The sequence below is a fragment of the Oncorhynchus nerka genome, linkage group LG18 (genome assembly GCF_034236695.1).
Source record: "Oncorhynchus nerka isolate Pitt River linkage group LG18, Oner_Uvic_2.0, whole genome shotgun sequence".
Taxonomy (NCBI): Eukaryota; Metazoa; Chordata; class Actinopteri; order Salmoniformes; family Salmonidae; genus Oncorhynchus; species Oncorhynchus nerka.
In genome coordinates this window covers 46674287-46746375 of record NC_088413.1, presented here as the reverse complement: position 1 = coordinate 46746375, position 72089 = coordinate 46674287, and the positions used below count along the sequence as shown (strand labels likewise).

Sequence of the window (72089 nt, the reverse complement as noted above, 5' to 3'; positions counted from 1 at the left end):
TGCATAAATTTGTTTACATCCCTATTAGTGAGCATTTCTCCTTGGTCAAGATAATCCACCTGACAGGTGTGGCATATCAAGAAGCTGATTTAACAGCATGATCATTACACAGGTTTACCTTGTGCTGGGGACAATACATGTGACGTTTTATCACAGAACACAACGCCACAGACGTCTCAAGTTTTGAGGGAGTGTGCACTGCTGACTGCAGGAATGTCCACCCATGTTGTGAACAGAGTGACCCATGGTGGCAGTGTGTTATGGCATAGGCAGGTATGAGCTACGGACAACGAACCCAATTGCATTTTATCGATGGCAATTTGACTCACAGACGCATATCTAAATTTCCAGTCATGTGAAATCCATAGATTAGGGCCTAAAGATTTCATTTCAATTGATTGATTTCCTCATGTGAACTACAACTCAGTAAAAGTTATTGCATGTTGCATTTAGATTTTTGTTCAGTATATAATGTGTTATGAGATTGGAGAACACGATGTGAGGGATCTTGACCATTCCTCCAAACAAAATCTTTCCAGATCCTTGATATCCTTCGGTCTGCGCTTATGGACTGCCCTCTTCAATTCAAACAACAAGTCCGGAGACTGATATTGCCTGGTCAATTAAACATATATTTGTGAGTTTTGATGTGTGCGTTGTGTGTGGGCCATTGTCTTGTTTCAGCCAAATGGAAGAAGCAACCGGGCTTTCCTAAAATGTCCTGGCACTTGGTAGAGTTCATGATGCCGTTGACCTTAACAAGAGCCCCAGGACCAGTGGATGCAAAACAGCCTCATCACATTAAGGATCCACCACCATATTTTACGAGGCCAAACCCACCACTGGTGTGCATGGCCCAAAAGCTCTATCTTCATTTCATCTGACCATAGCACCCGGTTCCAATCCAAGTGCCAATGGTGTTTAGCAAACTCCAGGTATTTACATTTGTTGGTTGATCTCAATAGAGTCACTTTTTTTTTCTCCGGCAACCCTTCCAAATAACCTATTTGGATGGAGGTGGTGTCTAATTGGAGATCTGTGACCAAGTTCTATAATTCTCCAAATGGACTTTTCTTTGCATCCCTTACCATCTTTCTCACTGTGTGTGGGGATAAGATACACTTTTAAACATGTTAAACTTCTTGATTGTTGCCTTAAGTGATAAATGGTGTATGCTTTCTCTCCCAGTTGTTTTTGTAACCATTGCCTGATTTATGAAAGTCAACAACCATGTCTCTTTTCATTTTGTGAGTTCTTTGCCTTTTCCTCTGGGTGATGGAAAAGGCAACACACACACTTTACATGTGTGTCACGTCATTTCTATACCCCAGTGAAACAGGAAGCTATGGAAGGGCCACGATAAAGTTACCTCAACCGAGATGAATTACACAAGTCTAATGCTAATGCAGATTGTATTTTGTTTGATTTTATTTAAAATGATCTTCGAGGCGCCAAGATGTTTTCTACATGCTGTATCTTGTTAAACATAAAACATACTATTTACAAGTACGTTGTAATCTGATCGTTTGCCTTTTGTTGTGGGTTTTGATGTTTTTGACACTTATGTAGTTGTCTTAACCAGCCATTGAAAATAATGCAATGTCACAACAGGCCTAAATGTATGTGTCATGACTGTGTTATGACAATATTATGACAGGTTATCATAATATATATATATATATAACATAAGTTATGTCAGCTGATATGACGTGTTACGACATGTGTATGGCCATGTTATAATGTGTTATGACTCTATGCCACAAATAAAGTATTACCATTTATTTTATTCAGTCTTTTTTTTGTGTCTTTGCTCGTCTTTATTAACGGTACCAATAATTTTGGAGGTGACCGCAAATCCTCTAGTGTTAAAAAACAAACAAATCAACACTGAGAGTGTTAAATCAACACCGAACGTGTTGAGTCTGTGGATCCATATAGACACCGGAACGGTGTTAAATAAACACACTTCTTAGCTAAAGCCTTATTCAAATATTGCCCAGAGATCCTTTCAAGGAACTTGTAGAGTTTACCACTCATGACTGTATTCGTTAGTGACGGAGACATGGTTGTTGCATTCTTCCTGGTTTGGTCCTGTGGACTTCACCAAGTATTGTAGTGATGTCACGTTTATTACCGGAGCTATGAGGCGTGCAGCAACTTGGAAGCGGTATGCCGACGTGTGTATCACTTTATCAGAAGTACGAAGCTTCAAGCTTCATTTGAAGCTTCATTTGATCACATGCTTTTTCAAACCTTGTGTTTGCAAAATGTGAGATCCCACTGACTTCGCCGTGGTTCCGGTGCTTTCTTTGATTCCAAGCTGCTTTCAAACACTGACCTCTACTGGACACGTACTTGTAAGTATAGTTAGAATTGTCTTTTTCAATTACCTGACCGGTAGTTAGCAGGTAGAGTAGGGAACAATGGAACACTAGTTAGATTTTTTTTAAATGTGAAGCCACACTTGCTGCACTGTTGTTCAAACATTTGTTTTATTTAGTAGAGTATAAGCTTCTGTTTTTAACATCCTAAATAATGCCATAGATCAAGCTTTCCAAAAACAGTACACTCAAAGGTAAAAAAAGGGAAGAATGATGTAAATTGCCAGCCTGGTATTCCAACTAATTATAGGCTACTAAAGCCAACAATTTATCACTGCACCAAGGGATTAGGAATTCATTTGCTGAAGAAAATTCTGTAAATAAACTAATTCAAAAAACACATCTCTGTCACTAACAAATACAATCATGGGTGGTACTCCACAACTCCACAATTTCCCAGAGCCAAGGCACACTGGGAAATTATTGGAGGATTGGCTTCATGGGGTCGTTAAATTTAAGTATACCTTACTCATAAACACTGCACTTGTGTTGCTCATATCAAGGTAGTACTGCTCACTTCAGCTGGAGGTAGTACTACTCATGTCAGCTGTTTAAGTTTTCTTAACTTAATTTTTGGGGGGGAAATTGGTTTCCTCAAAAAGTTTGAGTAGCCACAATTTATCTGGTTTTACAGTGTAGCTAAAGAGGACATTGCCATTGCCAGAGTCCTATTAAGAGAAATCCCTTGCAGCCTTGTTTACCAGTTCAAACATTCAAATGTGAGATGTAATCTACACCTCGATTAGGCTGATAGAAATGATTTAACGTTTAATGATTTAACATTTCAGTGTAATTATTTCCTATGTAGCCTACCCTTTCTCGGTCTGAACCTCTAACGTGGGTGGTGTGGCTTCCGGACAATGATCACAAGGGCAGCTGTGAACTGATTTGACAGATCCAAAGAAGTGCCACCCCTGACACTGCCAAAACATCAGCTAAGGTGTTGGCTATTACCGGTTAACACTTGACCTGATTGAATCTAGGACTTAACAGTCAAAATCCTGTTTTTCATGAAATTGGATGATATTTGCATGAAACCAGATGACAGTATAATGACCGAAGTATGAAATATGACTGTTGCTTCTACATCGATAAATACGTTTGATTATAAAGTTACTGGTCCCCTCCCCCATGTCAAATGCTTGGATTCAGGAGGCGGGATTATTAAAGGGATAGGTTGACATCATCAGAACACTCATTTCAATGTAGTGAATGTAGAGAATGTAGGGAATGTAGAGACGGGTTGGTTGTTTAGCAACACAACCAACTTCTGTGCAACTATGGAGCAAAACAGATGGAGTTGGCTAAGATTGTTGACAACTTGTTAAATATATTTGAAAGCATAAATACATTTGCACAATGAGCACTTGTGTCTCTCAGATACATCGTTACAGTTGTTGGTTAGCTAGCTAGCACAATTTATTTTGCCATATTGTCATTGACATAAAATCAGTCAAAACACCTCAAAACAAGACATGGTATCAAGAGCAAAGATGAAACAAGTCACTTACACACATGTCAGTTTCTTGTCATTGTTGGTAGCTATCTGGCCATCCAGAACCACAACAACTCTTTCCCCATTGAAGCGTGTACATCGTTTTCGTGACAGTGTATTTAAGAACAAGTGGTGGGGTAGTGGTGCGTGGGGGACTACGGACAGCTATCCCAAGGGCCAACACAAAGACTCTTGTCGGCTGAAGTGTGTGGAAAACAAAGTCAGTGGGGGTGGCGTATGGCACTCATTATCTCTCTGATTAAAAGCAAGACTCTTTCCCCTGCCTCACCCCCCTCACCCCTCCTAGACTATTCTCCAACCCCATCTCAGTCCCTTGTCCCCAGCCTCTAGTCCACCGACCACAGATATTTCTATGTATTCATGTGTGCTCATCACTACTGTGGCCGGGACAGTTTGGCTATGGAAGAGAGAGAAAAAAGAGCGAGAGAAAGAACGAAAGATGCATATTATACCTAAAATGTGATTGACGTAGTAATCTAAGCTGATTATCTTTCCCAGTCAGTGTGAGCAGAAGGCGGTGGGTGTTGATAGTGTCTGCCGAAGGAACCAGGGGAACAAGTCGGCTGCATGGTGTCTCTTTGACCAGGATCCTTCGTTGCCCTGATGTGAAGGCCTCTTATTTTCCAAAACACTTTCACAAACTTCCTCTTCATTCATATGTTGTGCTCAAGATGCTCATCTTGCATAGTCGGCCTCGCAACCTTTCAATCCCTGATGAGTAGGAAGTGGCGAGTAGGGCGTTTTTGCACTAGAACCTTGCTCCACTGCCAAAGATATTGGTTGCACAATTTGTATACTTTGTTTGTTATTTCCCCTCCACCACAACAACATTTTTAGGAAGAAAATGATAAGAAGGTGTTGTTTTGTGGGCTGGTACTACCAGTGGTGTACCAGTGTTCTACCAGAAGGTATCTGGCATATGGTTCTACCTCACGTGAAAGCAGGGATGCAATCGCTGCTTTTTATCATGTAGCAATATTAATCAAACTCCATTAGCAATTTGTGGAACAAAAATTCCTCGTGTTTTCTAAATAAATGAAATATAATAGAACATTTTATAATTTCAGGGAAAGTGTGTTTGAGCGCTTAAGATATTTAATTTCCCCCCGAAATAAAAGTAGGAGAAAAATATTTGATTTTGGGAGGCGAATGGGTCTAATTTGAATGGGTTGAATAGTTTCAAATGGACAGCTATTTACAACTCTTAAGATTGTCTTTCTTAGCGACACCAATATTTTCCAGCTCATGCAAGCTCTAAGGATGCAAGCTCTACTAGGATGCAAGCTCTACTAAGTTAAATAAGGCATTAGAAGTATTGCATGAAAAATATAGCAAATTGTTTGTTGTGACCTTGTTTATAACCCCTATAGTGCTATAGAAAAAAAATAGAAAAAAACAGACCTAGATTTAAAAAATGTTCAGGTCCTATTTACAAACTAAGAAAAAGGGTTCCTCAAGGGTTCTTTTGGAAGGGTGAGGGTTCTATGTGAAACCATAATGACTCAAAAAACGTGTTTTTTTTGCAGTTCAGAAAGGGGTTCTGTCCTCTTTTTGTGATAATTCAAATGTAGGGGAGGTGAGTCATTACAATATTTTGGGGCGTGGTGTACGCACAGCTGTTTTTGTGCAACCGGAAGTTGGAGTGACATTCCAGTGTATTTAACCAGTTGTGCTACAGCATGCCTGTCACGACTTCTGCCGAAGTCGAAGCCTCTCCTTGTTCGGGCGGTGCTCTGCGGTCGCCGTCAACGGTCTTCTAGCCGCCATTGATCCATTTTCCATTGGTTTTGTCTTGTCTTCCAACACACCTGGTTTCAATCCAATTCATTACCTGTTGTGTATTTAACCCTCTGTTTCCCCTCATGTCTTTGTCAGAGATGGTTTGTTATTCCAGTGTTGTGTTGGTTTTTGTATTGGTGCCGGATGGGTTTACTATTTTTATAATATGGTTAACCCTTGAGAATGGTTCTATAAAGAACCTTCCTTAATCTCGATGGTACTTTGTAGATCCTTTTAAAGAATCATTACAGGCATTTTTTTTTTAAATTCTGGTTAGCTATATTATATATTTTTTATTGGCAAGTTGTATTGGGTGTGCTAGCTCTGTAACAGCTGTGGGTTCCAACTGTTCTCTATTGACACGAGGCCATATGTTTCTTTCACAAGACACCATCACTAGCCATAGTCATATTTAACCTGTAATCGCATAACACAGCAGATTAGATAGATTCGAATGAGCCACCTCCCTTTTAATAACATAGAAGAGAACAATTTTCTGAACTGCAAAGGACCATAGAAGAGCTTGCCAAAGAACCCTTGAGGAACTCTCTTTTCTTAGTGTGCAGCAAAGATACGTTCACGCCTCACTAACTTAGTTATCGCCTAATTCAGGAAATCCCCTAAGAAGAGAGACACACAGTCACAGAAAGAGACTCACTGTGGGAGAAACTTTGCCTCTCTCACACTTTTCTACCACAGCCACTGCACTGCACTTATCCCCTGTGATTCATACTGGAGACATATGTAACACGCCACAGTCTGTAAATGTTACCACATGTCTCGTAGTCCTAAAGTGCAATACAGCGCAATGCAACATGAGTGGATGTATGTACAAGGAGGAGGGAGAATGGGATGTATACACCGTTCAAAACACTTGCCCTTCATTGTTAAATACATTTTGGTCTACTGTTTTTTTTTATTCTTATTTACAACAACGCTAGACAATCTCTTTTAGCACATACGGTACTGAAAACTTTAGCCATGTATTGTGTAGACACACAATTTTGTAAATTGCAAAATTGAGGCGGCAGACAATAGAACCAAGGGCCCAAGGAGTACATAGAGACATGTGCCAGCCATTTAGAAAGTGGTTATATAACAGCGTGATGTGAGGCAGCTCTGTAGTCTCCGTGATGCAGGTGTTGCCGTGTTTCTGTGCAACATTTGCACTGATGTGGTCTACTGTCATGAACCTCCGGGCCAAGCTATAACCCACCGCAAGACTCGCTTAACCCTTTCCTGTGACACCTAACCGGTGGACTGATAGAACTATTTTAGGTCACAGGCTGAGGGATATTTAGCGGCACTGAAGGTGTAGGCTACATGCAAGGCGTACCCATTCATGCACAGATCACTTAGAGACTTTGGAGAGCATAGGGCAACATTTTTGTGTCGCAGCCTGAAATTGAAATTGGTTGAATTTAGATTTGTTGCCACTGATCTACACACAACACTCCGTACGTTTCTGAGTGGCCTAAGTTACAGTTTAGATTTAAATCAGCTTGAACGGGCAAGATTTGAAAATGGCTGTCTAGCAATGATCAACAATCAACTTGTCATAGCTTGAATCATTTTTTAAAAGAACAATGGGCTAATATTTTACAATCCAGGTGTACAAAGCTCTTAGATTTACCTCCAAAAAACGCACAGCTGTAATCGCCGCCAAAGGCGATTACTTATGAAAATGAGACGTTTGTGTATTTAATTTCAATACATGTGCAAACATTTCTAAAAACATGTTTCCACTTTGTCATTATGGGGTATTGTGTGTACAGTAGATGAGTGAGAATGTTTTTTTTTACTTATTCCATTTTGAATTCAGGCTGTAACACAACAAAATGTGTAATATGTGCATACTGGCTTTCCTTTGCAAACACATTTTGAAGGAAAATAATTGGGCAGAATTTTGTTTTGTTTAGTTGTTAAATAAAAACAGAAACTTTAGAAAGTGGGCATTTGCCCCACTGGTATGTTAAAATTGGATATTTTATATATATACATTTTTCATTTTATATGTTTTATTTAGGTATTTTTCAGTAATTGACTCTTAAAACCAGTTAAGGATAGGCAGAATACTGCCCCCTTTGGAGGAATTCCGTGCCCATAGTAAACTGAAAAAAAATCGGTCCAAAATGGCTAATATATGCATATAATAATTATTATTGGATAGAAAACACTCTAAAGCTTCTAAAACCGTTTGAATTATGTCTGTAAGTATAGCAGAACTCACATGGCAGGCAATCTCCCAAACTATTTTTCGGAGCCTCAAACTTGGGGCAACTTTGACGTCATCGCCCCCACCCTTCCCAACCAGCTATGGATCTTGAGACACTTTCTATGTCTTCCACTAGATGTGCTCATTCAGTACAGCATTTAATTGTGCAAATCCCGCGTGTTTTGAGCCTTTAGTAGGCAAAAGACTGAGTGTCGCGAGAAAATTCAAGGTTAAGGGAGCGCGCTTCTTGGAGACACGTTCCTTTCTTCCAGATAGCCTGCCAAGAAGCACGTTCGTCCGAGAGATTAGATAATAGTTTTGTACGTTTAGAACATCCTAAAGCTTGATTCTGCACTTAGTTTGACCAGTTTAGTCGACGTATAATATATAATTTTGAAGTTTTGATGCGCAACTGTTCGTGACCAGAAGTAATTTTTGGTAGTATTTCAGCTGGAACTTGCAGCATTTGCTAATACAAAGACACACGAATTGAAACCAAACGATGTTTTGGGTAAGTATGACTTCTTCCACTACATTATGATCAAAGACCATCAAAGGTAAGGGAATATTTATGTTGTAATTTTGTGTTTCTGTTGACTCCAACATAGCGGAGAAATATTGCTTATGTCTGAGCGCCGTCTCAGATTATTGAAAAATGAACGATTTCTGTAACGTTAAAAAGAAATGTGACAAAGCGGTCGCATTCCGCTTCGCTCCACAGGTAGTATCACATTTTCATTTCATTTCATTACAGTACAACGGTTTGATTTGTTTGATCGTAGCTAGCTACATAGCTAGCTACATAGCCGTCTTTGTATCAAAGATAATTGTGTAGTCTAGAGCGATTTTCTAGGTTAGCTAGCCAGCTATTGTCGTTCTTTTAACGCAACGTAACGTAATCAACACTGCTAGCTAGCCAGCTAGCCCCCGAATAGCAGCACTGTAGAAACTATCACACTCAATGGAACGACTTGATTAGTGTAGTGTCAACAACGCAGCCACTGCCAGCTAGCCTACAAAGTCAACAACGCAGTCACTGCCAGCTAGCCTACTTCAGCAGTACTGTATCATTTTAGTCATTTTAGTCAATAAGATTCTTGCTACGTAAGCTTAACTTTCTGAACATTCGAGACGTGTAGTCCACTTGTCATTCCAATCTCCTTTGCATTAGCGTAGCCTCTTCTGTAGCCTGTCAACTATGTGTCTGTCTATCCCTGTTCTCTCCTCTCTGCACAGACCATACAAACACTCCACACCGCGTGGCCGCTGCCACCCTAATCTGGTGGTCCCAGCGCGCACGACCCACGTGGAGTTCCAGGTCTCCGGTAGCCTCTGGAACTGCCGATCTGCGGCCAACAAGGCAGAGTTCATCTCAGCCTATGCCTCCCTCCAGTCCCTCGACTTCTTGGCACTGACGGAAACAAGGATCACCACAGATAACACTGCTACTCCTACTGCTCTCTCTTCGTCCGCCCACGTGTTCTCGCACACCCCGAGAGCTTCTGGTCAGCGGGGTGGTGGCACCGGGATCCTCATCTCTCCCAAGTGGTCATTCTCTCTTTCTCCCCTTACCCATCTGTCTATCGCCTCCTTTGAATTCCATGCTGTCACAGTTACCAGCCCTTTCAAGCTTAACATCCTTATCATTTATCGCCCTCCAGGTTCCCTCGGAGAGTTCATCAATGAGCTTGATGCCTTGATAAGCTCCTTTCCTGAGGACGGCTCACCTCTCACAGTTCTGGGCGACTTTAACCTCCCCACGTCTACCTTTGACTCATTCCTCTCTGCCTCCTTCTTTCCACTCCTCTCCTCTTTGACCTCACCCTCTCACCTTCCCCCTACTCACAAGGCAGGCAATACGCTCGACCTCATCTTTACTAGATGCTGTTCTTCCACTAACCTCATTGCAACTCCCCTCCAAGTCTCCGACCACTACCTTGTATCCTTTTCCCTCTCGCTCTCATCCAACACTTCCCACACTGCCCCTACTCGGATGGTATCGCGCCGTCCCAACCTTCGCTCTCTCTCCCCCGCTACTCTCTCCTCTTACATCCTATCATCTCTTCCCTCTGCTCAAACCTTCTCCAACCTATCTCCTGATTCTGCCTCCTCAACCCTCCTCTCGTCCCTTTCTGCATCCTTTGACTCTCTATGTCCCCTATCCTCCAGGCCGGCTCGGTCCTCCCCTCCCGCCTCCGTGGCTCGACGACTCATTGCGAGCTCACAGAACAGGGCTCCGGGCAGCCGAGCGGAAATGGAGGAAAACTCGCCTCCCTGCGGACCTGGCATCCTTTCACTCCTCCTCTCTACATTTTCCTCTTCTGTCTCTGCTGCTAAAGCCACTTTCTACCACTCTAAATTCCAAGCATCTGCCTCTAACCCTAGGAAGCTCTTTGACACCTTCTCCTCCCTCCTGAATCCTCCTCCCCTCCCCCCTCCTCCCTCTCTGCAGATGACTTCGTCAACCATTTTGAAAAGAAGGTCGACGACATCCGATCCTCGCTTGCTAAGTCAAACGACACCGCTGGTTCTGCTCACACTGCCCTACCCTGTGCTCTGACCTCTTTCTCCCCTCTCTCTCCAGATGAAATCTTGCGTCTTGTGACGGCCGGCCGCCCAACAACCTGCCCGCTTGACCCTATCCCCTCCTCTCTTCTCCAGACCATTTCCGGAGACCTTCTCCCTTACCTCACCTCGCTCATCAACTCATCCCTGACCGCTGGCTACGTCCCTTCCGTCTTCAAGAGAGCGAGAGTTGCACCCCTTCTGAAAAAACCTACACTCGATCCCTCCGATGTCAACAACTACAGACCAGTATCCCTTCTTTCTTTTCTCTCCAAAACTCTTGAACGTGCCGTCCTTGGCCAGCTCTCCCGCTATCTCTCTCAGAATGACCTTCTTGATCCAAATCAGTCAGGTTTCAAGACTAGTCATTCAACTGAGACTGCTCTTCTCTGTATCACGGAGGCGCTCCGCACTGCTAAAGCTAACTCTCTCTCCTCTGCTCTCATCCTTCTAGACCTATCGGCTGCCTTCGATACTGTGAACCATCAGATCCTCCTCTCCACCCTCTCCGAGTTGGGCATCTCCGGCGCGGCCCACGCTTTGATTGCGTCCTACCTGACAGGTCGCTCCTACCAGGTGGCGTGGCGGGAATCTGTCTCCTCACCACGCGCTCTCACCACTGGCGTCCCCCAGGGCTCTGTTCTAGGCCCTCTCCTATTCTCGCTATACACCAAGTCACTTGGCTCTGTCATAACCTCACATGGTCTCTCCTATCATTGCTATGCAGACGACACACAATTAATCTTCTCCTTTCCCCCTTCTGATGACCAGGTGGCGAATCGCATCTCTGCATGTCTGGCAGACATATCAGTGTGGATGACGGATCACCACCTCAAGCTGAACCTCGGCAAGACGGAGCTGCTCTTCCTCCCGGGAAGGACTGCCCGTTCCATGATCTCGCCATCACGGTTGACAACTCCATTGTGTCCTCCTCCCAGAGCGCTAAGAACCTTGGCGTGATCCTGGACAACACCCTGTCGTTCTCAACTAACATCAAGGCGGTGGCCCGTTCCTGTAGGTTCATGCTCTACAACATCCGCAGAGTACGACCCTGCCTCACACAGGAAGCGGCGCAGGTCCTAATCCAGGCACTTGTCATCTCCCGTCTGGATTACTGCAACTCGCTGTTGGCTGGGCTCCTGCCTGTGCCATTAAACCCCTACAACTCATCCAGAACGCCGCAGCCCGTCTGGTGTTCAACCTTCCCAAGTTCTCTCACGTCACCCCGCTCATCCGCTCTCTCCACTGGCTTCCAGTTGAAGCTCGCATCCGCTACAAGACCATGGTGCTTGCCTACGGAGCTGTGAGGGGAACGGCACCTCAGTACCTCCAGGCTCTGATCAGGCCCTACACCCAAACAAGGGCACTGCGTTCATCCACCTCTGGCCTGCTCGCCTCCCTACCACTGAGGAAGTACAGTTCCCGCTCAGCCCAGTCAAAACTGTTCGCTGCTCTGGCCCCCCAATGGTGGAACAAACTCCCTCACGACGCCAGGACAGCGGAGTCAATCACCACCTTCCGGAGACACCTGAAACCCCACCTCTTTAAGGAATACCTAGGATAGGATAAAGTAATCCTTCTCACCCCCCCCCTTAAAAGATTTAGATGCACTATTGTAAAGTGGCTGTTCCACTGGATGTCATAAGGTGAACGCACCAATTTGTAAGTCGCTCTGGATAAGAGCGTCTGCTAAATGACTTAAATGTAAATGTAAAATGTAAACAAAGCGATTGCATTAAGAAGCAGTGTATCTTTCTAACTATATGTAGAACATGTATATTTAGTCAAAGTTTATGATGTGTATTGCTGTTATCTGGCGTTATCTGGCGGAGTTATATATAATTTCTCCGGACATTTTTTTAGCATGTTCTGAACATGACGTCAATGTAAATGATGATTTATGGATATAAATTGCATATTATTGAAAAAAACATAAATGTACTGTGTAACATGTCCTATTACTGTCATCTGATGAAGATTTTCAAAAGGTTAGTGAATTATTTTTCTTTTAATCCTGCGTTTGTGATTGCATCTTTTGTTCGACAAAATGGCTATATATTGGCTGTGTCTTTGGTGGTGGTTTGACATAAATATGTGCTATGTTTTCGCCGTAAAACATTTTAGAAATCTGACTCGCTGGGTAGATGAACAAGGTGTTTATCTTTCATTTGAGCTATTGGACTTGTTAATGTGTGGAGGTAAAATATTTCTAAGAATATTTTTGCATTCTGTGCGCCATCTTTTGAGTTGAGCGTGGGGGGGGGGGGGGTGCCGTTGGGGAACCTGGTAGCGTGAACAAGTTAAAAGCTAAAGTCTAGGTATCTTATTTTAATTAAATAAATCAAATATCAGAACAAAGTGATATTGCACATCTCACTATTAATATCCTCACTTTTTTTTCTTCAAATTTTGCCCTTCCAGTCCAAATCACCCTAAAGTATCTCAAAATATTTTGTGTTAGTCATAGATGATTTGGAAAATGCTAAAATAGGTACATTTGACTTGCAATGGGCGTTTTTACCGAAACATATTAACTTTAAAATGTACACTTTATTGAAACGGATTAAAATGTTTCCCTCTAACCAAGTGGATTATTTATCTTTAAGCTTCCCTACTGCCATATACCGTGGGGCAAAAAATTATTTAGTCAGCCACCAATTGTGCAAGTTCTCCCACTTAAAAATATGAGAGAGGCCTGTAATTTACACTTCAACTATGACAGACATAATGAGAGAAAAAAAATCCAGAAAATCACATTGTAGGATTTTTAATTTATTTGCAAATGATGGTGGAAAATAAGTATTTGGTCACCTACAAACAAGCAAGATGTCTGGCTCTCACAGACTTCTTCTTTAAAATACAGTCAATCAACAAAACAGCAGGCAAATCATTGGTGCACAATGATGTCATGACTTGTTATCTTCAAATCAGTTTCTTTCAGTCAATACGTCCCGCGAAATGGCGCATCATGTTTGATTGTGTTACAAACAAACCAGTTGATTGCAGTGAAACCAAACATGACTGGAAAAGTCACGTTCTGTGTGGGTGATTTACCTGAAATGTGTCGTCAAATGGAATGAGACGGAATTCACGACACAAGCGGTTCACAAAATGTTTTGTGTTAGGCTATAAAAACGGATTTTATCAAACAAAATATCATTCATTGTGTAACAATGAGCATTAGAACTGCAAACAGACAAAGATCGTCAAAGGTAAACTATTTATTTTAATGCAGTTTGTGATTATGTTAAGCCTGTGCTGGTTAAAATTGTTTTTTTTATGGGGCTCTATGCTCAGATAATCGCATCGTATTCTTTCGCAGAAGACCCTTTTTTAAATCTGACAACGCAGTTGGATTAGCAAGATTCTAGGCTTTCGATACATGTGAGACACTTGTATTTTCATGAATGTTTAATATGACTATTTATGTAGCGTTTCACCATATGTTGTGGAATTTCAGCCCGCTAGCGGGTTCCGTGCGCAGAGAGGTTAAGAGGCTCCTCTGTCCTCCACTCGTTACCTGTATTAATGGCACCTGTTTGAACTTGTTATCAGTATAAAAGACACCTCTCCACAACCTCAAACAGTTATACTCCAAACTCCATTATGGCCAAGACCAAAGAGCTGTCAAAGGACACCTGAAACAAAATTGTCGACCTGCACCAGGCTGGGAAGACTGAATCTCCAATAGGTAAGCAGCTTCGTTTGAAGAAATCAACTGTGGGGGCAATTATTAGGAAATGGAAGACATACAAGACCACTGACAATCTCCCTCAATCTGGGGCTCCACGCAAGATCTCACCCCGTGGGGTCAAAACGATCACAAGAATGGTGAGCAAAAATCCCAGAACCACACGGGGGGACCTAGTGAATGACCTGCGGAGAGCTGGGACCAAAGTAACAAAGCCTACCATCAGTAACACACTACGCCGCCAGGGACTCAAATCCTGCAGTGCCAGACGTGTCCCCCTGCTTAAGCCAGGACATGTCCAGGCCCATCTGAAGTTTGCTAGAGAGCATTTGAATGATCCAGAAGAAGATTGGTCAGATGAAACCAAAATAGAACTCTTTGGTAAAAACTCAACTCGTCGTGTTTGGAGGACAAAGAATGCTGAGTTGCATCCAAAGAACACCATACTTACTGTGAAGCATGGGGGTGGAAACATCATGTTTTGGGGCTGTTTTTCTGCAAAGGGACCAGGACGACTGATCCGTGTAAAGGTAGGAATGAATAGGGACATGTATCGTGAGATTTTGAGTGAAAACCTCCTTCCATCAGCACGGGCATTGAAGATGAAACGTGGCTGGGTCTTTCAGCATGACAATGTTCCCAAACACACCGCCCGGGCAACGAAGGAGTGGCTGCGTAAGAAGCATTTCAAGGTCCTGGAGTGGCCTAGCCAGTCTCCAGATCTCAACCACATAGAAAATCTTTGGAGGGAGTTTAAAGTGTGTGAAAACCTTGTGAAGACTTACAGAAAACGTTTGACCTCTGTCATTGCCAACAAAGGGTATATAACAAAGTATTGAGATAAACTTTTGTTATCGACCAAATACTTATTTTCCACCATAATTTGCAAATAAATTCATTAAAAATCCTACAATGTGATTTTCTGGGGTTTTATTCCTTATTTTGTCTGTCATAGTTGAAGTGTACCTATGATGAACATTTACAGGCCTCTCTCATCTTTTTAAGTGGGAGAACTTGCACAATTGGTGGCTGACTAAATACTTTTTTGCCCCACTGTATATATACAAAAATTACAGATCTAACTTAATTAGATTATATATATATATATATATATATATATACTTTTTCTATATGGCAAAATATTTGATCAAGTACCTAAAAATCATTTTATTGGAGTGACTTAAAAAGTTGAGATGAGACAGATTACATTTTATGATGAGCAAGACTAGTGTTATCCAGGGAAAGTGTATGAATTACAGGAGGGGGGCACTTAACCCCAAGCCTCCCTATTGTTTTTTGGGGGATACTTTTTACCCCTTTTTCTCCCCAATTGGTAGTTACAGTCTTGTCCCATCACAGCAAATCCCATACGGACTTGGGAGAGGCGAAGGTCGAGAGCCATGCATCCTTCGAAACACAACCCCTCCAAGCCACACTGCTTCTTGCTCATTTAACCCAAAAGCCAGCTGCACCAATGTGTCGGAGGAAACAGCATACAGCTGGCGACGGAAGTCAGCGTGTAATGCACCCAGCCACCAGAGCGCAATTGGACAAGGACATCCCAACCGGCCAACACTCCCCTAACCCAGACGATGCTAGGCCAATTGTGCGCCTTGTTATGGGCCTCCCATTTACGGCTGGCGGAGACGCAGCCGTGGATCGAACCCGGATGCGCCACTCAGGAGGCCCCTGCCACGATAGAGTTTGATAGAGAAGTATATTTAAATCATTTTGCTTTTGAAAAATAAATGTGAATACATGAAAACAATACAAAACATTACTATATCGAGAACTAAAATTCACTCTATTTTAAAGGGATTGTATCTACTTTCCCAGAATCAGATGAACTTGTGGATGCCATTTTTATGTCTCTGCGTCAAGTATGAAGGACGTTAGAGGTAGTTTTGCGAGCCAATGGTAACTAGCGTGCCCGCTGTTCCCATAGACTTACAGTCATTGCACTAAAGCTAGTTAGCAATTGTGCTAATACTAGTTGACAAGTTCCTTCAAACTGAACGCAAAGAAATACAAATTGTATCAGCGAGCTCATCTGACTTGGTGGAAGTAGATACAGGGCTTCATTGCCAAAATCACGAACTATCCTTTTAGTAGTTGGAGTGGAGGGATTCCCCAGTCACAGATGCTTTCAATTTTCCCACGTTTTTGGTCAGCCTCCAAACTGTGATATTGGAGCTGAGGCAGGTTTGTTCCAAAATCCAAACATGGAAGAAGTAAGGTCGACAGACAGACATGGAGAAAACGAGACAGAAAGGAGGGAGAAAAAGGGTAGAGAGGTAGAGAGAGAAGGAGAGAGAAGGAGTAGGAGGAATGTAGAGGAAGAAACGGGGGAACGAGGGAGAGAAAGACTGAGAAAAAAGGAAAGAAGAAGGGAGAAATAGGGAGAGGAGGGAGAGAGAGAGAGAAAGAGAGAGAGAGAGAGAGAGAGAGAGAGAGAGAGTGATAGAGAGCGAAAGGGGAAAGCGATGGACGGCCTTAACCCACATTCATAATGACCAGGCCTTTGATTGAGGGACGCCACATGGGAGAGAAACATCAGCGCTCAACGCCGGGTAGCGCCTGCATATCCATCCACTGAAATAATAAGCTGACCTGAACCCCTTTCACTCCCTCTGAATCCACTCTGGCCCAAACGAGGAGCTTGTTTTTCATTGTCCCTCGTTTGTGCAAACTCTGCACCCTGACTTGTGAAGGAGAAAAACGAGGATGGATATAGAAGAGCTGTAATGCCAGTGCCATCGGAGAAGTGTCAGGTCATCCTGTCTGGGCTGAAGGATCCCTGGATGGGTCAGACTTTCCCTGGTAAAAGAAAGGGTGGTGCATGGTGGGAAAATAATGTGCAGAGGAACGTTTTGGTGAAGTTGCGCTCAACACTCAGCACTTTTTGCACCGCACCAAATGTATTACTGTAGTGTAAACTGCCAAACTCTATTACCATTCAAATATGAATTTGTTACTATTAATCAAAAACACTTTTTTTAAGACCTACCTAAACAGAAACAATATATACATTTTGCAATGGTATACATTAAAGGGATTTATCATACTGCTTGAAAAGTAGACATTCCAAATACATTGTATGCAAAGAGGCACAGTGCTTCTAGTGGTAATTAACTGACCAAACATGTGACACGGATCTGAGGCCTGGTTAGTCCTGTTTGTGTGTCTGACGGTTATCTCACCTCAGTAAATTCCAGAATATTTTCCTTCTCCAGGGGAAAGAACCCCACCCGTCAAAGACACAAGAAACTCCCGGGTGAACGCAGTGCCCTTCAGGATACCTCTGATATTCAGATGGAGGTGCAGAATGCCCTAAAGCACAGGAGAGACTGAAAGATGAGAAGTATCCCTCATTTGCATTAGCCACTTGACATTTCCTAAAGGTTGGCATTAATCCACACCGGCTTGAGGAACTGGTCCAGTTGAATATTTCTGTGTCATTTTTATTTTCTCAGCCATTGAGCATTCAGCACGCACTAAGCAATCAGTAGTCCAGAGTACAAGGCACACACACACACACACACACACACACACACACACACACACACACACACACACACACACACACACACACACACACACACACACACACACACACACACACACACACACACACACACACACACACACACACACTTGTCTTTCCACGACTGGACATTCTGAACATCCATGTAGTTAGCATTGGGGAGAGAATATTCACATACCATTGATAGAGAGAGAAAGAGAGAGAAAGAGAGAGAGAGATAGAGAAAGAGAGATAGAGAAAGATGTAGAGAGATAGAGAAAGATAGAGATAAAGATAGAGAGAGACACAGAGAGATATTGAGTTTTTTTTTTAATTGCTTGTTTTCTTCCATGTTGCCAAATTCTCCCCGTTGCAGTCTAAGTGACTTGGCTGATCTCACCAACCACAAGCTGATGATTTGAGATCAATAACTACATTTTCGATGAACTCAGCAGAATGATAGATCAAGACTACATGAAGTGTGGCTTAGATAACACCTCTTTCAGCCAGGTGGGATTGGATCAGCACGCTGCAAGTGTCAACAAAGGCATGGTGAAGAGAAGGTTGACATGCAGTAGGAAATGGTAAGGTAGGGCAGCAGAAAGAGGACTGAACAGGAACTGCAATTATAACGCATCACCGTTGGGTCTCCTGTTTCCTTTGTTTGTCTCTATTTACTGTATGAAATGTCCATACAGTAGATGGGTATATGCGACGTACAAATGTTTCAGTATGCCAACAAGAAACGTGATAATTGGTTTTCCCGCATGAATGACTGACGTTTGCCTTTGGTCAATGTCCATCACTATGGGAAAGAAAGTAGATGCTGTACTTTGTGATCTGATCAACATGATCAACCAGGTGATGAAATGCTGTCTGTGGTAATGAAATCCTATGCATTGCACACGTAGACAGTCAGAGTTGATCGGTGTTACGGTCACAGATCTTGGAGGATGTGCAGGTCGGTCCCTCTTTCCCCTCTTGCTCATCGGGCAGGTACTTATCTGTTTGACTGAAGTGGAGGAGTCAAGCCGCTAACATTAGAATTACAAAGGCGGGCATGGCTGAGTCGACATGGCCAGGGTTCACAGGTGTAGCGCGGGGATAAATCCAGCGATACCGTGGGGAGATTAGAAAAGTCAAAAGTGATCATGTGTAATTGGTTATCGCACCTCAAGCACCTCTCAGGTTATTATCCCCCGTAAGCCTCCTTATATTCTTAAGTGGACGGCTGGCGAGCAGGAGAGGCTGAAAGTTTGGGAAGCTTTGAAACGTCAGTCTGTGAAACTCCAAGATGGCTTCTCTTTCTCCCTCCCTGGGTCTGATGAAAGAGGAGAAACACACTCTTACGGACACACACACACGCACGCACGCAAGCACAAATCCCACCACACGCACACACACAGGCGCACACACACACACACACACACACACACACACACACACACACACACACACACACACACAGCTCCACGCAGGCACTTCACGTTAGCTTTCATTATCAGATCTCCCTCTCCACATAATTGAGCACAATGCACGTTGAGTTCCTCACACCGTTTCATAGGAAGAATGAATACATCATTATCTCCACACAAACACGTCCTTCGGTAAATACTGTTTGCGCCTGTGACAGAGAGAAGAGTAGAGCAGGCTTCCTGACTCCACTGTGGGAAAAAAATGCAGCCATGGTTTGTATTTGCCATTTCTGCCGGCATTAGTTTAGGAACTTGCACAAAGCGTATTTAATTGTTAATCCCAAAGAATGCGGGTAGATATATAGAGAGGATGATCAGAATTATGGTATCACAGTGCCTTAATGAAATGAGTGTTGTGCGCCCTAATTTAATCAATATTAGAATATCTGCCAATTAGCACCATTATTTTACTTGCATGTGAAAATTAGGACCCTGCTAATTTATCACTGCTCTATCTCTCACTGGTTTCATTACAAATGTGATAACAATGGTTGATTTTTGATTTTCCCATTTTAAATTATAGAGAGAGGCTAGATTCCAATTAGTCTCCATTGAAAGTGTTGATGAGGTTTAACTGGAAAAATTAATTAAAAAGTTTGTTAAGATTAGAATCATGACGTTTTGAGTATTTAATCAAAATACATTTTAGCAATGAATTAAAACCTCATTTGCATACATTTGTTAATTTATAGATGGGGATATGATTTCAATCAAAAGTTTACAGTTTAGACAAATGTCATGTACAAATCAAGCACTTCAAATGAACATGTTTGTCTTGCATATGTAGCCGATACGTCTATGCCGGTAACCCCCTGTTGTACGGTCTCCATGTGAAGTAGTACCAGCAGTGGATACCATGGTTATGTCTTAAATCATAATCTTCATTCTTTCCCTGACTTCAACCCACTTTGTAACTACAGATTAGCTCCACATATCCAATGTTCCTACACTGTTCTGATTACCATGCTTATCTGGCAAGCCTCTTAATTGAAGATAGACCGTGTACATATAGTTTGTGAATCAGTATCGAATGCTCTTAACTTTACGAGGGATTACGCCACATATCTGCAATCCCCTCTGCCTAATATGAAGCTATAGACACTAACATGTGGACAGAATAGAACAGCTGTAGAGGAAGGGACAGTGGGATGGAGAGGGGGTAAAGTTAGCTACTCCCCCGCTCTCTAATCCCTTGCATCCGGTTGACATTTGTTCTCTCTTTCTTTCTTCCCCCAGTCAGTCGGTGTGTTCGTTCGCTGAGGGAATTTGAGATTCAATTAAAGACACACATAACTGGGAGAAGAGGAGCCTTTTAGTGCTAGGGTTAATGGTGAGTTATTGTATAAGAACGACTTTGTGAATATTGCTTAATTCCCCCCCACACCCCTCTCTCTCTCTCTCTCTCTCTCTCTCTCTCTCTCTCTCTCTCTCTCTCTCTCTCTCTCTCTCGCTCTGTGGTTAATAGCTATTTTGAGAGCAATATGATGTATTACTGCGGGCTCCCTCCAGAGACCTAAAGGGCTCCTGCACTGAATACCATTTAAGACGGTAAAACGAATTCCTGGTCAAATCATCTTTATTTAAACCCCCCCTCCCCCCACTTCAAATGTGATGGGAAATTAACTGCTAACCACCTATTTAAATTCTGACCAGATCCCGGGTCAAATGGCTTTAAAACATATGAAACATGTAGTTTGGCCGTGGAAATGTGTGCTGGAGTCTCCCCTTGGTATTAGCACTCAGATTAAATTGTGGTTATGAAGATGACAGGCTTGGTGTGGACTTAAAGAGAGTATATTAAATCCCTCTAGTGAAGGAATGAGAGTGTGTACATTTCCTCCAAGGGTCAGTCCAGGGCATGTGTGAAATAATAACAGAGATCATGTTGATGTTTGAATGGACTAGTGGAATGACATATGGGACATCGTTAAGTCGTATGAAGATATCATTATCTTGATATGTTGGTGAATGTAGTGGAATTCGAGGAGGTACAACAACAAAAAGTACAGAAAAATGAAATAAAGGGCAACAAATGTTAATGCATTTGGATACATTGGATTTTCAAGGGCTGGAAATTCCTTAAATGAAGTACAATTGACTGATTCTCTACCCTCTTTTAGGGTATTTAGAGCAGTAACAGATACCACATTCAGTACACAGCTTTAAAGCTCACAAACAAATTGGGATGCCTTCAACACACACATACACCCCCCCCCCCAAAAAAAAGAAAGGCGAGCCCAGCTGTTTGGGCCACACGTCCAATGGAGATAAAGGGAAAAGGGGGGAAGAGAGCAGTGTGGCCCTCCAGCGGAGTGCTCATCAGAGGGTGAAGAAGACAGTCGAGGCCCCCTGAGGCCCACGGGAGGTTTTAGCCAAATTAGAAACGTAACCTGCAGGAAAAAAGCATCGCTACGCCGGGTGGGACTGTATGTGTGTGTGTGTTTTGTGTTTTTTGTGTGTTTTTGTTTATGCATGGGTGTGTGTTCATACATGTGTGTATTGGTGTGTGCGTGCGTAAGTGCATGCGTGTGTGTGTGTGCTCGCACGTGTGTGTGACTCCTTAATCGTTGCAGCAGTCCTGTCCTGGGCATGATAATCACACCATTTGTGAATGAGCTATTACCTAATGAAATCTGAAGAATGCTTGGCACCACCCAGGCCCACTTGGCTTTGTGTGCTGGCAGCCTGTTTCAGCTTGCACAAAGCCATGCCATCATATTTAGGACTGGCATTTCTCTTGATGAGAGGTGGGCCAATGTGTGTTCTGCTCTGATTGTTTGAGTAAACTATCATTAGCAACACGGCTTTACTGTGGGGCTTTCGCTCCTACAATACCGTATCTGTTGAAATCAAAACCAGGGTGTTGGTTGATATTGTGACAAATCTGTCAAGAATTTGTATTACTCGACATATGCTGTGATCAGTTGTTTGTTAACTTAACACGTGTCCTCAAGTACTGTAAAATATATATATATATATATATATATATATATATATATATATATATATATATATTTATCTATGTAGCGTTATAGCTGCATAGAAGTTTTGTAGTCTGGAGTCTAGACAAGGCCTTTGCACCTGTTGGCAAGACATGAGGGGAAAACGTGTATTTTATATAGTTGGAGGTAAAGGGCAGGCTGAAAAGCATTTAATTGAGCACCTAAAGGGAGAAGTCCTGCAATTTTCCACACTAAAACATACACTTAACATTTTTTGATTGGAAGCAGATTTAAAATAAGGGGGAAATGTGTTCTAGGCATCAGTTCTCTGTGCTGTAAGTCTGCTGTGAAAAACCCCCACCACCCATATACCAAAGGGTTTTCATAATTCTGTTGGGGGTCCTTAATGTGTGTGTGTGTTGCTGAGACTGGCAGTCAAATTATGCACGCGTGAACACACACACACACACACACACACACACACACACACACACACACGAATGCACGGACGCACACACACACGCACACACACACACACACACACACTCAAATGCATTTATGGGGATGAATACACACACATATGCACATGAAACAACCACATGGCCACACACACGCATGTGCATAAATACAAAAATGATGACTGACGTGAGAGCGACAGAGTAAAAGTTTGTCCACTTTATCAATGTCATCATACTGCCCTCTTTTGTCAGTAGGAGTCAAGGGAAAACAACAAGAACCTCGCTTCCTCTTCTTCTTCTTCTTCTTTTTCTTCTTCTTTCTCTTCTTCTTCTTCTTTCTGACAAGGAGTGTTTTATTTCAACTGTAATTTAATGCTTGAATGAATACATTCTTGTGTTTATGCCAACATTGGGATTGTTTTTATTCATGCCTCCACATTTGTGGAGGGTGGTGATTAGCAAAGAGAGGGGGATGGATGAGGAGAGGAGAAAAAGAGAGGGAGGGTGGTGGTGGTAGACAATACGTCTAATGAGTGAAATGAGAAAGTCCGTAAAATAGCTCCTCTCTCTCTGCCATTTAAATGTAACCTTCATTACGTATGCATCCAGCAGTAATTGTTACTCAATGGGGTATTGATCCCTGTATCCAGTAACTAACCTCTGATCACCCTGTCCTGTCTGATCACCCAGCCTGCTCTCAGGTCTACCACAGGAGACAGAGATCAACCAATCCCGATCAATGCCTCTATTGCTGTGGGTAGAAAATATATTTAAAAATACATGCGCTCGGAAAAAGTCAAAATAGTATATCAGACGATGACGTACTGTTTTAATAGACTTGTTACTAAATGTCTGTATAATTTTTTGTGACACAGTGGTGAGATTTAATTGAGCATAAAATAATGGAAAATATTCATTGATTCCTAATAGGTAACCACTTACTGACCAGACAAGGAAATATAGTGTAATCATACTATGTATTAAGCATGCAATTATAACCTCCCTGTAATTTATACCTTCACCTGCCATACTACAACAATCAATATCGCACTGACTTTAATGTACATATTTTATGCTTAAGTAATAAACACCACAGTTTGACTCCTTACACATAAATGTACATATCACACAATATAATAATATTATATACTATATATAGTATAAACAATACATTGCCACTACGCTAAGGAGTTCACAACTGGCTGTTATGGAAGGGCTGGAGTCATGTTCATGTGTGTATAGAGTCTGTGTGCAGGCAGAGAGAACATTCATTGAGTAGAGCTCCTCTTGTGGACAAACAGAGGCACTGACATGAGAACGTTAAGTGATTTGCCTGAAGTTTGTCTCTGATGCATCCGGATGTTTCTATGGCCAGTGTTAATGTATTAAGTTCCATTAAAACAATCATGTAACATTTGTTTTTTTTATGGATCTCCATGTTGTCCCTTTGCTACCAGTAATTCAGGAATTAAACATGTTATAAGAAAGGGAATTAAAAGAGGAATTAATTAGACAAGCTTCGATCTTCTTCCCGCCACATCGAAGTAGAATTGTACCCATGAAGCACATGCACCGTAACCCATTCTCCTGTACGTAGCACACTGTCTTTCGGCCTATGGGTCATTGAAAGGTCATTCAATTGAAATGCCTCAGATATAAACTCCAATGTTTCCCTCTCCTGTGTCACAGAGAAACAGGGCAGTGACACATAATCACATTTAAGCATTATAAATCTCCAGTCTCCTCATCGTCATCCTCCTCCTTATCACCGTCCACAAAGGTTCACGGGATGTCAAAATCCTCCCACTGGTCAGTGTCCCACTCCAGTCCGATCAGCGGCAATGTCCAATCTGACCATAATACCATCAAATATCCAAATATCCAATCCTAGGTGCTTTTATCCCATTATGAACACAATGAGTCTTATGTGATGGACATCAGATTAGAACGTCTAATGATGATAGGTGAGATTGGATTCTGGCCGTGGGATTTCGCTGAATCTGACCTCATCTAATATTTTGTTGTCTAGTTTTGGAATGATAACAGTCCCTGAATTGTGTGAGTATCTACTCAAATATAGGCTACCGTTGTGTGTAAGTGGACAATGTTGAGCCTATAACACGTTGCAAAATCACAACATTTGGAAGATTCATAGCCTACCTTTAACAAATAGATTGTGGGGTTAAAACGTTAAGATTGAATAGCAAAACGAAGCGAGGACCAATGTTGTGCTTGGTGTTCACATTGTGAGTATAGGCAGGCAGTGAGTTACTATAGGAGATACATCTTGTCATGTCCTTTCGCACATTTTCCCTGTCTTGTGAGTGTCACCTTCACACCACTCACCACCTTTCTGCTTGGCTCTCTGCTCTCTCGTTGTGTCTCTCCAAGGACATGTCTTTGTCGAAGATGGAGGAAGCACCTAGCTAAGGTTGGTGGTGAACAGTTAGGCCTGAGGGCCAATGGGCCTCGGGGTTGAAGTGTCTAAGGGTGGTAATAGTGCCACATTAGTAGGTTCAAGAACTGGTGAAGATGTCTTACTCGCTCTTCACACCAATCACACGAGGATGAGATGTACATGAAACCAAACCACCACCTTGTGGAATAGCAAGGGCCTTCATGGATTCACAGGAACCCCATTCAGTCATACACACAAAGTGCGTAGCCCTTCTGACAGCAATACTCACCAAGAGACAAAAGGGACTTTTTCGCCTTCGCTGTCAAGATAACGTCTGGAAACGTCTATTGTAAAGCAATGGGCTATTGTACATTTACATTTAAGTCATTTAGCAGACGCTCTTATCCAGAGCGACTTACAAATTGGTGCGTTACCTTAAGACATCCAGTGGAACAGCCACTTTACAATAGTGCATCTAAATCTTTTAAGGGGGGTGAGAAGGATTACTTTATCCTATCCTAGGTATTCCTGAAAGAGGTGGGGTTTCAGGTGTCTCCGGAAGGTGGTGATTGACTCCGCTGTCCTGGCGTCGTGAGGAAGTTTGTTCCACCATTGGGGGGCCAGAGCAGCGAACAGTTTTGACTGGGCTGCGCGGGAACTGTACTTCCTCAGTGGTAGGGAGGCGAGCAGGCCAGAGGTGGATGAACGCAGTGCCCTTGTTTGGGTGTAGGGCCTGATCAGAGCCTGGAGGTACTGAGGTGCCGTAACAATCGGTCATTTGCATTTTTGGACACCGATTATGGCCGATTACATTGCACTCCACGAGGAGACTGCGTGGTAGGCTGACTACCTGTTACGCGAATGCAGCAAGGAGCCACGGCAAGTAGCTAGCAGGCACCAAGCCCGTCACATAAAAAAAACATCCAATCTTAACAATCACTAGTTAAACTAATATCATCAACCATGTGTAGTTATCTAGCTTGTCCTGCGTTGCATATAATCGATGCAGTGCCTGTTAATTTATCATCGAATCACAGCCTACTTCGCCAAATGGGTGATGATTTAACAAGCGCATTCGCGAAAAAAGCACTGTCGTTGCATCAATGTGAACCTAACCATAAACATCAATGTCTTTCTAAAAATCAATACACAAGTATATATTTTTAAACCTGCATATTTAGTTAATATTGCCTGCTAACATGCATTTCTTTTAACTAGGGAAATTGTGTCACTTATCTTGCGTTCTGTGCAAGCAGAGTCAGGGTATATGCAACATTTTGGGCTGCCTGGCTCGTTGCAAACTGAGTGAAGACCATTTCTTCCCAACAAAACCGTAATTAATTTGCCAGAATTGTACATAATTATGACATAACATTGAAGGTTGTGCAAGGTAACAGCAATATTTAGACTTAAGGATGCCACCTGTTAGATAAAATATGGAACAATTCGGTATTTCACTGAAAGAATAAACATTTTGTTTTCGAAATGATAGTTTCCAGATTTGACCATATTAATGACCTAAGGCTCATATTTCTGTGTGTTATGATTTGATATTTGATAGAGCAGTGTGACTGAGCGGTGGTAGGCAGCAGCAGGCTCGCAAGCATTCATTCAAACAGCACCCTCCTGCATCCGCCAGCAGCTCTTCGCTGTGCTCCAAGCACTGTGCTGTCCATGACCTCAAGCCCATTGTACACGTACTGTGAGTTCCTCTGTGTTTGTGGGCCCTGGCAGACACACACAAAGGCACGGGTGGGAAATGTGACAGTACTGGATGGTCTACTTTCTCATCTTAAGAAGCTGCCGCTGCTGCATCCCAACGTGTAAAGATGACGGATCTGAAGGGAACAAAAGGGAAGCTTTTCAAAACACTTCTGATGGCCAGGATCAAAGACATCGTCTCAGAAAAATAGAACAGAGAAAAAGAGAGAGAATGAGGGAAATAAAATAAAAAAATGTAAAAAATAAAAAATTGGGAGTAAACAAGTCAAGCAAGGAGAGCAAGAGTGGAGACGAGAGGTAGCATCTTAACCACGTCCACGGTGTCTTCGGTGTCTCCGTTCTCCCTGAGCCCAGAAGCATGTGAGTACAAACACGAGTAGAGGTTATCTAGTCTGAGAATTGCCTTTTTTGGAGAGAGGGCCAGCAGGTGTTTGTGTCATGCGAGGAGACAAGAGTCGTCACAGCGAAGGCAGCTGGGTAGTGTGAAGAGATAACAACTTGAAAAACAAGCAAGTGTTTTTTTTCTTTTCTCGGGCCCTGCGACAAACAGTCAAACCGCATATGGTCGCCTTTCGTCTCTCCGGCACAAAAGATGTGCGTGTGGTTGTAGCCCCAAGTCCTTTACAGTAAAGAAAACAGAAAACCTGCTAGGGGTTTATCTGTGCTGTGTCTCAGGATCATTTTCACACCAACACTAATTGGTGTTAAGAAAGAGGGGTGACATTTGTGGTCCTGGAGGCGGAGGTTTGGGTAACAGTTGAAGTTTGCACCGTGTTTCCGAAACGCTGACCTTTTGTCACCTGTTATTAGAGCAGGAAGCCATCTTTATGTGTGTGTGTGTGTGTGTGTGTGTGTGTGTGTGTGTGTGTGTGTGTGTGTACACAGACAGAGATTATTATTTTCAAGCTTTTAGAGCTTTTCAAAAGTAAGTGACAATCCCCCTCTCTGTATGGCCACATTTTGGCTCAAAGACCCATCCACACCCACTACTAAATTCTCGCTAGAATTACAGAATCCCATTTTTGTTATTTCCTGTTTCGTCTGCTTGATTTCTGTCTCTTGTGCCAAATTTGAACACACATCAGCAAAGACCATTTCTAATGCAATTTCAACGACTGCATTTGAGAACATGCAGCTTTGCAAAACCTACCAACATTTGAATATCCAGCCGTGTTACTTTCTCAAGCATGCCTGCGTGTGGTTTTTGTCCTTGTTTTACACTCTCTACAGTAATACTATATGCTACAGAGCCATACATTTGAACCATGCTACGCATCTGAAACAACATTATTTAACATGAAGCTTTAGCAAAATGATGTAGATGTGTGTGAGACCTGTTTTGCTACCTTAGACGTACTTTACGGCCTGCGCTATAAAGGCTTTTTTTTCACATCACAGCATTTGTGGAAAAAGGCTTTTGGCCTATGAGTTATGTCCAGAAATGATGTGTATATGTGAAAAGGCAATACATTTATAGGAAATGTTGACCTTTCATCAACACCTTTATCTGCTTGTCATTTTGTGGGGAAAGTCCCAATTCCTATTGTCAGACAACCAGATACAAGCTACCATCGATGGCCTGGAGGGCTGAGGATGTTTAAGTTAGTGTTTGTGTGTGCAGGCGTTTGTGGCATAATTTCTACAAACATACAAATACACAAAATGGTCTAAAACATCATTATACATGTATGTTTTGAACCAAATACAAGTGTTTTTCCTGAAGCAGTTCAGATTAAATTATAATTTCTTCAACCAATTTAAAGTGGTTGCTAACTGGCATATATAGATGACCAAATCACACTGATAGAATTATAGACAAACACTAGTTCTGATCATAGAGGGGAATAGACTATACTATATAATAAACACCAGTAGTCAATAACGACATACCACAAACAGTTTTCACACAATTTAGCCATTTTCAAACTGAAATGGAGCTCCTTTTTTGGAAGATTCTCCTAATAGCCATGTGATAGAAACTGAGCATGGTGGAAGAATGGAGCTAGCCTGCTTCCATCACTCTTCTGTTTTGCAGGGAGAAAGTATGTAATTCTACTACAGTTAGATTCTGCTGGGGCTTGTAAGGCTTGGGGAGCTCTCGCCCGCCTCTCTCTATATGTCTGTCTGTCTACGAAGGACAGACACCCTGAGAACCGTGGCCGCTCAGACAACACGCAGCAAACATTCTCACGTTGTCGTCGCCTAAACCAGCGTACCTCTTAGTGACATGTGTACCTTACACAATATCTCTCAGTTGTGTTTTTACTCAACTCTCCTTTTTTTTTGTTGCTGTTGTTTGTTGATCTCTTTCTAAACGACACCCACTAAAAGTTGAGTGTTTAAAAGTGTTTGAGGTATTAACAGATGGTGTGCGTGACATATTCCGGAAATATTGGGCGCTATGATCAAATGATATGATACATTTGTTGGTTTGTGTTCTGTATAGCAACCCATAGCTGTGTTTTGCAAGGTGAAATAAGTGATCATATTCAGCTAATACTTTTTCAGTATGTCCTCCTTGCATTGAATACCAGGGGCACACCAAAAGCCTTTTATTTATCAGTAAAGCCAATCATTTATTTTCTCTACATTGGCTTAGCCACTGCGTGAGAGCCTCTTTGTTACAAACCGCCCGCATGCACACACTGTCACAGCTAATGGAGAAAGCAATCGCGTATTTCATAAAAACCTAAATATGCGGATGTGTCAATGCCAATTTAGGAAAACATATTTTAAGGGATATGAGTTGCGTTATAAAATGATCTCCCTAAAAATCCAACGAGACATTTGATGAATATTCAATCATTGTTCCTGTAAGTGTAACCAGTCACCTACTTCACTGGAAGGAAAAATCAAAAGGAAATAAGTCAAGCTCTTTGGAGTGCGGGTGTGGTAGCGTATTAAATGGCGTAATTAATAGTATTCTCACATAACTCAAGAACTTATTAAGGACAAGAAGTCACTTACATGAAGACACTTGAATAGCACTCAAAGATTTGTCTCTATATGCCAAATGTAACAGCTGATTTGAAACAGTTAACCCGGGTTAACTGAACAGGCGCATTTCAGTTACAGCTTTAGTTCAGATTGAAATAGACATTGGCAGCTCTCGCTCGCTCTCTCTTACAGACAAATAAATGACTAATATGTGTCTATTAAACCTTTCTTCCTCATTATACTGTACATACCCTTTACATGGACACATGTCATGCATTTTTAAACTGTGCAGATTTATTCAATTAATCTAAATGCAATGTACTTACACAAACAGTGAGAATGAAATAATCAGTGTAACTATATTCTACATAGGTCATTTGTAATGAATAAAAAATATAACAACCAGTTGCAAAAATATGTTTCCACCGACTTACACTCCTATGTAAGAATTTGGAGGTAAAATTCACAGTAAATTAATTTGACGACATCCGTAATCATCATCTGTCTCATGGTTTGCTGTTTATCAAACATCCCTAATCACGACCAGCAGAGACCAAGAGCAACAAATCTGTTGCTCACAGAACTATTTATCCGTGTAGCTATGAATGTTGATTTTGTTTTTACAACGAAATACATTTTTGTGCGAGTTGAAATTCTGGAAGAGTGGTTTCACTGTGTCACTGTGTCTCTGTGTCTCTGTGTCTCTGTGTCTCTGTGTCTCTCGTCTATTAACATGTTTATGTGTGAAAGTTGGCAAAGCCACATTTTCAACTGAAAAAAAGACATGGACTTGTACAGACAAATAGTCAAATGTATAAAGCCTACACTTGTGGGTTTTTTTTTTATGTGGAGCACAGAACTTAACTATCCATGTATGTACCATACAGTAAAGAATAAGTACATTTTACTGTGTCATGTTTTTAAAACTTGATACTAATGATACTCTAAAACTGCTTGTGGTAATGAAAGTCACATTTTATACTGTAGCTAGTACTTGGAAATGCAAATCATTAAATCCGTAAGATCCTCAGAACACAATATTTTATGATTTTCACAGAAATGACAAACAGCGTCTGCTGAAGATATGCATAAATTACTCCAGTGAACTAATTACACAAAGAGACGGGGTGTTGTACAGTAGACGAAAAAACGAACAAGTAGAGAAAAAAAAGAAACAAGACAGAATGAGACCAGAGAAAGCAAAAAAGCATGGCAGGTGGTTGTAATGATCGTTCAAAAGCTTAGTGTTTTTAAAACTGGGAGACACTCACCCCGCTTAAGGCTTCCTCCATCTGTCTCCACCCTCCCCTCCTCACTCACTCACACACACACACACACACACACACACACACACACACACACACACACACACACACACACACACACACACACACACACACACACACACACACACACACACACACACACACACACACACACACACACACACACGACAGGTGTGTTTACCTCAGCACAGCCCAGTCAGACCAGGGACCTTGCAGACAGATGTCCCACTGCTCCCCCTCAGTCAGATCCAAACCTCCATTGTCTCCTCTCCTTCCTCTCCCAGGTAAAATCTGATTCTAATTGTGTAGCCGCCTACCTGCTTACACTACTTAGAGTATTCTTCAGTATTTTTGTATCGTCGTAATAACTTCACACTGTTCTGTTCTGCATCCTGATCATCATCTCACCCACTGACACACACAGGAAGGAGAGAGTGAATAAGCATGCATATCTATCTGCTATCCCGATTTCCTCTAAGTCACTGTGTACAAGTCTCTGCATCATGTTTCTCTGATTAGGTACCTTTTCCCCTCTGTATATTTTTTATTTATTTGTGTTCTCTAAAGCTATAGCCTCGTTTAATTCTTCACACACAACTGTGATGCCTAGACATCGGCTGGCTGGTGCATCTGCCTGTACAGTATGGGGGCGTGAAGGAGGGCGGTGTGTAAATCCCTATTCCTGTACAGCCATTAGTAATGCAACACTCTTAACGCAACCTGTGCCATGCATTTCAAGCCATGCCTTCTTGAACCTTCTCGTGTACATTTTCAATACTTTTTTTCCCAGCTGTTGTCCGTGGAGGCTGGGGATGTTTTGCATTGAGGACAATGGTGCTATGTGTTCAGTTTGCCGACGCCGTGCATGGTTGTAGATGGCTATGATAGACACATCATGTATGCTGAGCTGGGTCCTCCTCACTTCTGCCAAAACTAGCATTAAACCAGCACGGCGGTTTATTTTGTGAAAGGCGAGATAAGTTCCATTTTTCCCCTCCCTCCACTTCTTTCACCCAGCGTCAATCCTTCCCTATCACCCTTTCTCGCTCTCCCTTCCACCCGCTCTCTCTCCCTGACACAAATCAGCATGCTTAGAATAAACCGCATAAGTTATCAGCTCCTTGGAAAGCAACGCAAGAGGGAAGAGCAAAAAAAGAGAGGAGACTTCTATCACTTAATGAAAAATAGCTTCCGTTTTGGACGGAACTTCATAGGCTGCAATCAAGCCCTGGCCCCCTCGTCTTGACGTGCAATCGAGGCAAATCAAGTCAGCATCTATTAATAATATTTCCCTGGCTCCTTTCATTCCAGCGCATGTCCTACGACTGTCAAGCCTGTGATGGAGCACTGCCTTTATCTCAACCTCGGCCTGCTCTGTCACAGTGATAAACAATTCTAACAAGAATCAGAATAAAGATCTTCCCAGTAGACTGCAGGAGATAGAGGCTCTTTTTTCTCATTTTCTAGACGGCAAAATTTAATCTAGTGCCTGGGCCCTTTTTCCTACCCCCCTCCCATCTATCCTTCACCCTCCCTCCTCCACCCTTCCACCCCCCCATCCTCTTTTTTCTCTTCCTTTTCTCTTTTTTTTTCAAGCGTCACATTCAAAGAGATGCAAATTTATCAGAGCTGGGACCTGATCGACTCGAAGCGCAGCGTGAATGTCAAAGCGCGGGCTTTAGAACCTGAGACACCTTCGTCTCTCTCTCTCTCTCTCTCTCTCTCTCTCTCTCTCTCTCCTCTCTCTCTCTCTCTCTCTCTCTCTCTGTCTCGGTCTCGGTCTCTCTCTCTCTGTCTCGGTCTCTCTCTCTGCAGAGCCAGTCTAATGAGCAGGAGGACCAGCCCGGGATGGAGGGGAGGAGAGAGCGACAGCTAGGCCGCAGCTTCCGTCCATTACCACACACATGCACACTCATTCACACACTGGTAGGAAAAGCCATGGTGGCACCATTTTGATACATAATCATGGAACCCGTGGCAGGGGGCTTCTCTGCATGTGTTGGATATTCTCACACCCGGGCAGAATATTAAGCCCTAGGTATTTTCTGCGGGGCGGGGGGGGGGGGGGGGGTTCTCGGTAAATGCAAATAAGCACTTACATCTTACATTTAAATGTTTTTCAAATCAATTAATTTAAATGTTATTTCTGAATGTTTATTTGGAATACGCAACATAGTTTCAATGAACATGAATTTCCATCCTAATCATTCAGTAATAATAATAACCATATAGTTTCAGTAAGAGTTGCTATATAACCAGAGCTTGCTATATCAAACCTGTGCTCTGACAGCAACTTGGACAGGTCCACTTGATGAATGTGACTACGGCGAGACCTGAGGACAGACCTGAGGACAAAGTGTGCATCCCAAATGGCACCGGGCTTCCCTGTGTAGTGCACTACTTGTGACCAGGGCCATAGGGCTCACATCAAAACGTGTGCCCTATATACAGCACACTGTAGGGAATAGGGTGCCATTAGGGGCAGACAGAGTTTCAACGCGAGCGGAGAGTAGTGGTGGGGTTTCTACCTCATCAGAGGTAACAGAAGGTGACAGGTGGGAAGGAAGGCATGCAGTCAATGAGGTGAGAATCCATTGATCAGGCGAGCTGTGTGAAAAGCCTCGCTGTGTGGAGATCAGTAGGATGACCAGGTTTTCTGGTCACTGTGAAAGTGATAAGTGGTGTGCATGGGAAGAAAATGGCTAATATTCATTATTTAGGAATGCAGGTAAGCGTTGTATACAGATATCGCTAATTGGGTATAGCGAGCAATTGCGTTAATTAAGTGGATTCAGTTGAAATCCTTGAAGTCTATATTGTTTGATACATTGGACTGAATGTGGTACCTTGTGCTACTGTGCAAAATTACTGAAAGGTGTTTTAATGTTTGTTGTAATTGTATGTTGCAAATAGTAGGTGTCTCCACTATTTGTAAATTGTATCACTGTGTGCTACCAATGGGTTTTCAACGTGAATATCTTGAAAATGTTGAACACTCTCCTCACCCTGTGAATGGGGCATTCACGCTATGTCTTTCCTCAAAGCTCTCTGTCACCCACCATTTTCTATTTCCTGTTGCTGATGCATTGAGTGAATTGTTTTGTAATTTTTTGTATTTTTCTTATTGCTCATAGTGTGGCAAGACCACTTGATACAGTAACACCAGGAGTCCTGATACGGTATATATTCAATCTAAATGAACCCTACAGGATCCAATAATACTTTATCTTGCAGGATGTAGCCCTGCCTTAGGTAACCGTGGCCAGGAGAGAAGAGCCTGTGTGTAAGATGGATTGGGTGTGAATGTGCGGGTGGCAGGCGAAGTCAAAGCCATGGATGTCGTGGCAGTCGGGGGAAGAGTGGGAGGGAGGGTGAGGGAGTGGATGAAGGGAGGGAAGGAAGGAAGGAGGGAGGATGAAAGGCTACTCGACACACCGGACAGGTGAGGGATGAGACCAGGGAGAGGAATTGTAAATAAAAAAGAAACAGTGAGTGAGTGATTCGTTAGATGGCAAAGGAAGGGAGGAGTCCGTCGTGGGAGCAGGAGGATAGGGGTGGAGATGGAGCACCGTGGGTGTCTCTGAGAGTTCCGATGCCAGGGAGGTCCCACCCCACCTGCCTCCCATGCCCAGAAGCTCCTGTCTCTCTCTCCCTCTTTCTCCCTCCAACTACTCCGTGACAGCTTCACACTCCAGATATGTAGAGCCATGGATCGTGCATCTAATCCATCCCCTGTGCCTGATGCAGTTTTAATTGTATGGGAGAGGAGAGAGGGAGGTGGGGGAAAGGGAGGATGGGGGACAGAGATTGAGCTCTCTGGTGGCTGGTGGCTCGGTGGAGGAGGCAGAGCAGCATAACTGCATGGGCAGCTCCCCTGTAATGCCATTTAAGTTAGATAGCTAGCTCTGGTGAAAAAGAAGGCTCCATCCAGCCTATTCAGCGCTGATTGACTTACAGCAAAACGCCATCACCCAGCCCAGCATGTCTTTATTATGACATATTGGCATCTCTTTTAATGACTGACAGAGAAGAATACAACTGGAAGGCAAACCCTCCCAAACTCTTTACTGGGTAACATGTAAATTTCCCTTATACCTAGATATGTAACTACCCTTTACTCAGTTGGAATAAGTGAGCATGGTGTTAATTATCATGAGATACAGTCAGCCTGTACACAACTATGTGTACAGGCTGACGACAACTACCATTTTTTCATTTCATTCCAACACTAATTTGTTGTTATAATATAATCTAGTAACACAAGGACCTGTTAGCATTGCACTGCACCTGCTATAACATCTGCTAAACGGGGTATGCGACCAATAAACTTTGATTTGATTTGAGAATACCTGACAACAATAAACAGCAATATTATACTTGGCAGCAGTCTCCGGTTCATCCACAAAGAGATATTAGGTCAATAAGATGTATAGTATATTGTCACCCAGGACAAAAAGAGACACTACTTCCAAATGATTTGGTTGCAGAGGCTGTATGTTGAGTCCTGTACCATGTAGCCATGGAAGCTAAAATAACAACAGACAAAGGTTGCCAGAGTACTGACATTTTCATTTGCGTATGTTGGATAATTCCTATGGTACTGCCAAATTGCTGCTCTCCTCTTCATGCATATTAAAGAAACTTGTCATCCGGACGTTACATAGGAGCACAAAAGATAAGAGTCTGGGGCCCTCCAGGGCAACTCTCCCTGAGCCTTCAGAGTGCTAAGATTATAACCGTAAAAATGTCCAATTTGGAGGAAAATGCTTGGTTTTAGTGTGTTTTGCATAAAAGCCTGTGCTTTTAAATTGCTCACACTGAAAAGACAAATGGGCTATCCATGGTAAAGTGAAATTGACACTAGAAGTCGAACAAAAGGGGGAAAGAAAAAACACATGTAATATGATAGCCATTAAGGATTGTGTGCTTCATGAAAAGACACCATTCAGCAAAAGTGTGGAGAGTTTTTGATACATTGAATTCTAGTTCAAATGGTGGACTTGAACTGCATACAATAGACCATCTTTTACAATGAGAACACTCATCAATCCAGTTTCTCAATGCTTCCGTAACATTACCAATCCACTCAGTGAACACATAGCATATCTATAATTTCTCGACCAAGAAAATCAGGAAACCACTTGCCTGTAAGTGTCAGGTATGTTGTTGCACTTGCACCTTTCTCTCTTCATGCAAAGTACATCCCAGACACCTTGAATCCGAAGTTAAACCACCTATACGGTGGCATCATGCTTATCTGCTCCAAGTTTTTAAAGTTTTTAAATGTGATGACAGTAAACCTATAACTAGTCTGGCAGATAGCTCTCCTTCCTCACTGCATGGATTACACCTGCCATCTTATGTTAATGTGTCGCTGGTGCTTTCTGTTCCTATATAAATGGAATTATTCTGTATTATTATTATAAGGCATCCTTTACCGATTAACGCTACGTAATTGGTGCCCCGCTGTGAGGAATGTACTCACTACCTTCTAAATATCAATTGTTACTGTGTGGTTATAATATTGTCTAGAAATAATACAAGATAACTTTTCTATAGATAAGATCATGTATAAGTGTTAAGCAAACTCATATGTTTAAGATAACTCGTAAGTATTTTCATCTTAGAATACCATTTTTGTCGAACAATGGCCTGGTGCCCATATTTGATCATTTATGAATGTGTCCCTAGAAATAAATAATTGACAAAATCCTGAAAGATCTCCCAAGTAGACAGCAGTTTTGTGTTCAGTCATCATCCAAATTATTGTGGGATTATTGATAAACTTTTTATTTAAAAAAACTTTTTCACTCAGGTTTTAGGTGAGGTGAGGCAATTTATGGAAATATCTCAGTATCCTGTGTGCACTGGAGCCAAAGCGGATTTGCAGGCAGATACGTGCTACATTCCACAATGCCAAGCCACCAAATAGGTAAACAAGGGTGTGTGTATTGGAAAATAACACCCTGGGAATGGTCTGCACTGCCATACAGCGGTTCAACGTTCTCCGAAATATGATTTTATAAATCCTTCAAAAAATTATAATAACCCAGATAAGCTCTGGGCTTAAGTGATCCGACGAATCAGTGGTTTGAGAGTTTAACATCAGTTTCTCCAGACGTAATTCTGATGCAAATGTGTGTGAAGACTCTGAGATAAATGCCTTTGGGTGGTGAATGAGGTCCAGGTGGGAGTGTTATTTATACGTTTCAGGGAGAGAATCGTATCATGAGGTGAAAATACACATAGAGAAAGAAGAAGTAGAGAAAAAAATCTAATCCTAAACAAAACACGGGTGGCAGCTGTGCTGACTCACCTCTTAGTGGCATTGTGACAGGCTTTGCACTATTTCATATGGGGTGTCATCCTTGGTCCTCGTCTCTCCATACCTCCCTCCCATCCCTTCATATTCCCTCAGTCCCCCACTTTTAACATGCGTGATTGGACTTGTTCTTCTGTCTCTATAACCAATGTGAGGCCTTGAGGAACAAGAGTGACCTGATCAGGAAAAACTCTGGGCACTATTATGTTTATTTCATAGCTACTCTATACCCTATTAGGTTTATTTCATAGCTACGCTACTCCCTATTGGTTTATTGCATTGCTAGGGTACTCTACTCACTAGCAGGTTTTTTTTTATTATAGCTAATCTACTCTGTGGAATACCATGCTATTTCCTTGCTATTTGCATAGACAGTAGGAATACGTTACAGCAGAAGGAGTTGAATTAACTTCGCTCAATCATCCTCTCTTTTCAACAGTAATGTAAAGCACTTAAGGAATGTAAACGTTGATAGACACTCTACATGTCATGGGTACCCAAATCCCGATCACGCTCTCATTTGTACGTAGTGTTAATTACAATCTGATGTAACGTCAACCTAATGCCTTTCAAATTAACTCCTCAAATGTCCTCTTTCTGAAACCGTGACTCAAAGGAGAACAGAGGGCGATATTAGAAAGAGAAAAAACAACAATCATATCATCCTTTGCCTTTGTGATACAGTGATCATTTTTATCTGTTATTACCAGTGTCATGCCTTTTTAAAAATGAAATAACCCCCTACAGTTTCTCTTTCCTCAAAGACCATCACTAGCCATTTTAAGCTATTGCTTATAATTGCCTTGACAAACCCGGGCTTCATCTCAATTAGCACCTGAATAGGCTGTTGTGGGTTTAATACGAAGCCGTTAGTCCACCAGGATAATGTAGGTGATGGGTAAAACGCAATTGAATTCCTAAGTGCCTGCGAAGGCCTACTTTGTTTGCCAATCAACGGTAGACCAGAGGCTTTTTGTTTCACGGTGGTACCTTTTGGGTTTCCTAATGGATTTTGAGTCCTGCCCCCAGGCGAGGGGCGACACTCAGCCACCCCATTGTCTCTACTGCTCCCCTCCCTGGGGGGAGGGGGGGGGGGCGGCAGCACGGGGAACGAACATGGAGGAGTTAAACAGAAAAATTAATGAAATTACAGAATCCCGTTTTATAGCCAGATTTAATTTGGAGAGGAGAGAGAGAGATCCTGGGGGGTAAAGAAGTGTTTAAATGCAGAACAGTATTGTAGAGACATCCAGCAGAGAAGAGGATGGGTATGAGGATGTGTATGGGACCAACTGACTGGATTTTAGGTCACTGGCAGGGACTGGGGAGTTTGTTAGGATGAAAATAAATATGATAGGTGGAAAGCCCAGGTAAAAGGTTAGAGGACAACCCACCTCAGTCTTCTGAAAACTAACCCTGGGATAGCTTTCCAAGAGGTGTTACGTGTTGTAGACGTCTCAGTGACTTAAATCTGCTTAAAATAATCAGAGGCAATGTTTCAATATCGCTGTCCTTAGACGATCCCCAACCAAATTTACTGAGCCTGAGCAATTTTGACAATTATTTTTTTCGTGTCACAGCCTGATTTTTGAAATTGATTCGATTTTGTGCCACTGTCCTACTTAACACACCCCATAACGTCAAAGTGGAATTATGTTTAAAAAATATTTAAAAAATACAAGTTAATAAAAATGAGAAGTTGAAATGTCCAGTGGCGTGTATTCATGGATGCCAAGGGAAGCCAGGCTTCCCAACATATTTGACCAATAAAAACATTGAAATGATAAAATAATGTTTATTTAGTCTCTCTGTGTTTTCATCATTTTATGTCTATTCACAAGCGTCTGAATCTCACCCGAGAAATCATCCAAGTGAGGGGAAGGGTGCCTTCCTGTCTCAGTATGTGTATCCCGTGTATCAGATGCTATCTGGAAGAAAATAGTATGACATGTTGCATTTTATTGATTGATGCCAGCAAAAATTTGGCCCTTCTTGTTAAAAAAAAAAACGAAATCATTTGCCAATCAACATTGAGCTGAGCTCAACTGTGGGTTCTCCTGGCGAAGCAAAACGCCCCCAAGGGAGGCCAGTTTCAATATGGCGTCACACCAATCAAATCACATCCTAAGCAAAACATCTTCATTGTCAGAAAAAAAAGTGTCTGTTTTTGGTCTGCCTGTGTTGATGTCCTGCAGTAGCTAGCTTGCAAAAATAAGCCCTTTCTTAAGCCATGGATGGAGATGGGGATTTGGATTTGTGATTTTTACTTAATTCTCTGTTACAGGCCAATGATTATGATGTTGATTCTGCTCAAAGCATACAGTTCATTCATATATTCTGCAACTGGCCTGATATGATTGAATTTCAATATGTAGCCTAAATGTAGCTTAGTAGGCTCACGTAAGCTAGCTAACTTAGCTGGTTCATTGTTGCCCATGCGAGGAAGTTAGGCTAGCAAACACTTTAGCTAGGTAGCCTATGACAACAAAAGCTAAAAGCATACTGTATGACAGAGCCATAGACGGTTTAACCATCAGGAAAGAGAGGAGGATAGCACTGGGTTGAGTCAACTTGTTGTTTTTACTTACACGCGCACATACGCATGCATGCACACACCCACAGAGGCAGAAATTATAATAAATCGTTTTTGGTATATTTAAGTTTGCGTTCAGTGTATTAAACTAAGCATATACAATATAGCCTTGTCGATTTTATGAGTTTAAATGGTGCTGGAATTAGCGGAGGCAGTGCTCCTGCTGTCTTTGTGCTGACTTTAGGTAAGTTCTAAATATGTCGTTGTTTAGTAAATTGTCGAGAACATTAACTTGGCCATGCTGTAGGTCATATAACAGTTTGTTACATGCGATATTTGCTTTGTGGACTTCATCCGACAGATGTTGCTCTTTGGTTTTTTGAGGAAACAAATAATATGTAGTTGATTTATTCCATCACTTTGTGACTGTTGTCTTTTTGCTGTCATTGCTTTATTAATGTATGTCACAGGGGTATCTAAATGAAAGGGTTATAGAGTAAACAATGCAAATATCACAACATAGGTTGTAATATGGCTTTTTTACTGGTTTGGCTTGGCTTCCTCATTGATATTACCCACGCAACGCTACTGGAAATGTCTTGAGTCAATAAGTATTCAACCCCATTGTTCTGGCAAGCCTAAATAAGTTCAGGAGCAAACATTTGCTGAAAAAGTCACATAATAAGTTGCATGGACTCAATCTGTGTGCAATAGTCATGTTTAATTAGGGCCGTGGTCCCGTGGTAGGAACATCAAACAGCGGAAATGTTCAAGAGCGCCACCTAAAGTGGTTGATAAAACTCAAACTTTCATTAAAATGGACATACAATGTACTGAATTAAAGCTACACTCGTTGTGAATCTATCCACCAAGTCAGATTTGTAAAATGCTTTTCGGCAAAAGCATGAGAAGCTATTATCTGATAGCATGTATCCCCCAGAATACAGCAACGTCACCTAACGACAGATTTTGCGATAGCCGGGGGCTACTCAAAACGCAGAAATAAAATATAAAACATTCATTACCTTTGACGAGCTTCTTTCTTGGCACTCCTAGATGTCCCATAAACATCATTTTGGGTCTTTTTTCGATTAAATCGGTCCATATATAGCCTAGATATCGATCTATGAATACTGTGTGAACAACGGAAAAAAAATTGCGTTTTAGAACGTAACGTCATTTTTTTTAATTAAAAAAGTCGACGATAAACTTTCACAAAACACTTCGAATACTTTTGTAATGCAACTTTAGGTATTAGTACACGTTAATAAGCGATAAAATTCATCAGGAGGCGATGTAAATTCTATAGGTGTCCGTCTAGAAAAAATGTCCGGAGAAATCTCAACCAAAACATCCGGTCGGAGACCGGAGGGAGTCGGTTCCCTTGTGTCGGTTTGACCAAGAATCAAAGCCGAAGCAAATGACAAGACTCTAGACATCGTGTGGAAGCTGTAGGTACTGCAACCTCGACCTCATTTAATCCGGTTCACCTATAACAATTCCTGGAAGTGGCGCATGGAAATTTTTTTCCATTTTCAGTGATCAGATTTTCCTGCACTTTTCGATGAAACGCACGTTCTGTTATAGTCACAGCCGTGATTTAACCAGTTTTAGAAACGTCTGGGTGTTTTCTATCCACACATACTAATCATATGCATATACTATATTCCTGGCATGAATAGCAGGGCGCTGAAATGTTGCGCGATTTTTAACAAAAAGCTGCGAAAATTCGCAACTTCCCTAACTTAACATGATTTTTGGAATGACTACCTCATCTTTGTGTCCCACACATAAGATGCATACGGATATTATTCAGACCCTTTGACTATTTTCACATTTTGATACGTTACAGCCTTATTCTAAAATGGATAAAATTGTTTCCCCCCCCCCGTCATCAATCTACATACAATACCAGATGATGAAAAAGCAAAACCTATTTTTTTTTAATTGTAACAAATGTATAAAAAATAAAAACTGAAATATCACATTTACATAAGTTTTCAGACCCTTTACTCAGTACTTTCTTGAAGCATCTTTGGTAGCGATTACAGCCTTGAGCCTAATTGGGTATTACGCTACATGCTTGGCACAAATGAGTTTCTCCCATTCTTCTCAAGCTCTGTCAGATCCTCTCAAGCTCTGTCAGGTTGGATGGGGAGCGTCGCTGCACAGCTATTTTCAGGTCTCTCCAGAGATGTTCGATTGGGTTCAAGTCCGGGCTCTGGCTGGGTCACTCAAGGACATTCAGAGACCTGTCCCGAAGCCACTCCAGCATTGTTTTGGCTGTGTGTTTTGGGTCATTGTCCTGAAGGTGAACCTCGATCCTGACTAGTCTCCCAGTCCCTGCCACTGAAAAACATCCCCACAGCATGACGCAGCCACCACCTTGCTTCACCATAGGAATGGTGCCATGTTTCCTCCAGACATGACTCTTGGTATTCAGGCCAAAGAGTTCAATCTTGGGGCCTCCCAAGTGGAGCAGAAGTCTAAGGCACTGCATTGAAGTGCTAGCTGCATCACTACAGATCCTGGTGCAATCCCAGGCTGTGTCGCAGCCGGTCGAGACCGGGAGACTCATGAGGTGGTTCACAATTGGCCACGCGCACCTGCGACTCCTGTGACGGGCCGGGTGCAATGCACGCTGACACGGTCGACAGGTGTACGGTGTGTCCTCCGACACATTGGTGCGGCTGACATTCGGGTTAAGCGAGCATTGTGTCTAGAAGCAGAGCGGCTTGATGGGTCGTGTTTCGGAGGACGTGCAACTCTCAACCTTTGCCTCTCCCGAGTCCGTAAGGGACTCGGGAAAGAATATTGCTTCTCATGGTCTGAGAGTCCTTTAGGTGCCTTTTGGCAAACTCAAAGTGGGCTGTCATGTGCCTTTTACTGAGGAGTGGCTTCAGTCTGGTCACTCTACCATAAAGGCCATGTTGGTGGAGTGCTGCAGAGATGGTTGTCCTTCTGGAAGGCTCTCCCATCTCCACAGAGGAACTCTGGATCTCTGTCATAGTGACCATCGGGTTCTTTTTCACCTCTCTGATCAAGGCCCTTCTCCCCGATTGCTCAGTTTGGCCGGGCGGCCAGCTCTAGGTTCCCTTCCCCAGGTCTGTGACTCAACAGAATCATGTCCGGGCACACTAAGACATTTCCTTCGACCTCATGGTCAAATTTACCACAGGTGGACTCCCAATATTTATTTATTTATTTATTTTCACCTTCATATAACCATGTAGGCCAGTTGAGAACAAGATCTCATTTACAACTGCAAAGCAGTGCGACAACAACAACACAGAGTTACACATAAACAAATGTATAGTCAATAACACAATAGAAAAAGTGATGTACAGTGTGTGCAAATGTAGAAGAGTAGGGAGGTAAGGCAATAAATATGCCATAGCGGTGAAGTAATTATAATTTAGGATTAACACTGGGGTGATAGATGTGCAGATGATGATGCGCAAGTAGAGATACTGGGGTGCAAAAGAGCAAGAGGATAAATAACAATATGGGGATGAGGTAGTTGGGTGTGCTATTTACAGATTGGCTGTGTATAGGTACAGTGATCGGTAAACCGCTCTGACAGCTGATTCTTAAAGTTAGAGAGGGAGATATAGGACTCCAGCTTCAGTGATTTGTGCAATTCATTCCAGTCATTGGCAGCAGAGAACTGGAAGGAAAGGCGGACAAAGTAACTGTTGGCTTTGGGGATGACCAGTGAAATATTTACATTTACACCTGCTGGATCGCGTGCTACTGGTGGGTGTTGCTCTGGTGACCAGTGAGCTGAGATAAGGTGAAGCTTTACCTAGCAAAGACTTATATACAACCTGGAGCCAGTGGGTTTGGCGACGAATATGTAGTGAGGGCCAGCCAACGAGAGCATACAGGTCGCAGTGGTGGGTAGTATATGGGGCTTTGGCGACAAAACAGATGGCACTGTGATAGACTACATCCAGTTTGCTGAGTAGAGTGTTGGAGGCTATTTTACAAATGACATCACCAAAGTCAAGGATCGGTAGGATAGTCAGTTTTACGAGGGTATGTTTGGCAGCATGAATGAAGGAGGCTTTGTTGCAAAATAGGAAGCCGATTCTATATTTAATTTTGGATTGGAGATGCTTAATGTGAGTCTGGAAGGAGAGTTTGCGGTCTAAAGTTGTAGAAACATCTCAAGGATGATCAATGGAAACAGGACGCACCTGAGCTCAATTTCGAGTCTCATAGCAAAGGGTCAGAATACTTACGTAAATAAGGTATTTCGGTTTTGTTCGTTTTTCACATTTGCAAAAATGTCTAAATACCTGTTTTCGCTTTGTCATCATGTGGTATTGTGTGTAGATTGATGAGGAAATGTTTGTATTTAATCCATTTTAGAAAAAGGCTGTAACGTAACTAAATGTGGAAAAATTCAAGGGATTTGAATACTTTCCCGAATGCATTGTACAATTATTAAGGTCCCTCAGTCAAGCAATGAGTTTCTAAAACAGATTCAAATTCAAAGACCACGGAGGTTTTCCAATGCCTCGCAAAGAAGGGCACCTATTGGTAGATTGGTCAAAATAAATAAAGAGCAGACATTGAATTTATTCATTGGTGTATCAATACTCCCAGTTAGCAAAAAGATACAGGTGTCCTTCCTAAATAAGTTGTCGGAGGTGAAGGAAACCACTTAGGAATTTCACTATGAAGCCAATGGTGACTTTAAAATAGTTTAATGGCTGTGACAGGAGAAAACTGAGAATGGATCAACAATATTGTAGTTACTCCACAATACTAACCTAAATGACAGAGTGAAAATAAGGAAGCTTGTACAGAATACAAATATTCTATAACATGCATCATGTTTGCAACAACGCACTAAAGTAAAACTGCAAATAATGTGCAATTCAATTAATTTTTTTATGCTAAATACAAGTGTTATGTTTGGGGCAAATTCAATACAACACATTACTGAGTACCACTCTTCATATTTTCAAGCATATTGATGGCTGCATCATGTTATGGGTATGCTTGTAATCGTCAACAACTGGGGAGTTTTTCAGGATAAAAAATAAATGGAATGGAGCTAACTACTCTCCCCCCCCTCCCCCCCCCCCTTAAAAGACCTAGATGCACTATTGTAAAGTGGCTGTTCCACTGGATGTCATAAGGTGAAAGCACCAATTTGTAAGTCGCTCTGGATAAGAGCGTCTGCTAAATGACTTAAATGTAATGTAAATGTAAATGTAAGCTAAGCAAAGGCAAAATCTTAGAGGAACACCTGGTTCAGTCTGCTTTCCACCAGACACTGAGAGATTAATTCACATTTCAGCAGGACAATAACCTAAAACACAAGGCAAAATCTACACTGGAGTTGTTTACCAAGAAGACAGTGAATGTTCCTGAGTGGCTGAGTTACAGTTTTGATTTAAATCGGCTTGAATATCTCTGGCAAGACCTGAAAATGGTTGTCTAGAAATGATCAACTACCAATACCAATAAATAATGGGCAAATATTGCACAATCCAGGGGTGGGAAGCTCTTAGAGGCTTACCCAGAAAGACTCACAGCTGTAATCGTTGCCAAAGGTGCATCTACAAATGATTGACTCAGGTGTGTGAATACTTATGCAACTTAGATATTTCTGTATTTTAATTTTCAATACTTTTGCAAACATTTCTAAAAACATGTTTTCACTTTGTCTTTATGGGGTACAGTAGATGGGTGAGATTTTTAAAAATTTAAGTCTAGGGGTATGAATACTTTCTGAAGGCACTTAAGAGTTGTCTTAAGAGTTGTGCAAATCTTAATGAAAACAAGCTGTAATGGCTGCCAAAGGTGCTTCCACCAATCAATAACTCAGGGGGTGGAGACTTACACAATTAAGATATTTCAGTCTTTTTCATTTTGTGGGGGAACATTTTTGATAACTTGCTATCATTTTGAAAATGTGGAGTAGGTTGTGTAGAAATGTAGGAAAACATTTAATGAAATCCCATTTTGTGATATAATTTTAAGGCAGCAAAATGCGAAAAGTTCAAGGGAGCTTTGACTTTCTATAGGTATTGTATGTGTGCACTCCCATGCTTCTGTCTGTAATGGACACAGATAATAGCATACAGTATTGCCGAGCCGATATTCCGAGCCTGTGCAGCGGCATCTCTTCCAGACCTTCATCCTATCCCAGTATTCCAGAGGGAATCTGTCCCAGCCTGAGGGATGAGGAATGGCCTTAATGAAGTCGGACAAGCCGGAATACATGCATAAAAAATATTTTAAATATTGATATGATGTCACAACGTCGCCGCATAATATTGGAATGGCAAATTGGTTAGTGGCTGGGCTGTCTTGATGGCCTGATGCGTCTAATACAGTGAGAGAGTGGAATGATTAGCCTCATCACGATTGATTGTGTATTCCGTGGGAGGCGCAAACACAAAAAGACGGCACCATTTGAATCAGGGGTCCCCATCTCTTCGCTGTATCATATGCAATGCAACTTCGGTGGGCGGTGAATGTGATTATTTATTATGAATTTATTTTGGGACTCTGAATTATTCAGGGGCATATGTAATTAACTGCTATTGAATTTATATCATACTGCCTTGCAAAGTATTAATGGAGCTTTATTAAAGAGCTTCATCAAGTGACAGAAGGAGGCTTCCACAGGACAGAAACAAATGGTTGTGTGATCCTTCACACACAGGGCCACAGGCACGATTGATGGCCAACTACGTGCACACAGGTCCCAATTTCTAATAGCAGGCCGGAACTCTGAACTTTCATCTTGTCCATGACCTTTGACCCTGACATTACACATCATTAAGGACAGGAGTTTCTGCTGAACGTGTGATCTGACCAAGAAAATTTTATAGTGTACTATAGGGCCAGTTTTTCCTGGTCAGGTCATGTAGTCAGGCAAAACTCTGGGCCCTACCTATCATGACACTACCTATAATGACAGGAGGTTCATTATTTTGGTCTTTGACCCACGACTAGGGTTGCAAAATTCCCATCACTTCCCAAAATGTCCAGTTTCTTCAGAAATCCTGGCTGGAAATTTCACGGAATCAGGAGAGATTAATTACTGGAAATCCGGAATCCTTCACTAGAATTTCTGGAAAACCTGGGAATTTTGCAACCCTACTCACCATTTAAGATCAGGAGCACTTGACAGATATGAAGGAAGAAGCTTTGAGATGTGAAGAAGGCGTCAGAACTCCACAACAACATGCAATGCCAGGGTGGGAACTAAACTAGTTTAGATCTGGGATGCTGGGGCAGGCGACGGGCGAAGTGAGGGGATAGATGAAAGGGGAGAGGGAGAGAGAGAGAGAGAGGGAGGAGGGTTATGTTGAACATTGCATAAACATGAGGGACACGCAAAGTTTCCAAGCCGTGTAGAGTGCTCCAGCTCGTTTACTTTGAGCTTGTGGTTAAAATAAATCTTGAGGTCAAACTTCAGGCCCATCCACTCAAGCGTGGGTCAGTGTTAAATTATTCACCATGTCTGGAAAGGGGAGGGGGGTGCCAGTTACTCACTGGAGAGCGGTATTGAGTGTAAAATGTGTACACACCATCCATTTTCAGCCTGGCTAGAGACTCAGACACTTGTTTATTTAAATCAGAATCTGACTGACTGAGACCCGGCCTCGTGGATGTTGTGAAAAACACGAAATAGAATAACATGTTTTAGTCTCACTGCTTCATGATTCCCTCATAGGTTGCATCCCAAATGGTACCCTATTTCCTATATAGTGCATTACTTTTGACCAGACCCACTATGGGTCCTGGTCAAAAGTAGTGCACTATATTATAAGGGGAAATAATGCATTTTGGGAGGAACCATAGACATTAGTCAAGATGCCCTGAGCTTGAGATGAACCTTGATCTCATTATCTGAGTGATCAATTAGTTAATATTAATACGGAATATTTCCTGTCTTTGGTTGACATGGGGCTTACAAGGCTACCAATGGCCACTGCGGTGTTACTTGGATTTATGTTTTTATCTTACACTGGTAGAGCCAGAAGAGGACTTTTTCCTAGCCACTGTGCTTCTGCCTCCGCATTGCTTGCTCTTTGGGATTTTAGGCTGTGCATCTCTAAAGCACTTTGTGGCAACTACTGATTTAAAAAATACTTCATCGTGAATTAGACTTGAAATGTCAGTACACTACAGTGTGTATAGTGCAAGTACTCAGACCCATTGACTTTTCCCACATTTTGTTACGTTACAACATTATTCCTAAATGTATTAAATTGTTTTTTCCCCCCTCATCAATCTACCCACAATACCCCACCATGACAAAGCAAAAACAGGTCTTTAGACATTTTTGCAAATGTATTAAAAATACTAAACTGAAATATCACATTTACATAAGTATTCAGACCCTTTACTCAGTACTTTGTTGAAGCACCTTTCGCAGTGATTACAGCCTTGAGTCTTCTTGGGTATGTCAGGTTGGATGGGGAGCATCGCAGCACAGCTACTTTCAGGTCTCTCCATAGATGTTTGATCATGTTCAAGTCCAAGCTCTGGCTGGGCCACTCAAGGACATTCAGCGACTTGTCCTGTTGCCACTCATACATTATCTTGGCTGTGTGCTTAGTGTCGTTGACCTGTTGGTAGATGAACCTTAACCCCGTCTGAGGTCCTGAGCGCTCTGGAGCAGGTTTTCATCAAGGATCTCTCTGTACTTTGCTCCGTTCATCTTTCCCTCGATCCTGATTAGTCTCCCAGTTTCTACCACTGAAAAACATCCCCACAGCATGATTCTGCCACCACCATGCTTCACCGTAGGGATGGTGACAGGTTTCATCCAGACGTGACGCTTGGCATTCAAGCCAAAGACTTCAATCTTGGTTTCATCAGACCAGAGAATCTTATTTCTCATGGACTGAGAGAGCTGTCATTTGCCTTTTACTGAGGAGTGGCGTCCGTCTGGCAACTCTACCATAAAGGCCACATTGGTGGAGTTCTGCAGAGATGGTTGTCCTTCTGGAAGTTTCTCCCATCTCCACAAAGGAGCTCTGGAGCACTGTCAGAGTGACCATCAGGTTCTTGGTCACCTCCCTGACCAAGGCCCTTCACTCCCGATTGCTCAGTTTGGGGTAGCCAGCTCTATGAAGAGTCTTGGTGGTTCCAAACTTCTTCAATGTAGTAATGATGGAGGCCACTGTGTTCCCTTTCCCAGATCTGTGCCTCGACACAATCTTGTCTCGGAGCTCTACGGACAATTCTTTCGACCTCATGGCTTGATTTTTGCTCTGACATGCACTGTCAACTGTGAGACCTTATATAGACAGGTGGATGCCTTTCCAAATCATGTCCAATCAATTGAATTTACCACAAGTGGACTCAAATCATGTTGTAGAAACATCTCAAGGATGATACATTGAAATGTGATGCACCTGAGCTCAATTTCAAGACTCATAGTAAAGGGTCTGAATAATTATGTAAATAAGGTATTTCTGTTTAGTTTATTTTATACATTTGCAAAAATTTCTAAAAACCTGTTGTTTTTGTCATTACGGGGTATTGTGTGTAGATTGATGAGAATTTTTTTTTTAATCCATTTTAGAATAAGGCTGTAACATTAAAAAAAAATGTGGGAAAAAATCAAGGGGTCTGAATACTTTCCAAATGCTCTGTATATATGAATGGGAGACGAGGGTTTGTCACATGTATGGACTAGTTGTCACAAAGCTCTTTCTCGTCAATTGAAAATGTGGTATGACAAATTCAACAACACCACCATGTGAGCATTGCTTACCATAAACCATCTATAAGGCAGGAGGGTTGTCAATTGATTCAATTCAGTCATTTCAGTAAGTACATTTTTTTTTAAAAAGGAGCATTGGAATTGTAATTTCTGTTTACTCCCGAATTTACTAAACTGAAGTGTAATTGACCCAAACCATTCTATTGAGTTTTAACTGTCAAAATATCAGATATTTAAGATTTAACATTTGACTCAGGACTTCACATTACCATACTGTACAGTAGGTCAACTATACAAGTACTGTATAATATGGGCACAGTGAGCAATATGTACAGTATATTAATATACAAATACATGAGTATCTATTGTACCACATAGGGGAGGTCATGTATGGCTCAGAGAAGATATATCCCATTCCAATAGTGAACGGAGTCCCAGTGCTCGTCTGGTCCCTCCCAGTCCATGCATTACACACCCTCCTTATTAATTAATCCCAACCAGGAGTAAATTTCAATCACCAACCCTGACATGCTCACTACATTTCTCCCATTGCTCCATTCTTCTCTGTTTCTCTTTTTTCTCCCTTTCGTTTTCTCCATTCCAAGGCATTTCTAGGGTTAACATGCTAATTCGGCTTCATTAGGTCTGACGGAGCCCACTCTCCAACACTTACATCTGTTCAACAATTATTAGACCGATTTTGTCATAAAAAATTCAACACCTCTGAGTGTCGCGCCAGTGAAACCTGAAAATTTATGCAGTGAATGGAATAGTTGATTTCTCAAAGGAACAGGGGAAGGGCTAAAAACACAGATTTACTTTAAGATTCTCCAATTAAGCATGGAGGCGTAGTGGGCTGACTGTGTCTCGGGGTCAAACCAGTGGTCTGAGAATAGACTTCGGATCTCTCCGAATCATAAACCCAGTGGAGGTTCAGCGGAGTAGTTACTGTAGTGTGGGTAGTAGTGTGCTGCACACTACTGTAAGGACTACAGAGCACCTTCCAGACCTGGCGCCAAGATAAAGTGACTAATTGGGCAGTTGAAATCGGCGAGGGGGCTACATTTTGGAGGGTTCTTGAATTGGAATTATATTGAATTCTGCTAATAATCATGCTATGCCACAATAAAAAAGTTCAAATGCAGAGACTCTGAGATCATTGAGTGCTTTTGAAATCTGCAGTCTATCTCTGCTGCGCTGTATCAGCACAATGGACAGCGCTGTACACAGCTAGGCCATTTTGGTAATGAATATACAAGATAGATAAAATTCACCTATCACAAACAGCCTATGTAAATTTCGCTGTAAACACAGCTGTCTTTCCAAAATAATGCAAACTAAATGCTGAAAGTAGTTGCCTAGGTATTCATGCATGCAAACAAAAATACTGAATAACAGTTTAGAATAGAATACCGACACAACTGCGAATGAGGACGTGAACAGAACAAAACAGTGGTACCAAGTAGTAGGCCTAGTAAACAAAATATAATATTGATAAAGGCATGACACAATCTATATTTAGGCTAGTTTCATTAACGATGAACAATCACAGCAAATAAAAGGAGAATGTAGATCCAAATAACCTAAACATAGCCTACGGCCTGCTACAGTGAGATGCAGCTATGCACAGCTGTCTCGCCAAATAAATAGGCCTGTACAGGCCCTCCTCAAAGATGGAATATCATACCGCTCACTCATGAGTTCAGCAACACGTTGTGATATGGCACAACACACATCTGTGAATCAAATTTGACCCTTGTACTCAATTAGGTAATGCCAGCCTACCATAAACATGTTTCCAATACGTACAGTTCCATTTACAGTAACGAAAACCAAGACGCTACAAAGAAAACCATAATAGAATGTAGCCTAAATATTTCTATAATGAGCCATACCAATATGTAGCTATACCCAGGGGCGTCATTTGGGTCAGTGCATTGAAATTATACTGAATTCTGCTTATATATCACGCTATACTACAATAACCACAAAATCTCTCTGCGCCCTATCAGCACCATGGACAGCGCCCTGAACACTAAAAGCAAGATTTTGATTTTAAAAAACAACCAGCTAGAATGTTCCAATCGTACCTTTTCATAAGAGTTGTAGCTTCCTTGATCAGTTGAGCTTTCCTCGGGCGTAGCATGCTTCTTCTGTGCTGACTGAACACGTTTGTCAAGGTGGAAAATGAGTTCTCGCATGTAGCTGTGGACACCCCAAAAGTCAGTCCATGTTTCAGTTTAGTTTAGTAGGCACGGTAGACATAGCGGAGAGAGGCCCAGAGAATCGTTCCGAATACTTCAGGTTTAGACCTTACCGTGAAATGCTTACTTACGAGCCCTTAACCAACAATGCAGTTTTAAGAAAATAGAGTTAAGAAAATATTTACTAATAAACTAAATAGCAGTCTTCCAGTTAGAATACCTAGCTTGGGTGAAGGAATTGTCTGCGTTAGCTTTGGACCCAACACAGAACATTTGACATGGGAAACTAAATGCTGCAGCTGCAGTAACCGAGTATTACAGCCACTCTCGTTCTATGAAACAGTTGCTATTAAATTAACCTTTTTGGACAGAAAACCTGCAGCTAGGGTAGGATTCTAGGCTAACCCTAGCTGGCTCATCTGTTCCAAGATCATCAGGAACAGTTGGAGGTGGAGGCTGCTGTGTGGAGACATTATCCTGGCGGCGCTTGTGGAAGGGTGGTAGGCTCTGCACATGGAGCTAACTGGAGCTCGGCAGCATCATCACGGCTGGGCTTGGCAGAGGCCTCGTGGTTTGATGCTGCTGCTGTTCATCACTCTCCGTCTAGCTTGTTTGGGTACCTTGGCAAAGCCAATTTCTGACATCCATCATGGCAGATTAGCTGGTTTGAGCTAGCTAAATAGGCTAAGGCTAATAACACTAACGCTTTATACAGCTAGCTAAGAGTGAAGCAGCTGCAACGATAAACTTGACCCCACCCTTATAAATCAACATAAAATATTTCAGGCAGAGGTGTATAACGTTATTCACTACAACAGAAGTGAGAGTTGAGAAGTGTTTTTTCCTGTTTTCTTATGGAAACCCAAAGGGTCATACTTAACCGCCCAGTGGCTTTCCATAGCCCCCCTACACACATCACACACATCACGGAGCACCCTGTCAATTGTGCTGATACAGCGCAGCAGAGATACCGATTTATTTTGGTGCCAACCTGTCACTCAACTATTTTGGGCTAACCTATCACTCTATCATAGGGACATAAAACTAAAACTTGAACTGAAGTGGCTAAGCCACCTTTAGCTCCCTTGTGGAGCCGGACTCAGCACCTTTCCCCCACCAGTACTAATTTTTCATCTGAATGAGCCATACTACAGTATGATATTGTACATGTTTTACAGTGACAGTAACAAATAAGTTCCTAGTGTCACGCCCTGATCTGTTTCACCTGTCCTTGTCCTTGTCTCCATCCCCCTCCAGGTGTCGCCCATCTTCCCAATTATCCCCTGTGTATACCTGTGTTCTCTGTCTTGTCAGCTCCTTTAGTTTCCCAGCCTCTCTTTGCTAGTCCTCCCGGTTTTGACCTTTGCCTGTCCTGACCCTGTACCCGCCCGCCTGACCTCTCTGCCTGACCCTGAGTCCGCCTGCCATCCTGTACATCTGCCTTACCCTGAATTTTCGACCCCTGCCTGCCTTGACCTGTCTTTGTCTGCCCCTGTTTGCTACAAAAAACAGTGTTACTTCGACAGTCTGCATCTGGGTCTTACCATGATCCCTGATAGTACGAACTGGCCATGACTGACCCAGCAGACTTGGACCAGCTCCACAAAGCCATCTCCTCCCAGGGAGCCACCATTGGTAGGCACGAGGAGTTGCTTCGCGGCATGATGGAGGGGTTCCAGGCCACGTTGATCGTCATGACCGAGCATTGGACATGTTGCAGGAGCAAGTCCGTGGGTTGCCTACTAGGCAGCCGACCACAATGGTAACCCCGCTTACCTTCCCCGGAGCGCTCTGATGGAGATTCCAGAACCTGCCGGGCCTTTCTTTCCCAGTGCTCCCTCATTTTCGAGCTGCAGCCTTCTTCGATCCACTTGGACCGCTCAAAGAGGGAGTATATTATTACGCTGATGTCCAGGAGGGCACTCGCCTGGGCCACGGTGGTATGGGAGTAACAATCCACCATCTGCCTTAGTCTGGAGATATTCATGGCGGAGGTGAGAAAGGTGTTTGAGGCTCAATGTATCCGGGTGAGAGGCTGCCTGGAAGTTACTTGAGCTCTTGCAGAACACCCTCAGTGTGGCAGACTATGTGGAGTTCCACACAATAGCAGCGGAGGGTACCTGGATCCCGGAAGTGCTGTTCAACATGTTCCTGCATGAATTATCAGAGGAGGTAAAGGATGAGCTGGCAGCCCGAAACTACCGACGGATCTCGACTCACTCATCATTTTAAGCATCCAGATTGATGGTCGGCTATGGGAATGTAGGAGGGAGAAGAGGTTTGATTGCAGTCCCAATTGCTCACTCAGGTATCCCACCTTGCAGCTGATAAACTCCGGAAGTCCCCGGCGTCTACGTCTCTGAGAGGATCCGAGCTTACCGAGTCCCTCCAAGAGCCTCCGGAGACTGCCGATTCACCTCTTCCCGAGCCAAAGGCAACTCGGTAGGGTCTGGCTGTCTCCAGTCGAACGCACACGCAGACTTGAGACCCAAAGTTGTCTGTATTGCGGTACTGCCGGACATTTTGTGTCTACTTGTCCCTTCAGGAGAGATAGCTCATTTATTGGAGTTAGTACACTGGGAGTCTGAAGATTAATTACTCACCCCCCTCTTTATCCCACCCTGCTGTGGGGTGACCAGTCCAAGTCTCTCCAGGTACTCATCGACTCGGGGGCCGATGTGAGTCTCATGGACGTTACCCTGGCGTCCGAGCTGGACATCGCCACTCAACCCCTCACCATTCCCATGGATGTTAGAGCGACACAATCCATAATAAAAAATAAAAAACTTTATTTAACTAGTCAGTTAAGAATTAATTCTTATTTTCATTGACTGGGCTACTGGTGCCATCGTGGGCTGGAGCCCGTCCTGCCACACTCACTGCCTGAAGTCAGCTCTGCCTGCCCCGGGACGTCTTCCTGGGGGCTTGGAAATTGCCCCAGACCTCTCCGCCAGCTCCGCAGAGTACCAGGACTTCCGGGAGGGATTCAGTAAGGCCCGGGCCACTCCACTACTGCAGCACCGACCGGTATCCGAGAATGTCAAGTCTGAGGCACTGGCACGTCACTATAGGGCTGCGGTATACCCCCAGAAGCCGAGACCTGTCCCCCCCGCTCCAAGATCATCAGCACCTCTGCTGTTTTTCCTCTGTTGCCCTGTACCCTCTGTATTCTTCCTGCCTTTTCTGTGTCAGAGTCAAAACCATGTCTGACTGCCCCTTTCCTTCTGTTTCTAGGCCAATCCTTCCCTCCGTGTCATCGAAGGCAAGCCAGTGTACACGGTGAGACACCTCCTGAGGGTTCGACCATGGGGCAGGGGTTTCCAGTACCTGGTTGACTGGGAGGGTTATGGCCCGGAGGAGAAGTGCTGGGTACCCGCTAAAGACATCTTGGACCCGGCCCTCATTGCCGACTTTCACCGCTGGCACCCCAGTCAACCAGTTATCCGCCCAGGTGGAACACCAGGTGGTGTCCTTAGAGGGGGGGTGGGTACTGTCACACCCTGATCTGTTTCACCTGTCCTTGTGCTTGTCTCCACCCCTTCCAGGTGTTGCCAGTTTTCTCAATTATCCCCTGTGTATTTATACATGTGTTCTCTGTCTGTTTGTTGCCAGTTCATCTTGTTCGTTCAAGATTACCAGCGTTTTTCCTGTTTCTTTTCCCAGCCTCTCTTTGCTAGTCCTCCTGGTTTTGACCTTTGCTGTCCTGACCCTGTACCCGCCCGCCTGACCTCTCTGCCTGACCCTGAACCTGCCTGCCGTGCTGTACCTTTGCTCCACCTCTGGATTATTGAACCCTGCCTGTCCTTGACCCTGAGTCCGCCTGCCATCCTATACATCTGCCTTACCCTGGATTTTCGACCCCTGCCTGCCTTGACCTGTTTTTGTCTGCATCCTGTTTGCTACAATAAACAGTGTTAGTTCGACAGTCTGCATCTGATTCTGACCTTGATCCCTGATACCTAAATGCTTGCATTTTTGGGGGAAAATAGTGAAATCACCATGTGAAAGGTATGTGAATGTATGCATTGTATTTGGGAGGGGTGCTTTCTATACTGTCCACCCCCCCTGCTGGAAAATACAGGCCTCGTCATCAACAATGCTACTGGGGCTTTACAGTGTCAATATTTTATCATGCCTGGACAATCTCATTAAGAACTACCATCATTTGAAATATGTGTGAAATAATGAAAAAAATATATAAAAGCAGTCTAATCTCACACCTATTGTAATTTCACCACCTTAATTGATTAATCTACTTTGTCATGTCCACGCTGGGCAACAGTGGGAGTACCTACAATGACAGATCTCTTTAATAAACTTGGCCCTCACACGTCAGGGTATACCATTCACAATTGCATTGGCTGGAACCATTTTAAAATCGGTTGGTAGCTCCTGTCTGTTTTAAGACCTACAGATGTAGGATCTTAATTTGAGCCGGTTTGCTACAGCAGGAAAATTAACCTACAGCAATAGGAAATGTGAACTATTATGCATATTTAAATTCATGGAGTTTTTTTTGTGGGGGTTGATGCATTTTTCTTTAAGGCAAATCAAGTCTGACATTTTAAAGTGGAAACTTTAGAAGCCTTTTAAAACAAATTAAGATCCTACATCTGTACAGTATGCCAGGGCCACAAAGAGCAACCCTAAGCAAGACTTATTATTATATCAAAACAGACACATGTTTTTGGAGTTGTTTAACCTGAATCTTGTATAAGACTGATTCATTTTTAGATATAGGAAATAGGAAATCCTCTGACCAGAATTAAATTGAAGGAGGTTGCTATTACTCAGATCAATCATTGCTTTATACATTACTTAGACCCATAACCTACACAATAGAACAAATTCTAAAATCGCTGTCCAATATTTGAATGTATATACTGTACGTGTGGCTACACGTACTCATCATACACACGCTACTTCATATGAGCATGTTGAAACAGCTTGATGTTACATTCATATGTTTTGTACACTTGGTGTATGTATACTGCAGTCGGAGAGTGCCTTACAACTGGCATCAATCAATAAGTACGAACATTCACCAAAGACTGTAGGCCTACATCCAATAATGGTGGGAGGTTGTTGATGGGGATAATGAATATTTCCCTAGTCTTAAATGAGAAGAAGCTCTTTAAGATGCAGAATGGCCAGAGAACTAGACCACTGTGTTATCTGTATGGCCACCTCCAGCCTTCGGGTAAGGGATATTCCCTATCTCTCTCTGTCCCTCTACCCCTCCATCCCTCCTCTCCCCTTGCTTACTTCCATCCCCCTAGCTCCCTCCACCCTCCTCTCTTTTGTTTTTGCCATCCCTCCTTTACCTCTGGCTCCCTCCACCCTCCTCTCTCCTTGGTTTCCTCCATACCTCCATCCCTCCTTTAACTCTGGCTCCCTCGATCCTTCCGTCCCTCCTCTCACTTTGGCTCCCTCTATCCCTCTTTCCCCCTGGCTCCAATCCCCCCTGACAGGCTGGAGGAATGACCCTGAGAATCACATTATGTATATTTCTTAGCAGCCCCCTGCATTTGCATGTAGAAGACAGTTAAAATAAGGCCATAAATCAGTCCGCAAACATATAAATGGATTCGAAGGAGATTGAAACCTTCGGCGAGTCTCTTGAGCAAATATTTCAAGCCCCGTCTGAGAGATATCCACTGTCATTAACTAGCAGAGCCTCTCTGACCACTCAGCTTGTATATTTCCTTCATTACATGACGGGAGAGGGGTTGTGGTGGTGGGGTGGGGTGGCTATACGACTGTCTGCTTCGATAAATCTACCTGCATATTCTGATATGTGCTGCTTTGCCACCAGCTAATGCTTTGGAGAAACAGTATCATTTGAAAAATGTCTCTGCAACTACCCGCATAAAATAGTGGGTGCCCAACTGAACGGAGGTTGATGAGTGGGAAATATTTAGCCTGCCTTGTATGCTTAGTATTAAAGCTATCAAATGTAAGATAATGGACATTCTTCATTTGTTTCCCCTGCAACAACAAAAAAATCGGAAAAGAAAAGGCAAAAGGAAATCCCTTCCATTGTTTTTACAATAGCAGAACAAATTGCATTGATTTGGCAACCCCTGTTTGAGAAGCACATTAACAGATAAGCCCCAAAAGATGACCAAAAAGATAAGCGGGAAGTGATTGCATTACACACACAACATCCAAAATCTATCTTGCATACGACTTACTAAAACTAAGTACTATGTACTAATCATACTACATAATATTTTGAAATGTTTTGTTTAGTCAAAATGAATGCAGTAAAACAACAAATATCAACATACTGGTGATGAATTGGAACATGTTCAAAGAAATTAGGTGGCAAACAAGTCAGGCTGCTCAGTTGATTGGTTGACGTACTGTAAATTGAAAAATGACTAAACTTAACAAAAATAAGAAATGATATTACCAAACAGTGGTGGAAAAAGTATCAAATTGTCATACTTGAGTAAAAGTAAAAATATCTTAATAGAAAATGATTCAAATAAAATACCACTTGAGTTCAAGTCTAAAAGTATTTGGTTTAAAATGTACTTAAGAATCGAAAGTAAAAGTATAAATCATTTTAAATTCCTGATATTAGGCAAACCAGACGGCACGATTTTCTTTTCTTTTCTTATGGGTAGCAGGGGGCACACTCAGAGATCATTTACAAAACTAAGCATTTGTGTTTAGTGAGTCTGACAAATCAGAAGCATTAGGAATGACCAGGGATGTTCTCTTGACAAGTGTGTGAATTAGAAAATGTTCCTGTCCTGTTAAGCATTCAAAATGTAACTAGAACTTTTGGGTGTCAGTGAAAATGTAAGGAGTAAAACCTGCATTATTTTCTTTAGGAATGTAGTGAAGTAAAAGTAAAAGTTGTAAAAAAATATAAGTAGTACCACACTATCTTTCAGAGAACAAGTTAACTACTGACTTTCAGCATGCATATAGAGAAGGGCACTCAACTTGTACACCACTGACTCAGATGGAAATTCCTTATATTGGTGATTGGTTAATTGGTGATTAGTTAATTAAAATAAATGGATAATAAGATGATAGTTGGAGCTGTATCTTTAGATTTCAGTGCAGCCTTTGATGTTATTGATCATAAATTGTAATTGAAAAAGCTAACTTGCTATGGCTTTATATCACCTGCCATCACATGGTTGGAGAGTTATTTATCCAGTAGAACCCAGAGAGTGTTATTTAATGGAAGCTTCTCTAACATCAGAAATGTACCATGCGGTGTCCCTCAAGGCAGTTGCCTTGTGCCGTTACTCTTCTATATTTTTTACAAATGATTTACCACTGGTCTTACACAAAGCTAGAATAACTATGTAAGCAGATGATACCACACTCTACATGGCAGCACCCAATGCCAGTGAGCTCACTGAAATTCTAAATAAGGTGTTACAGTCCGTATCAGAATGGGTGATTAAGAATAAACTGGTCTTAAATACATCTAAAACTAAAAGCATTGTATTTGGTTCAAATGGGGAGGGGTATGTCTGTTATAAAAACTGCAGCATAGAAAGACCTAGAAAATCTGCAGCCAGCTCAAAACAGAGCAGCATGCCTTACCCTTAACTGCAAATACAGAATTAACATCAACAACATGCACGCCAGTGTTTCCTGGTTGAGGGTTGACAAGCAATTAACTGCTTCTCTTCTAGTTTTTATGAGAAATATTACTGTAACGATAATTCCATATTGTCTGCATAATCAAATAACATTCAACATTCAGCTCAGACAGCCATACATACCCCACAAGACATTCCACCAGGAGTCTCCTCACAGTCCCCGAGTCCAAAATGAATTCACTGCAATGCACAGTTGTATACAAAGTCATGGAACTCCCTTCCATGCAATCATTACTCAAGCAAACAGCAAAATTACATTTTAAAAAACGGATTAAAAGCAACTCATGGAACGGCGGGGACTGTGAGGGGACACACACACAAACACACCCAGAAACACCCAGAGTCACACATTATAATATAATGGCGCCGGATGAGATGGCTGCCGTTTTACAGGCTCCTAACCAATTGTGCTATTTTGTGTGTTTTCACCGTTGTTTGTAACTGCATTGTTGGTTAAGGGCTTGTAAGTAAGCATTTCACAGTAATGGTTACACCTGTTATAATCGGCACATTTGACAAATAAAAATGTATTTGATTTGGCAAGCTATATTTGTTTGTGTTTTTTTTACAGTATATCATAGTATTTTAAATTTGTGTGACTTTCCTTGTCTATCAGTCTATTAGTGTATTATTACTTGTCATGTTTGTGTTTTTGTTGTGGACCCCAGGAAGAGTAGCTGCTGGTTCTGCAAAAGTTAATGGAGATCCAAATAAACAAATTAATTACATAAATAAATACTAGACTCATCCATACTGAGAATGTCATCTAATGCACAATTGCATTGATTCCCACCATTCATTAATTCTGGTAGAGTGCATCACCTTTTCTGATTATCAACTGTTGTCAATGTGGGTGATGATTCTCTTCTTCAATAGTGTGCAGCGAATTCTACTAGATTAACATCCTGGCATTTAAAGCAAACATTTAAAAAAAAATGTCTTTCACAGATTTAGGATCTTCATTTGAACCAGTTTGCTACAGCAGGACAAAAATCCGACAGCAACAGGAAATGTAAATTATTATATGTATTATATATGTATTACAATGAATGGATTTTTTGTTAGGGAAAGATTTCTTTAAACCTCGAATACACGACACATTTGCAGTTCATGCTGTGCAGAAAAATTCTCCGCAGCAAAAGAGTGATCAAATTAAAAACTTGTGTAAAACGTTCTATTTTTGCATACCCAAAATGCTTACTATTAAGAAAGCAAGTACTGGTATTCGGACATGACCAATGTCAACTATGTGAACGGTGGAGGAAAAAGTCAGAATAAAGCAAAAAACTCACAAGAACAGGTGTGTGGAGCAAGCAGAGCAAGGCAGATGGAAAAGACGGGACAGGCAGAGCAGTGACTGTATGCTAGTAGGATAGTCTATATCTCCAGTCATCTTCGCTGATAACCATGTTGCGCTTCCATAAGTGGAGCATTTGGTCTAACTTAGCATGTATGGCAAAGCCTCAACCCATAGCTACCTCTTTCAATTCAAACGAGCTTAAAAAAAAGAATAATAACAAAAATGTTATTGTTTCGTTCGACTACAGCGCCAGCGACAAAACACAGAAATAGAGACAAGTTCTGATTGAGCGAAGCGTCAAACCAGACAACCGGCTCGCCAAAAATAAATCACACACACCCCTCATACACTCGCCCTTGGTGAGTTTAGGCCATAAAGACCCAAGAAGACCAATGCAGATGGACATGGACAGACTGGCTTCCCCGAGCATCATCCACGTCCACAAAATCAAGACAGTGTGGCAATTTGATGAATTAAAGTAAACATCTTGGAGGGTTAATCAGAGGAAAAACTGAATGCATCCCAAATAGCACCCTATTCACTATTTATTGCATTACTTTTGAGCAGGGCCAATAGGGTGCCATTTGGGACTCACACGATGTCTGTTATGTCTGTGTAGTCAGAGAGGGCAGAGAGGGCACCACTCACCCAGATAGAGACCCTGAACAAGGGCAGCTCAGCCTTGATTCAGAGTGACCAGGGTTTAATCAAATTAGGCTTTTATGCTAAACTAATTTATTTGAGGAGATTGAGGGGACCTCTAGTATGTTGGGTGGAGAGACAAAGACCGCATATAAGTGAAGGAGGAGAGAGAGAGAGAGAGAGAGAGAGAGAGAGAGAGAGAGAGAGAGAGAGAGAGAGAGAGAGAAATAACACATATCACGGTTATGGCCACGTAATGATTGAAGTTTTCTATTATTATTTTCACTGTGTTAGTAAATGAGAATGACCAAGGTCTTTGGGAACTATCTGATGAGAATATTAATCTGGTTTCCTTCACAACAAATCTTGGACTGAACTAACTTTCTGTTTGTTCTCAATTGGCTTTTTGAATTTGCATTTCAGGGAACAATTTGCCCAAAGACCAGATCAGTTGTAAAAGACCCAATAGAAGACAAACCAACCCAGGCTGTGTTCTACTCAGCAACACAGATGCCTCCTCTGTCGCTAAACAGCCACACAACATGCTTTTGCCGGCGTGTTCGCATACAGAGGCCCTCCTTCAAGTCAACGCAGACCATCAACCTGTGAAGTACAGATGTTGTAGAACATCTGAGTCTGCTAAAGGATGGCATGTCCAGTCAAAGATCCAGCGTAGCCTCGGTTGGCCAACACCTGCCTCTGCAGATGGTCCTACTGCCTTTAGGTTCCGTCTCAGTGCTTCCATTGACACATTTAGGCGCCGTAGTTGTTGTTGTTTTTTTAAAGTTGCTCAAAGACACCCTTTGCAGTATACATTGTCAAAGACACATATGGCTTTCCCACAGGAACAGAAGGACAGCTCCTTGACATGATACTGTATATAGGTACACAAATGTAGTGTACTGAGATAGCGCTCTTTGAAATCTGTGGGAAACTATTGCTTGTTTAAAAAAAAAGAGACTCCCTCTATGTTCAATTTCAAGTTTCAAATCTATTCCTGTTTATGAAGATTGTTCATACAAACTTGACAAGGTGCATGTACAATAGAGGGACAGCTTTGAATGATTCTCCTTCTTTATACAGTATGTATTTTCACACGCTTACTCAATGATCAAATGGGGTTATGGGTCACCAGAGCAGAAGAGGTCACCAGAGCAGAATGCCCCAAACTGAGATCACAAAGTTCACAAAACAAACAGATTTCCCATCCCGTCATTTTTGAGTGTCTGGTGATTTTGTGATGGGGAATGGACTGATATAGGATAATATGAGTGTTTATCAGTGGGTGTAAAACCGCAAACTGACACTGTGTTTACCCATGTAGAGTAGTAATTTGGAGGACCATTTTGAGCGGGTGTAAGAGCACTGAATAACGGCAAACAAGTTACCCAATAGCTCATCCCTAAAATGTTAACAAGTCAAATGGACTAGTTTAGCACCCATGCATCCAGCTACATGGATGCTAAACTTACAGAGCAGTGCTGCCCAACTGAGTAGAAATGTTTAAAAAAGGCACTCGTCTCTGTACGCCTTATTGTGATCCCATCTAATGGAGCATATTGAACACTTAGGTTTGGGCATCGTTTTAGGGGACGCTTTCCAAAAAATATTTGGGCAATGTGTAAATGCCTGGATAGTGCCCAATATCTATGTCAAGCTCAAATAATCCATTTTTACACACTTTAGGCATGTGCTTAACGACATGGCATTAAAACCATCCTGTTACAGCAAATCAGTGTCAAATATCACTTTTGTGGGACTTCAATGAATCTGTATTATTTTGAGGTCTAGTAGTTCTTATGTGCGAGAAAAAAACAACTATTAAAAAAAGAATAATGATGTCAATATTATTTCATCCTTGTTAAATGTTAACCTCCCTTTCCCTCCTTTCGTTTTAAGCCATGCTTCCAAGAAGAGGAAAGAAGTCGTTTGTCTTCTGAGCTCATGAGTTCCTGTTGACTATTTTATGATTTCCGTGCCTGCTTCTCAAATGAAGAAAATAAATGAAAACACATTACTCTTTAATTAATATCAAAGGAAAGGGAGCGACACATTATCGTCATGTAAATACAGAAATCACGCTGCTAGCTGTGTGTTTTATTTATGAGAGTGGACTCGTAATCACATTACATTGAAATGTGGAGGGAGGCAGTTGGGTCAGACTGAGGCAGTTTGAGGCTGTTGATGGGTGGAAGGAATCAGAGGGGATCCAAAGGCATTTTGGACATTATGGCCACATCTAAAATGGCATCCTATTCTCTACATAGGGCACAACTTTTGATCAGAGCCCTGTAAGTCCATAGTACTCTGGTCAAAAGTAGTGCACTTCATAGGAAATAGGGTGCCATTTGGGATGTAGCCTATGAACGATCTTCGAGGCCTAGCGGTTGTTTTGTCAGCTTGATTAGCGTTAACGCTATTGTTTTAGCACAGGAACTTCTGCCCGCCACAGATATCAGGATATCCTCCGCTTTAGCTGCTGACAACCTGTCATGGAGAAAGTGATTGGCTCCAATAGTCCTACAGTACAGGATTATACCAACAGCTAATATATCCCTCATTATTGTCCTGGCCTTTGTTATGTTTAAGTAGATGTGTGGGGATCTGATGGCTAAAGAAGGAAACAGTACGATGACAAACACTTGAATGGTGAGAGTGAATGTGTTTGACCAGTACCGTACGGTTGATGGGGAGGTTTTGTGGAGGAGATGGGATGTGGAGCTCTTTAATGGGGAAATCTGTTTTTGTTGATCTCGTCTTTGGCATCACGCCAGGAGATAATTCTTCTTGGTACAGAGCCATCTTTACATTTGAGCTTATTTCATCATCATGCAAACACGTGTGCTGTGTCTCCAAGGACTCTTTGGGGATACAAAATGATTTATATTTGACTTTCCAACGTGGAAAAACATGGTATTTAATGACTTTGGTTGGAAAAACAGACCCATCCTGGAATGGGATATGGACAACCTTTTAAATGAGTGGAGTAAATATAATATCAAGTGAGAGGTGGGGTATAAATCTCTGGGCAATGTGAAGGTCTGAGGATTCTCAAGATAAAGATGCAAATATGTTTTAAAACACGTCCTAGTTGGGGTAACGACTGCAATCATATCACTGTCAATTATACTTGTCTTTAAAAAAAAAAATCTAAATTTTACTGCACAGCCAATAATAATATACTCATAGGCCGGTGGAGTTTGTATGGTTAAGGTTATATAATTGTCCCAGATTTAAATGTCATGTCTTAACTATGTGATTGATTCATGGAATAAGGAATAAAGAGTTAATAGTGCAAATAAGTACCTTCTAAGACATGCAAATGGAGGCGGTTGCGAATGGAATTTTTACAATATCAAGCCTTGTTAGCGAGTGAGTAGCAAACACTGAGGACAATCAAGACATCTTGTCACTTTCTTTTTTTTTTTTTTATCTTGTATCTCCTTGTGAAGAAAAAGCACTTTGAATCTTCTAGTTTCACTTCATTTACATAACAAAGCCCACAAGAATAAGGTAGATGTGATGAACCACCCTCCACCACTCTCCTAAATACCCATCAAAATGCCTAAAATACACACACTCTCTGACAGATACACACACACACACACTTACAACACACACACACACACACACACACGCTTGCTACACACATATACACACTGTTTTTTTTGTAAATCTTTCCATAAAAGTATCTGACAACCAAAACCCAAAGATCTCTCCAATCCAAGTCTCTCACCACGGCTACACAGGCAGCTAAATAAATTGAAAGCGTTAAAAGAAAGTACAAAAAAAAATCTCCTCACTCTCACCAACTACAATCCCTATGCACTGTCACCTACATCTACCTCTCTACCCCCCTCCCCTCTAACACAGCTCCTCTCTTGGAAAGAAAGAGGATGAAATGACATTATGCATATGAAAATGTCCAGAAAGATGTTTGATTTATGTATGCATTAGATGCAAATTCTATTACAGGACACAAGGCGGTTGTGAGATTTCTCTCGGAACACTTGGCTGCCCTGATCAAACCCCATCTCATTAATTCCGACAAGGGGAGAAAGATAGAGGGAGAATTGGAGGAAATTTAAAACCCGGACATAGATTTAACAAAAAAAAAGGAGGGAGTAAATTGCATTCTACCCTCTGAGGCCACAGCAGAGCGCCTGGAGGATGTTCTGACCACGCTCTACGCATGTGTCCAACCAACTAGCAGAATCAGAAACAAAACAGGCAATATTTGGACAAGAGAGCAAGACTGAAATGGAAACATCGGTGCTTTGGTTTCACAAAAAATACAGTACTTTAAACTTGTGAATACTGGTATTTCACGTATATCATACATGCATTTATTGTAGGAATAGAGGTACAAATGGTAGCCAAAAATACAGGTGATGTATTTTGATCATTTTCCAAGCTAGCGATATCCCCAACAATGCCATTCTATATCTCTTGCATAATACATTTGTAAACCCATTCTGTCAAAAAGGGAGGTGACAACGCTGGAGAGAGAGTCACATAATGAATATTCTGTATATTGTTTCCAACACAGCAGAGAGGATTCCCATTATATTCCACCTGCTACCACTCGCTGAGAAACGGAAAACATCAATATTTGCTCTCAATTGATCAAGACTATTTGGGACCATTAAAGGTGACAGACTGAGTGATGTGTGACAAATAGAACAGAAGGAATCGCGGGGAGCTTTCTTTCCATCTAAAATATTAATTGAAGGCCACCTTTTATTTTTGGTGTAGCTCTGTATGTGCGTGCATGCATGCGTGTGTATTGATGTGATCCTCGCCAGCTCTGGTGGTGGGGATAGCGGTGGACGGTACTAGCTAGCTATAGTGGTTTTGTAAAGCAGTGTCCTGGTGTCCCGGGCTACTACTCAGCTTCTTGCTCCCTCCTCGCTCCTCTGTTATCCCATCACCTCCTCCTGTAGCCTCTATGATTGAGGTCAGGGAGGGAATTCTTTACTGGCCTAACTAATGTGATTGCATCAGAGCAATGCTCTTAAACTACATCAGGCCCTGATCTGCATACTAATTGGCCACACTGTCCTTGACACTGACCTTGAAGAGGCCCTCATTTCCTAAGGGGGATGGTGGATTGAGGGGCGGAGGGGTGGCCGGGCAGGGGGGGGGGGGGGGGGGAAGAAATACGCCGTCTGTCCGTTGCACACATTGCCATGCAAAGACGCCTTTGCTCTGCATAACCTTCTACCCGGCATGCAGCCCTCTCTATCGCCCTCTCTATGCATCAATGCAAATTATAACAATGGCCAGGGCTTTATTCCCAGGGTAAGCCTGTGTGACCTTCTGTGACTAGGAGCAGCATAGACAAAAGGCCATTTCTCTCTGACTGCACACATGGGTTGCATCCCAAATGTTACCATATTCCTTATTTAGTGCACTAATTTTGAGCAGGGCCCATCGGGCCCATAGGGCTCTGGTCAAAGTTAGTGCACTATATAAGGACTGGATACCATTTGGGATGCAGCCATGGACACAGTCTAACCACTCTCCATCCTCGGTGCCTGCTCTGCTTAGGAACCAGGGGATGGGGCTGGGGGGGGGGGGGAGCAGGGGGAAACTACAAAAAGACAATTTAAAAATAAGATACAGAAAATGAAATGCAGAGTAGTAGAAGCATGTGCTCGTGACACCGCCACATTCAGTCGTTGGAGATTTTTGGAGAATGATGAGAACGGTGTTTGTTAAGGACATGCAACACTTTCTGATAGACTGTGGAAATCATTCAATCATTTGTTGACATTGACTGAAAATTATAATCTACCCAAACGTTGAGAGTGATATAGTTTTTCAACCTGCATTTCTTTGTCTGCAAGACATTTCAAAAATATAAAAGAAGAAATCACAGTTGGTATTGTGCTGTCTTCTGCATTGTGTATTTGTGTTGAATTGGATTAACCATACATCAATATGTACCTATGGTAACAGTATATAAGCACATGACAGCCTGTGCTTATATAACTATTTTGCCTAAAACGTTGTAGTGTTTTCCTACAATGGTTAAACTCAAGGAAAACACTTCAGAATCAATCCCTAACATGTTAAATTGTCAGTGCCTGTTAAGATGCACGTCGGGCCCACCTCCACTAAGTAGCTGTCACAACTGCTGCCCAACATGGACTAAATATCACATTTATTTTACACTGCGTATTTTACACTGTCAGAGGATATGCTTAACCTTTTCCTCTCTGTGGCTCTGCTGAGGTGAAAAACTATATTATGTTATTACAGTTATAAATATCAAAGGAATCACAACATTTTACTTAGCTTGATCACTTTTAAAATCTTTGGGGAGCGAACAGGTCATTGACAATCACAACATTTTAAGCAGATTTGTCCCTGTAGGTATGTATTTGCACCTACAAATGGTAATACATGGAATTTGGACTTGGTATTTGTGGTTGTATGTATTCTAATTGAATGTTTTTCATGATTTAGAGAAACTAGATCAATGATAACATCCCCATGGTTATCAGTGTATAACGGACTGTTAAAAAGCGTATATATATTCAGTTTTAAAACCTATATATTTGGGACAACTCCTGAGACATTTACTGGAGTAGAAACAGGTTAGGAACAGATCAGCATTTACCGGGGTGAGGGGCTGGTCCAACTCAAGATGTCATAAAAAATAAATACACCCCCCTCTCCAACGTAAAAATATTTTTACATGACCTTCCCCTTGTACTGTAAAATAATTGAACACCCTCAACCTCATTGAATTAACTCAAAATGATGTTTACCACCACAAATACCAATAACTGTAGCGACCCTGTGTTTATAAACGTGGATATCGACTTTGCCAGTTCAGCATGCTTTTGTGACACAGTTGATGCCATGCACAGACGAGCTCACTCTCCCTGCCTGTTTAATTTACATTACGATCAGAGCCGGCTGCAGACAATGATCAGTTAGGGGGAATCAGATTTGAAACATTTTGGTGCCATATTTATAATTATAGAAAATATATGCAACAAATTTTCAAACCAACAGGTTTCTGTGCCGATGCACCACACAACCAATAAAACAACCATATAAAATATACCAACTTCGGGCACTTCAATATCATGGTTTGCATTTTCAACACCACAATAAATAGACAACGTCAATCTGGACAAACAGAAAATACGAAGGCTTGGCTTGACAATCTATGAATGTCATTCAACTTTTTGGTGTTTTGAAACAGATGTCTCTTTCCATTTCTAAATTGGTCCACTACACAGTTTGGATTGATTGATTTTATTTGTCAGTAAAAAAAAGACATACTGTATATACCACAAATCATTTTAAAATGGACTTATTTCCATTGTAGCCCCTATGTTTTACATTACTACATATACAATACATATATACAGACACATTACAGAGATAGAGAGAAAAAAAGGCTCAACCTACAGATGAGTATGAGGGTGGAGTTTAAGTACAATTCTTACAAGCTTGTTTGGCTGGTAGCTTATTCTTTAGATGTTTGGGGCTGCTGGTGAACCACGATGTGCAGCATAATCAAAATGACATTGGACAAGCGCAGGTTCCCATCCAATTGGTCAGAGATTTTCATGGGAATATTCTAAAACAGTATGCCATTTCGATTTTCATGGGAATGCTCTAAAACAGTATGCCACTTCAGTCTTCTTTAGGGAAATTTGACGTCGGGCAACAGGAGAGGGAACATTTTAATGTACCGGACATTTGGGAAATTTTACGGACATCCAGATGCATTCAGATCCAACCTGGGGCAGCCAGCGCCATCAATAAACGAGGGATGTTGGCCAATAAGCCACATTTACGTGTCCTGAAAGACAACTTATAATAAGTTACAAAAACACTTTATTGTGTTTTGATATGTAGCATATGCAAAACTTTATAGCCTATTTTTTTAGAGGGGGGGGGGGGTACTTTCCTAAAATAATATTTGTACACCTTATGGTTCAGTTGCCAGAGATTTTACCGCTAAATGTATCAGGGCATTGCATGCAAAGGCCTATAGTCTTAGGTGTCCACTATATGATATTAATATTTTCAGAAATACACTACCGGTCAAAAGTTTTCGAACACCTACTCATTCAAGGGTTTTTCTTTAAAAAAAGAACTATTTTCTACACTATAAAATAATAGTGAAAACATTGAAACTGTGAAACAACACCTATGGAATCATGTAGTAACCAAAAAGTGTTAAACAAATCCAAATATATTTTATATTTAGCCACCTGAAACAAGATGGCAGCCATACAGACATAACAAATCAATTTGTTTACACTGTATTTCTACTATCTAAGTGAAATATGTAATCCTACATGAGGGAACCATTTAGGTTCCCTTTAATTGTGCATATTTCAGCTTGAGCACGTTTATAGTTTTTAATGTTGTGGCTTGACATCAGGATAGTATTGGACATTTCAGAGGTGTTAAAATAGACTGTGTGGGATGTCACTTCATTTCCAATCTTTTTTTCCAGACCACTATAAGCCTTAGCCACTGCAGAGCAAGTTGTTGTCTACTCATCATTATACTGATACAAATCTATATGATATACTCATAGAGCACCAGTCAAAAGTTTGGACACACCTACTCATTCAAGGGTTTTTCTTTATTTTTACTATGTTCTACATTCTAGAATAATAGTGAAGACGTCAAATAAATAAATTGAAATAAATTAAATAACACACATCAAGCAAAATAAAGTGTTAAATAAATCAAAATATATTTTAGATTTGAGATTCTTCAAAGTAGCCACCCTTTGACTTGATGAGGGGCGGCAGGGTAGCCTAGTGGTTAGAGCGTTGGACTAGTAACCGAAGTTCGAATCCCCGAGCTGACAAGGTACAAATCTGTCGTTCTGCCCCTGAACAGGCAGTTAACCCACTGTTCCTAGGCCGTCATTGAAAATAAGAATTTGTTCTTAACTGACTTGCCTAGTAAAATAAAGGTCAAATTAAATTAAAAATGACAGCTTTGCACACTCTTGACATTCTCTCAACCAGCTTGAGGAATGCTTTTCCAACAGTTGTGAAAGAGTTCCCACAAATGCTGAGCACTTGTTGCCTGCTTTTCCTCAAGTCTGTGGGCCGACTCTTCCCAAACAATCTCAATTTGGTTGAGATCGAGGGATTGTTGATGCCAGGTCATCTGATGGAGCACTCCGTCACACTCTTTGGTCAAATAGCCCTTTTTGACAGCCTAGGAACAGTGGGTTAACTGCCTGTTCAGGGACAGAACGACAGATTTGTACCTTGTCAGCTCGGGGGTTTGAACTCGCGACCTTCCGGTTACTAGTCCAACACTCTAACCACTAGGCTACCCTGCCGCCCCAATGTGTGTTGGGTCTAACCAATAGGCTACCCTGCCTGAATGTGTGTTGGGTCATTGTCCTGAAGAAAAACAAATGATAGTCCCACTAAGCGCAAACCAGATGGGATGGTGTATCGCTGCAGAATGATGTGGTAGCCATGCTGGTTAAGTGTGCCTTGAATTCTAAATAAATCATAGACATTGTCACCAGCAAAGCACCCCCACACCATAACACCTCCTTTTCCATGCTTTGCGGTGGGAAATACACATACGGATATCCTCCGTTCACCCACACCACGTCTCACAAAGACACGGCGGTTGGAACCAAAAAATCTCCAATTTGGACTCTAGACCAAAGGACACATTTCCACCAGTCTAATGTCCATTGCTCGTGTTTCTTGGCCCAAGCAAGTCTCTTCTTATTATTGGTGTCCTTTAGTAGTGGTTTCTTTGCAGCAATTCGACCATGAAGGCCTGATTCACAGTCTCTTCTGAACAGTCAATATTGAGATGTGTCTGTTACTTGAACTCTGCGAAGTATGTATTTGGGCTGCAATTTCTGAGGCTTTTAACTCTAATGAACTTATCCTCTGCAGAAGAGGTAACTCTGGGTCTTCCATTCCTGTGGCGGTCCTCATGAGAGCTAGTTTCATCGTAGCGCTTGATGGTTTTTGCGACTGCACTTGAAGAAACTTTCAAAGTTCTTGAAATGTTCTGTATTGACTGACGTTCATGTCTTAAAGTAATGATGGTCTAACGTTTCTCTTAGCTTATTGCTGTTCTTGTCATAATATGGACTTGGTCTTTTACCAAATAGGGCTATCTTCTGTATACCAACCCTACCTTTTCAAAACACAACTGATTGGCATTAAGAAGGAAAGAAATTCCACAAATTAATGTTGGCGGTATGCCATGACACCGACATTCATTTCTTTATGTCAGAAGGCTACTCCGTCTGCTATACAGATATAGACTTACAGAAGGAGGGTAATTCGTTCATTTTTTATCTGAGTATTTTCTATAAAGATAAGCATTATATTATTGGATTATAGGAATAACTCTGGTAGACCTGAAACTTCCTCACCTCAAGTCCAACTGTCGGAGTCAGTTGGAGAGCCGGGGCGCACAACCTTCATGTCATAGGCCTGCAGTAACTAAAGATTAATAATAGCCACACCAAACCTTCACAAATGTTTCTAAACTGTATTAGGGTAATATCAAAAGTAAGTCAAGTCATTGTTTGTTGGGAAAATACGAGCAGAAGCGAGAATGTAAACCAGGGAAAAAAACGCGCTACCCTCCCCTGTGACCCCCCAAGAAACACACAACCCTCCCCTATTTTGGACCACCCCGCCCTCTCAGTAAATGTTGATCTATCCCTTATCGCAAACAGATGCATTCTCTTTACCGGTGAGTCCCCCCGCGGTGCTGCAGTACAAACTGCTCCTCTCACGTACAGTACATACCGCTGAATACGCTGAATACAAAAGACTGTGAGAGAGAAAGAAACAGACTCCCAAACAACAGCAATAAAATAAAGGTACA

At 42.0% G+C, this 72089-nt stretch overlaps 1 long non-coding RNA gene across 2 annotated transcripts; it reads left to right on the top strand.

Moving 5' to 3' along the window:
* The first annotated feature begins 26606 nt into the window (after positions 1-26606).
* Positions 26607-59828, top strand: LOC135561887 (uncharacterized). Of its 2 annotated transcripts, XR_010459742.1 has the most exons (3): positions 26607-27025; positions 54885-54929; positions 55314-59828. It is a non-coding gene; the product is annotated as an uncharacterized LOC135561887 (long non-coding RNA). The 2 variants fall into 2 exon arrangements; XR_010459741.1 differs by having other exon boundaries at positions 54885-59828.
* The last annotated feature ends 12261 nt before the right edge of the window (positions 59829-72089 follow it).